The sequence below is a fragment of the Benincasa hispida genome, chromosome 2 (genome assembly GCF_027475165.1).
Source record: "Benincasa hispida cultivar pf3 chromosome 2, pf3_genome.v1.1, whole genome shotgun sequence".
In the NCBI taxonomy this organism is placed as follows: Eukaryota; Viridiplantae; Streptophyta; class Magnoliopsida; order Cucurbitales; family Cucurbitaceae; genus Benincasa; species Benincasa hispida.
The window spans coordinates 61729749-61801837 of NC_143479.1; the positions used below are offsets into that span (position 1 = coordinate 61729749).

At 32.0% G+C, this 72089-nt stretch overlaps 2 protein-coding genes, 3 long non-coding RNA genes and 1 other non-coding gene across 11 annotated transcripts; 1 reads left to right on the forward strand and 5 right to left on the reverse strand.

The window, feature by feature from the left end:
- Positions 1 to 7544: 7544 nt before the first annotated feature.
- LOC120070622 (uncharacterized) lies at positions 7545 to 10548 on the reverse strand. The gene is made up of 2 exons (XR_005479998.2): positions 10345 to 10548; positions 7545 to 9781 (listed from the first exon to the last, which is right to left on the reverse strand). It is a non-coding gene; the product is annotated as an uncharacterized LOC120070622 (long non-coding RNA).
- LOC120072388 (U1 spliceosomal RNA) lies at positions 10385 to 10548 on the reverse strand. The gene has a single exon (XR_005480450.2). It is a non-coding gene; the product is annotated as a U1 spliceosomal RNA (small nuclear RNA).
- A 5119-nt stretch (positions 10549 to 15667) lies between these two features.
- On the reverse strand, positions 15668 to 34139 carry LOC120070915 (cysteine synthase-like). 3 transcript variants are annotated; one of them, XM_039022820.2, is made up of 10 exons: positions 33981 to 34139; positions 33759 to 33868; positions 32874 to 32931; positions 31831 to 32094; positions 31602 to 31739; positions 29763 to 29814; positions 22670 to 22749; positions 17393 to 17452; positions 17208 to 17288; positions 15668 to 16034 (listed from the first exon to the last, which is right to left on the reverse strand). In XM_039022820.2, the coding sequence occupies exons 1-10, from the start codon at positions 34020 to 34022 to the stop codon at positions 15945 to 15947; spliced, it is 975 nt and encodes a 324-aa protein (XP_038878748.2). In that variant the 5' UTR covers positions 34023 to 34139; the 3' UTR covers positions 15668 to 15944. The 3 variants fall into 3 exon arrangements, with proteins under 3 accessions (XP_038878748.2, XP_038878749.1, XP_038878750.2); XM_039022821.2 differs by having other exon boundaries at positions 17359 to 17452; XM_039022822.2 differs by lacking the exon at positions 31602 to 31739.
- Positions 34140 to 46522: 12383 nt separating this feature from the next.
- On the forward strand, positions 46523 to 47034 carry LOC150038061 (uncharacterized). The gene is made up of 2 exons (XR_016528003.1): positions 46523 to 46671; positions 46761 to 47034. It is a non-coding gene; the product is annotated as an uncharacterized LOC150038061 (long non-coding RNA).
- A 4228-nt stretch (positions 47035 to 51262) lies between these two features.
- On the reverse strand, positions 51263 to 58398 carry LOC120070916 (cysteine synthase-like). Of its 4 annotated transcripts, XM_039022824.2 has the most exons (12): positions 58078 to 58398; positions 57397 to 57573; positions 57221 to 57295; positions 56999 to 57108; positions 56704 to 56761; positions 56255 to 56518; positions 56037 to 56174; positions 55486 to 55537; positions 53138 to 53217; positions 52213 to 52272; positions 52028 to 52108; positions 51263 to 51486 (listed from the first exon to the last, which is right to left on the reverse strand). In XM_039022824.2, the coding sequence occupies exons 3-12, from the start codon at positions 57257 to 57259 to the stop codon at positions 51397 to 51399; spliced, it is 972 nt and encodes a 323-aa protein (XP_038878752.1). In that variant the 5' UTR covers positions 57260 to 57295; positions 57397 to 57573; positions 58078 to 58398; the 3' UTR covers positions 51263 to 51396. The 4 variants fall into 4 exon arrangements, with proteins under 4 accessions (XP_038878752.1, XP_038878751.1, XP_038878753.1 ...); XM_039022823.2 differs by lacking the exon at positions 57397 to 57573; XM_039022825.2 differs by lacking the exon at positions 56037 to 56174 and having other exon boundaries at positions 58078 to 58329.
- A 3013-nt stretch (positions 58399 to 61411) lies between these two features.
- On the reverse strand, positions 61412 to 64178 carry LOC120070917 (uncharacterized). The gene is made up of 2 exons (XR_005480070.2): positions 63813 to 64178; positions 61412 to 61879 (listed from the first exon to the last, which is right to left on the reverse strand). It is a non-coding gene; the product is annotated as an uncharacterized LOC120070917 (long non-coding RNA).
- Positions 64179 to 72089: the final 7911 nt, after the last annotated feature.

The following is a 72089-nucleotide window of genomic DNA, read 5'->3' on the forward strand; positions in this document are numbered from 1 at the left end:
AAGAGTGTTTTTTTGAGAAGGAATTCACAATACTAAAATAAACTATTATATTATATGAAATTAAATGAAATTGAATTAAAATATATAAATCGTTGGAAAAGATTCTTTAGAAAATTTCTTATCTTATTCTCTTATTCAAATTTATGAATGGCTTTCTTTTAACATATATATACACATTTTTCTTACTTTAAGTTTTGATGAGATCCATGAAACCAGTAATATATTAAGGTATATTTGGATAGATTAGGAAGAAAAAGTTTTTCAGAAAGTAATTTTCATATGAACACTTTTTATAAAAATTGTCTAAAAGATTATCACATTTCCTCAAAAGTACTTTTATGCATAAGTTTTTTTTCTATATACTCAAAATATTTCTATTAATTTCAAATTATTATAAAAGAAGGTTATTAAACATTATAAACTGATCATCAGAGGTGATCGTTAAAGCTAGTCGCCAAAATTGGACGTTGAGATGGCTTCATCGGAGTTGGTTAAAAGAGGTGGTTGTTAACGTTAGTCGTCAACGAATGGAGTCATCGAAGGAAACGTTGGAAGAAAGGACAATTGGTTATTTTGAATATCAAGTTGTAGATAGTGTTAATGCAACAAAACGAGAATTAAAATTACCATTATATGCAATTTTTTAACAAACACTCCGAACACTAAGTGGGTTATTGATTCCAAATTGGATCCCCAAACACCCCTACATAGGTCAAATGAGTGTGTATCAATTTATTTTTAAAGACACCAAAGAACTAGGTTTGTTTTGATGTGTTTGTTCCTTACCGCTCCTTTTTGTTGGGTTTTATGTCCTAAAACTCGTGGTTTGTAAACATTAGAACTTATTCTGAGAATTCGATAAAGTTGTTGAATATATTGTTTTTCCTAAATCTCTTGACTATTATATGAGTACTGAACTTTATGTAGAGACATACAAGTGGATCAGGTTCAAATAGTCAAAATGATCTATAGTATATGAATAAGATTAGGTACCTTATTCTGGTAACACTATTGGATGCGGCCTACTCTGTAGTTGTTACAAAGTGTTGTAAAGTGTAACATACAAAGTGATCCTAATTCGTGCATGTTGAGATATGAGGAGTAAGGATGTCCTGTGCAAATGAATTTTGTGCAAGATTGGACCACAAAACATGTCACTCTTACTTTATAACGTTGTTTACTGTTTAAGATCGACTATTTCAAAGCGATGACCTAGGTAACTTAATCTTAATCCTGAGTTAACTATGAACTTCTATTTGTTCGAGATTATCCTTTGATCTGCAAACGGTGAGAGTAGACCAATTGCCTCTGCTCAATAAGCTTACCATTTTGGGGATAAGACCGGATGAATAGTTGGGAACATAGGGTGCAAGAGGGAATTCACTCCTAACCGGTTAGGGTTAGTAGAGAGGTTGTTCCCTTTAAGTACTGATTCTGGGTCTTGAACAAGAGGCCTCACCCTCTCATTAGCCTGAGAGGGATTCGATTTGTTGATTGGATCACAAATCAATTGTTCATTAGGGGATCAGTGGAACTTAAGGAACAAGAGGTAATTACGGGGGTAAAACAAAGATTCGACCCAGCCGTTATTACGAGCAACTTGTGAAGGGTTAACCTACTAATCATGGTTATATCGAGTGGACATAATATATCTACAGGGAGAGGAGTTCAGTTATGGGCTTTAACGGAATCACCCATTAGTTAACGAATGGGGGTTAAAGTTTAGCCGATTAATCTCGGATTGGAGCCCATGATCTGTAGGTCCGTGAGGTCCCCTACTAGCTCGTAAATGGGTAAGCTTTAAGGTAGCTTGAGAAATTAATTTGAAACGTTCAAATTAAACGGAACAAGAGAATAAATATTTAAATATGATTTAAATATATGAAGATGATTATTGTGCAAAAATTAATTTAATATTTGATATTAAAATAATTAATTTTTTTAAATTAATTTAAGAAAATATTTTTTTTTTGAATTAAAATGATTTACAAGTCATTTGTTGTTTTAAAAATAAAATGAAAATTCGTTTGCATGGATTGCACAAAGTGGAAAAAGAGTTTTCTCTATTATCATCATCTTTATACTCACACACAAAGCATTTTCTTCTCTACTTTGATTCTTCAAACATGAGCTGCAAGCCATGCACTCCATCTCTTTGCATGTTCATCTTAATATATAAAGAAGATTAGAATTGTTGGAGAGGTAAGAAGAATACAAAATTTTGAGAGAAATTTCGGTGAAATCTTCTTCAACTTGTTACTGTGAGCTTTCCTTGTTTCTTCACATCTTCAAGTTGTTCTTGAGTCTCATAACTCTACCTAAAGCTCCAAGAGTATAGTAGGGAAGGATTTGAGGTAGTTCACGTTGATATCAAGTGAAGACAGCAGCTGAACAGACATTTTTTTGAAGAGTTCATCAAATGTATGTTATGAAAACCCATTTTTATGAACAGCATGCTTTAGTTTTTGCCAAAAATTAGTAAATTAGAATGTTTATGGATCCTTGATATTTCCGCTGCATGTTGTTTAACTCTAACACTTTTAACTATAGTTTTCATCTTTTCCCTATAAAAAAAATAGAGCAAATATCAATTTATACCCTTAAACTTTGGATGTTATATCAAATTAAACCTTAAATGGATGATTTGTATCTATTTAAACTCTAAACTTTGAGACCTGTATCAATTTAAACCGTGAACTATTATAAATGTAGTAATAGATATGTTGAAGAATGTTATTTTCACGTTATAAGAGATCGTTTAGTTGAAACCTTTTTTGCATAGAAATTAATATATGTTTGTTCCACAATTTTCAATACTCTGTAAATCATAAACAAATCATAAACCAGGATTCTCTAGTTCCACTAAAATTGTAGGTTTTATCTTTTACTTTCTCCATCTATTTTTTATTTTATATATAATTTTATTTTGAATATAGTTAATCACTTAATTAATTAATGGTAATTTAACAAAATTAATAAAGATATTTATTTTAGTAAATCAATAACAATCTATTAAAATATTTACTTAACTTATTTTTACAATAAAAATTTATTAAATGAATACCATTACTTTTTATATAAACAATTGATAAATTAGCTAACATCTTAGATATATTTAATTAGTGAATTAGAATTAATTAAATTTAGTTAGTAAAAGATTTATATTCAATAATAATAATTGATTTCTTGTCTCTCTTTTATAATCAATTTGATCTTTCAATGTAACGATATAAAACTTTCTATATTATTAATTAATTTTCTTTATCAATATATCATATTTTATAAGAAAATTCTTATAAATAGAAAAATTTAAAAAATATTAAAGGTTTCAAAATAGCTAAAGTGTAAATATTTTTAAATATTTTTTATATTTAAAAAAGTCCCTATTTTATATCATTTTTCATCTTATATAATATACTGTCTATTAAAATATAATTTTCTTATATTATTTAATTAAAAATAAAATTAGTAATATTGCCAATTATAATTAATATAATGTTCATTTAATATATTAATAGATTTATTTTAGTTAAAAATTACTCAATTCTCAAATATTAATAATTAAAAATTATTGTCGATCCTTAATTAAATAACTTTTATAACTATAATTTTTTTATTTTTATAAATATATTAAATGATATTTATTTTAGCATCTTTTTGGACATCTGTTGAAAACGGCAGGGCCCTCAGAACGACAAACAGTAAACCATCAAGGCATGACGATCAAGCAAAGAGCAAAACCTGCAAAACAGAAACTCGTTATAGGCTGAGTTGCGGAGCTCACTCTCTTTAAAACATTTCACGGCTCTGCCCAAGTGTGCAAGCAGGTCTGAAAATTGCCACATCGTCCCCAAATTAAAGTAGCCAAATGAAAACCGATCGGAAATGCACCGTTACTGACCGGAACGTACACCCTTTCTAAACTCATTGCTCGAAAAGCTAAGATGGAGGAGGAGAGGAAATGAAGTGGGGAATGAAGAAATGAATTTTGTGTGACGAACTGCTGAAGGCCTCACCTTTTATAGGCATTTAGTGTCGAACTGTAGGGAGCGAAAAGAGCGCTCTGCCACAGAACGTGCGCAGACGGTACGGATGGGTGGACGAAACAGAACAGGATGAGCGAACGAAACGCGCGGACGAACGGACCGTTTTCCCCTTTTTCCAGATAAAAAATAATAATAAAAAAATAGTATTTTTTATTAAAAATAATCATCACACACGTGCCTCGCCACGCCCGCCCGACCGAACGGCGCGTGTGGGATGTCCACCGAACCCACATTGGTCTATCTCCTCACTCCCTCCAAAACATGGGTACCCCTTGGGGCCCAAACCCAAAACACAAGTTGGAGTACATAAATGAGACTTCCAACACCAAATTTTCCAATGTGAGGTTCTCCAACCATGGTTTCCTCTAGTTTTGAAAGTTAAATTTTCACCCAACAATCCGCCACTTGGAAATTTAAACAAAAAGAAAAGAGAGGAAAGATTTTCATCGAGCAGTTTCAATCTATACAACACTGTGCATAAGCAAAGGTGTCTTACGACTTGAACTTTTACATAGTGTAGATGATTCAGAATATACTAGAGTAACTCTTGGTTTTGAACTCTATCTCTAACAACATCTCATACAGAGTGTTATTAGGGTGTAGTACGAAAGCCCGTGCTTTTAAGGCCTAGCACGTGAATCCCAGTTTAGTGAATGCTTTAGAGAGTTTGCCTAAAAACACCATCGGAAGCGGCCCTCACTTCCACATTCAAACAGGTGAGTCTATCAATACTTCTATAGCTAGGTACCCCACTTGTCATCAAGTATAGATCTCATTAAGAACTGAGTTCAACCTTTCTTACGTTTCAGGATATCATGCTCAGACTTTAAGTCATAGGAATGGAACTCTGTGTTTAGTTTAGCATGATTCACTATATATCGCTCGTGATCAATTATTACCCGTTGAACCTGTTTCTTGGGATCTTCAGTCTACAGGTTGGGTTTTCCTCATTGTGATTCATTTTTTGATAGGCATGAGTCTCATCCTTTCTGAGGTTCTGAAAACCTTTTCTCTGGCTAGTCCTTTCGTCAAAGGATCTGCCAAATTTTCATCAGTCCATATGTGATCCACTCTAACTGCACCAGTAATGAGAAACTCTCTAGTGGTACTGTGCTTATGACATATTTGACGTCTCTTTCCGTTGTAGTAACGATTCTGAACTTTTGCGATTGCTGCAGTACTATCGCAATGATCAATATGGTTGGTATCGGCTTTTTCAAGGGAATCTCTGATAGCAGACTTCTAAGTCAGCCTGCTTCTTCATTAGTGCTATCATTTCTGACTCCATCGTAGATTGGGCTAAAATAGTCTATTTCTTGGACTTTCAAGAGACAGCTCCGCTAACTATATTAAAATATAGCCACTTGTAGCCTTTGAATCATCCGAAAGAGAATTCCAATCAGCATCATTGAACCCTTCCAGGACAGTAGGAATCTTTTGATAACGTAATTAGGTTTTGGGTTTTCTTTGAGTATCTCATGACCCTTTCTATAGCATTCCAATGCTCTTTACTAGGTCTGCTTGTAAACCTGTAAAGTAATCCTACAGCATAAACTATGTCAGGCCTAGTGCAGTCGGCAGCGTATCTAAGATTGCCTATGATGCTTGCATACTCAGATTGATTAACACTGTCACCAGTGTTCTTGAACAACTTAACACTAGGGTCATAAGGAGTACATGCTGGTTTACACTCAAAGTAATTATATTTCTTTAGAATTTTTCTATACGATGAGATTGATCCAAAGAAATTCCCTTTTCAGACCTATTTACTTTTATGCCTAAGATTACACTAGCTTCTCCTAAGTCTTTCATGTTGAAGTTCGAACTCAATATTGATTTTACATCATTTATGACATGTAAGTTCGACCCAAAGATCAATAAATCATCTACATATAGACACAAGATAGTGCAGAGGTTATTATCAAACTTATAGTAGATGCATTTGTCACTTTCATTGACCTTGAAACCTTTAGATAGGATAAGGTTATCAAATTTTTCATGTCATTGCTTAGGAGCTTGTTTTAGTCCATAAAGAGATTTGTCTAATTTATACACCTTATTTTCTTAACCATGGACAACAAAACCCTCAGGTTGTTCCATGTAAATCTCTTATTCAAGTTCACCGTTTAGGAAAGCAGTTTTTACATCCATCTGATGTACTACAAGGTTATAAAGGGCAGCGAGAGAGAACAGGACACAAATAGAGGTAATTCTAGTGACAGGGGAGAAGGTGTCAAAGAAATCTACATTTTCTCTCTGTCTAAAGCCCTTCGCTACTAACCTGGCTTTAAATATGTCGACAGTCCCATCAGGTCTAAATTTCCTCCTTGCACCCTATTGCCTTACATCTTGGGGGTAGATCTACTAAGTGCCAAGTCCTATTTGACTCAAGTGAGTCCATCTCATCATTTATGGCTTCTTGCCATAGGTTGGCATCTATTGAGGACAGGGCAGCTCTTAGATCTTTAGGGTCTTCTTCTACATTGTAGGTCAAAAAGTCATTTCCGAAATCTTTGACGGTTCTAGCTCTTTTGCTTCTTCTAGGTTCTGGGTCAATTTCCTCTCTAGGGTTGGATTTCTAACTAGGGTCACTTGATCTAGAGCCCCCACTATTCCTTGATTTAAAAGGAAACCTATCTTCAAAGAAGCCGACATTATTTGACTCAATGATCACTTTGTTCACTAGATCATAGAACCTGTAAACTTTACTATTTAAGGCATAACCTATAAAGACATACTCGTAAGCTCTACTAGCCAACTTTCTCCTTTTTGGGTCAGGAATCCTTACAAAGGCTAGACAACCCTATGTTCTAAAGTAGGACAAGTTTGGTTTCTTATTCTTGAGAATTTCATAAGGTGAAGTTTTATTTTTAGATTTCGGGATTCTATTTAGGACATCACACACGGTAAGGATGATTTCACCCCACCAATAAGACGCGGCTCCTGAACTAAATAAAATAGCAACTACTAGCTCAGATAAGTTCTGTTTTTCCTTTCGACTTTTCCGTTCATTTCAGGAGAATAAGGTGCGTTCTTTTCGTATATTATTCCATGTGAGTTAAAGAATCCATTAAAACTGTCCGAGTCGTATTCGATTCCCCTATCACTATAAAGTCTTTTAACTTTTCTATTAAACTGATTCTCTGTTTCAGAAACAAAAAGTTTGAAGGCATCAAAAGCATCACTTTTCTTTTTCAGCAAGTATACAAAAGTAAAATCAGAGCAGTCGTCAATAAAAGTAATGAAATATATTTTACTGTTCCTAGTCAATATGCCATCAAATTCACAAACATCAGAATGAATCAAATCTAGAGGCTCAGAATTCCTAAGTACAGATTTATGCAGAGTTTTAGTAATTTTAGCCTGACTACAATACTCGCATTTATCAAAATCATTCGTGGATAACTTAGGTATCATTTCCACCTGATCATGTTACTAATTAAGTTCTTATTCACATGACAGAGTTTAGCATGCCAAATATTCATAGAACACAACATATACACAGAAGATTTCATTTTATTAAAGTCTAAATTTAATTTGAACATTCCCTCAGTTGCATACCATTTCCCTACAAATACATTATTTTTGGTAAAGGTATATAGGCATGCCCCTATAGTTTGAGTAAACCCGACTTTATTGAGGAGATAACCCAAAACCAAATTCTTTCATATCTCCGGAGTGTGCAGAACGTTCTTCAACGTGAGCGTCTTCCCAGAGGTAAACTTCGGTTCCACCTCACCGGTTCCAGCAACTTTCGTGGAGCGGTGATCTCCCAACAAAATATTTTTATCCTTAGTTTCAATATAAGATTTAAATAGACTAAGGTCATGACAGACATGGGCCGTCGCACCAGTGTCTATCCACCACCCTTCACATCCACCGATCACATTTACTTCTGTGATCATGGCGACTAACGGTTCTTCTATCAGGTTCACCTGACCAGCAGGACGACGCCTATTCCTACAATTCCTAGTCATGTGCCCAGATTTATTACAATTAAAGCAGAGGAATTATACCGTTTCTCCTGAAGGGAGCTTCTATTTTTTCTGTTGGTTCTGGTTGCTGGAGCCACAGTTCTGATCTTTCCTCTTTGTCCTCTTAGATTTTTTGTCATGTTTTACCACGGCAGAGGTGGGTTTCCCAGGTACTACGTTCACCTCCTCCCTCTGGTCCTACTTCTAGGCTTCTTCCTCGATCCTTAGCCGAGTAATAAGACTCTCCAAGGAGAACTCCTTGGTCTTATGACTCAAAGTGTTCTTAGAATCCTTCCATAAAGGGGGCAGTTTATCAATAATAACAGCAACTTGGAATTGTTCGTATCTTCTAGAGTTCATGGGATTGGGCCTCCACGGATTTGTCATCCGTCATCTGAAACTTGAGATAACGGCTAACTGCATATTTCTTTGACCTGGCCTCCTCGGTGTCATACTTCTTTTGCAGGGCATCCCAGACCTCCTTCGCTATCTTCATTGTAATGTAGTAGTCATACAGATCATCAATCAAACCATTTAAAATTAAATTCTTACATAGAAAGTCTTTCTCCTCCCAGTCAGCAGCTTCTTTTATCTGTTGTTCAGTTGGTTCTTCTAAAGGAACGATCGGCTTAGCGCTGGTACAAGCTTCGCCAACTTTCTTGACTGTGAGGAAAAACGGCATCATCTTTTGCCTCCACCGCTTGAAGTCCGCTCCTTCGAATCGGAATGGACGGTTGAGGTCAGATATCATAATGTCATTGTTGCTACTGAGGGCCATTGATGATGTGGCAACGTCTTAAAATTGTTAGAAATGGCAGGGCCCTCAAAACGATGAACAGTAAACCATCAAGGCACAGCGGTCAAGTGAAGAGCAAAACCTGCAAAACAGAACGGATGGGCGGACGAAACGGAACGGGATGGTGACGGCGGCATGTGGGACGTCCACCGAACTACATTGGTCTATCTCCCCACTCCATCCAAAACATGAGTACCCGTTGAAGCCCAAACCCAAAACACAAAGTTGAAGTACATAAAGGAGACTTCCAATACCAAATTTTCCAATGTGAGATTCTCCGATAAAAAAAGTTGGTTCCCTCTAATTTTGAAAGTTAAATTTTCACCCATCTTATTCTCAACCAAACAACTAAGCTATTTCCATTTCCAGTTTTCCAATAAATATGCAAGAACTACTCAATTCTCAAGGATTTTTACTGCAAATCTTTCTCTGAATTCTTTATCCTAAAGCTAGCCCCTCCCCAAATGCAAATTCCTTCGGGACTGAATCCGACCTTAAGAAGGTTATACTAACTAATAACTACTAATACATACACCAATGGATCATTTGAAGTTTGTTGCAGAAATCTTGTGGTAGGCAATTTAACAATCATAATATACCAAGAGGCACATGTTGATATCCTCCCGCATATCTCATGAAAAGTAAAATATGAGTTTGGAAATGCTTTTGATTTTTGCTTTTAAAAGATTTCAACAGAGTAGTACATAATTTCTTTCACAAACACCACTCTCAAAACATCCAATAAAGGCACTCTAGTCCAACGAACAAGAAAATACATCAGACAAAATGAAAGGCTAGAGAAAAACCATCTTTAAACGGAAGGCTGGAAGTAAACATGGGTAAGCACCTCATAAGGTCAGACAGGAAATAAACATGAACTTGAGACATAACATTATTGAAGATATAAGAACTTGCTTTCCATAGAGGGTTCATTATGGAGAATTTCTTCTGTCATCCATCACAATCTGAAAATACAATACAATATACAGATATCCTTCAAATTACGAGAAATCTGAAAAGCACATTCAAAAAACATGACATCAATGCAGAATGACGATCCCAGAAAACAAATGAAAACTGAATTTACGTCACCACCGCCTGAATGCATTATCGTGTTAGGTCTCACCCATCACAAAATAACAAAAATCTCTTCACTCTTCATCTAAATTTCCAATTCCAATTTTTTGTTATTTTGTTGGATAAGTTCAAAAGTGACGTTCCTCTCCAGTCAAAACTAACAAAACCCCCCCACATTGGAAAGCATTGAGTCTTAATCTAAACCAGATGAACAAAAGGTAAGCTTAAATCTCAAACAGAAGAACAAAAAGTAAGCTTCAATCTTCAAACAGATCGTGAACAAAAAGTACGGCAGCATTTAGATTTTTCGAAGGGTCGAGTCAACTAACTATCACACATCGCTAAATTGGAAGTTAACCCATCTCCACAATTTCAAAGCTACAGAAGCGCAATAGTTTTAAAATGTAAAGATGAAATTCCTAGACTAACAGTAAAGGAAGAGAGTAAATACCTGGAAACAAGAGGAAGACATTTACAAACTAAGGAATTGGGAAGGGGCCGCGCGAACGCAGGCCCCCACTACCACAAATTATGACGTAGGCTCTGCCACTTTGGGCAGACCTTAGGCGGGCACCCCTCCGGTATGTGCAATGGAGGTCACCAGCCTAGGCCATAGGCCTCGCTGATCGCCCATTGACCCCGTCCAGGTAAGTATGTTGGAAAGTGCCGCTGGCATTGTTTTTATAGCCCTTCCTTCCACCTGCCTTCTTAAAACTATCCGATGTGGGACAAATATCAATTGTGCCAAAGTGGCTAATGCTAATGGCTATTCACAAAATGTTTGTGCTTTCTCAAAAAAATAAAAATAAAAAATAAAAAAGGCTGATTTTTGTGAGATTTTATAATTTTTAGCATGGCTGAGTTATTTGCCCTTATTATTTTTGTTAATGATTTTATCTCATTTAATATTTTCTCTTCTTATTATTTCTCCATCTTCGTTGGAAAAAAAAATCTCCATCTTGAATTGGAGTTTTTTTTTTTTTTTTCAAAGTAGTCTAAGTTTTAAAACTATTTAAAATATCAATTCACACCTTCAATTTTAGGTTGTATCAATTTAAACCTTAAACTTGTTGTATCAATTTAAATCCAAAATTAATAATTATATCAATTTAAACACCAAACTTTTATAAGCATATCAATTTAAACCCTAAATTTTCATAAGTTTATCAATTTATACATTCCATCAAATTTAGTTTAAAAAATATTACGGAAAATATTTAACTTTTTTCCAATTAAATTTATAAATAATTTAAGTGAATCGATTTAAAACCTTTATTAAGACTCTATTTGAAAATTAGCAATGCATAAATTCCTTTACATGTGTAGAATTCTAAAAATGTCGATTTCACAAATTTGACGTTTATAATTTAAATGAACCACAAATAAATCTTGATTGAGAGTCTAAATTGATTGCATGTAAGTTTAGAGATTTAATTGATAAAATTATAAGTTTCACATGATGTTTATCCATATAAAATATAATGGAGGATTCAAATTAATACACTTACGAAAACTTAAGGTTGATACAATTATTAATTTGTGATTTAAATTGATACAATCCTAGAATTCAAGGATATAAATTGATATTTGCTCTAATTATATAGAGGTTTCAAAATTTGTTAGGATAATATTATAGTTTAAAAGAGGTTTCTTTGTTGAATTGATGAACTTCTTCAAATTTTATTTTCAAATAATTAAGATTTTAAACTTACAAGTTACAACTACAAAATAATTAAGTTTAAGAGAAAGACAATCTATTAAGATTTTAAATTTACAAGTTACAACTACAAAATACTAATTAAAATTTAAAGTTAAATAATTGAATAAATACTTTCTTCAAATAATGAAGCCTCTTCCAATTCATGTTGAACTCCAAGATCTATTGGATCATAATTAGCCAATTTTGAGTACAGATACTATGTTCGGAGCCAATGAACAACGTGATGAATCAATAATATGTCCTCCTATACTAAAAGCCGACTCAGACACTACAGTAGATATTGGAATTGCCAAAATATCTCTAATCATACAATTAAGAACCTCAAACCGATGATTGTTTATCTTCCACCACTGGAGTATGTCAAAATCACCTTCAATCTTAACATTGACTTCCAACAAATAAATATCAATCTCTGACCCTGTTTGAAAGATGTAGTCTAATCACCTTCGAAATCAATATCAATTGTATCATAGACAAAGTCTTCACCCATCTTTTTATTTTGGATCACAATCAATAATGGCATTTGAAGCTGACTGAGACAATTATTTTGGATCACAATCAATAATGGCATTTGAAGCTGACTGAGACAATTAGTGTATTATTAGTAGTACTATTACCACTAGGCCCACTACCACTTCGAGTACTAATATACTCATGAAAGAGACGTCTACAACATTTCTCCACTATATTTCCCATAGATTTGGTGACCTCTGGTCCAAAAATAATTTAAGACAAAAAGATATAAACCTTAGCTTTTTTCAAGGATCCAACATAATGGCTACATACAACAATATATTATTTTTTTCATTGTTCCCCCAATAATTCTCAAATTTGGCCTTCATGCTATTGGTCATTCCAACTAGCATTGCATTTGCACTACCAGCATTCAAATGTATACAATTCTGAACAACTGTAATCTAATGAAAAATCATATTCGAAATGGTGTACAAAAAGCCGTCACATTATAAAAGACCTTTAAAAACCTAATCAACATCTTAGCATTTGTCCAATCTTCCTTATTTGGTGACAAATTGTGTCTACAAGAAGCATGTTCATCTTCTAATCTATCAAAAGTCTTTTTTATACTTAACAGTTGCCTCAAGTATCATATATGTGGAGTTCCATCTAGTGGGGACATTAAGACACACATAACTCTTACAATAAATTTTTTCGATTTCAATACACTTTTTAAATTTTGAAAAACGTGCAGGAGAAGATCTTAGAAATCGTACAACATATCGAATCCTATTAATGCAATCATTATGTTCCTTAAAAGCATCAAGGTACAACAATGAACATGCAGAAATTCCCCATCAAACAATAATCCTTTACTAAATCTCTTCATAAGATAAGCAATCGCAGTGCCATTTGAACTTGCATTATCAACCGTCAAAGTCATAACCATTTCAATGGCCCAATCATTCAAGTTATTTTCAATTGTTTTACCAATAGTATCACTTTTATGATTCTCAACCAGAAAAAAAAACTAAATATCTTTTTATGTAATCTCCAACCAAAATCTATGAAATGGGCAGTTAGTACCATGTAATTTATATTCTGTCCCAAGGTCCAATAATCAGTACTGAGAGAGACTTTATACTTTTTCTTCACAAACATGTCTTTCAAATGCTTTTTCTCATTAACATACAACTTAAGTACATTTCTAGCCACAGTAAATCGAGATGGAACAGCAAATCTAGGTTGACTTGCACATGGCGCAATTCGTCTACAATTACCATTTCAGTCAAAACTTCCCGACAACTCTCTAAACTCTATGACTCACATATAAGTTGTGAAGTATTATCCCCAACACTGTCTTTGTTTTTAGGTTTGAAAGTTAATGTCTTTTGGGTTGAATATCTCTTTTCGGTAAGAGTATTTTTTACATTTCTTCATAGTCTCAGTACCATTACGTTTAGAATGACATGCATTGATAATTTCACAATATTTACATTGAGCATGAGAGTCTTTAGGATCACCTTTTAGCCTCTCAAAATGATCCAAAACCATGGATTGTTTCACATTCTTCCTTCTTTTTAGTGGATTTGAGACATTGATGTCTCATCTAAATCAACATCGACGATTTGCATCTTGTATATTTTTGGAAGAATCAGTTCCATCAAACTCCATATCTATTGAATTCATTTTAAGTCTATACAATCAAAACGCTAATAATCAAAATTAAAGCATCGGAATCTATATGCATCAAGCGCTAAAAGATGAAGACCCAACGATGTGGATTTGCCTCAACAGAGCACCAACAAGGCAGTAACAGAGATCATTTATAGAAATGATTGAGCACGTGAAAATGATTTTGTAGGGGAAAATTGCAAAGATGCCCTCATATTTTATGTAATATGATATGAGATTTTGTTAATAAGGACAAGCTGTAGGGACTAGGGAGGTTCAAATAAGAACATAAATATATAGAATAAGAAAATTCAAATAAAATTCCACAAGCCAAAACATCAAAATTCAAACCAACCCTTTTAAAAGAAAATAAGCACGCCAAAAAAAAAAAAATCTAAAGACTGGAATGGCAGCAGTAGGAACCCTAGATTGTAAAATAAGCAGTAAGGACCGGAGTAAAAGTAGGAGGTAGCACGAGCCACGAGTAGATGATTAACGGAATGAGAAAGCAAAGAGGGGAGGCTGAGTGCTAGAGTGGGAGCTGAAGGTGTCGGAGTAGGAGTTGGAGGTAGCACGAGCCACGAGTAGACGATTGACAGACTGATGAAGTAAGGAAGGGAGGGTAGTCAGAGCATCGGAATGGGAGCTAGAGGTAGAACGAGCCACGAATATACGATTGATGAACTAAGGAAGCAAAGAAAAGAAGAAAATTATGCACGTTTCATAATATATATTTCGGTCGATTGATCGGTTCTTGACCAACCCACTCCAGCCGACCAACTATAATCGGTTTTGCGATTTTATTAAATCGACACTGGTCGTCTATCCATTATATTTCGACCAACCGACTTAGTTTCACTCGGCTCGATTTTTTGGTCTGCCATGCTTACCCCTATTAGGAGGGATGAGGAAAATCATTGTATACTTAACGAAAGTGATGAAAACATTGCAGTTGATTATTGAAATTAAATCGGTCACATACAAGGTCATAAAAAATCTCCACACATCATGCTTCTCACGGAAGTGAGTCTACAAGCACCTCTCATGGTCACAACCGGTGGATGACATGTCGTTCTACATTGAAAAATGTTGTTACAGGCTACAGGTCGCATCGAAGGTGGGAAAAGTCCTCATATAACATATCTAACACTGGAGAGCTTCATTTGTTTGAGTTCATTGTAGGCAGAGCCGAAGAAGATGCAAGAACTCACCGTTGCTTTACCTGTCATTGTGGATCTCGTAGTGTGCTAGAGGTTTGCGCAAGAGGAGAGTTTTCGCCATTGTCATTGCACGTTTTACCGAAGCATAGGTCATCAGAGTAGAAAAAATGGGAAGACTAAAATACGGTAATAGGGAGAGAGAGATGGAGATTTAGGACTTACGGTTGTTGTTATTAGAAAAAAAAATTGTTTTTAAATATAGAAAATTGAACTAAAATATTTACAAAATATAACAAAATTTTAGAACTATCAATCATAAACGTAATAGATATTGATAGACTTCAACAGTTTTAAATATTTTGTTATATCTTATAAATATTTTCAACAGTTTACCCTTCGAAATAATTTTTCAAAAAAATATAAATTTATTATTTTAAATAAAAAAAAGTTAACATTTAAATTTAATGACAATTAATAATAGTCATGGATATGACTTAAAAACTATCATAAATATTCATAAATACGAAAAATTAGCGTGTTTTTGCCTTTTTAGTATTTATGACAAATTTTTTTCTCTCCCCTCTTAATTAATAATTTCACCATAGAAAGTCATTTTGTTGTAGGGTGCTTTCATTGGAAAGCTAATAGTCAAACATTGTTTGATTTGAAAACAAGTTAATTAACACTCAAATAAAAATTTATATTATATAGAAAGAAATTATTCCAACCATTCTAAGTATCAATATTTCAATAGTTCATGCTAATTAAAGTGAATACAGCTCAATATCATATATATAATTCATATCCGTTCTTGTTCTTTTAAATCTCAAAATTACTATATCAACCAAACTTGCTAGTATGTGAAATCCAAAACCACATAAACCCACATTATATTGCTCCATTCTTGTAACCAAATTTGCTAATAATTGTAGGATATCTTTCATATCATCACTTTTGATCAACGAAATACTATTGAAAGAGTGACTTCCAATTCTAAGATTGATTTGAGAAGAGAACTTGTGAAAATATTGAACCATCAATTCATAGATAAGTCATGTTTTCTGCTTCATGCCTGATGGAATCAAAAAGTTTCGTAGATAGGTATCGGTCACCACAACTTGGAAAGATGGCCTACAAATGAACCATCAAATCAAACATATTTCATCCTCAAGTATATGTTTTACATCTTGTACTGTACATTTTAGGTAACAAAACATTTTCAGTTTTTAAGTTTTCATAAAAATAACAATTTAGTTTTATTTTAGTTAGCAACGATTTCAATTTTGTACTAATTTAATTATTTTTTGTAATATAATATTTATAACAATTTGGCCCTTATAGTAAAAGATCTCATGGAGATGAAATAGAACTTTTTGCATATTTGTAGATCAATAAAATGATTAAGGGTCAAACATGCTTATAAACTACAATAAAACTAAGTCATGACATAATAAAAAGTAGCAACTTAATATTGACAAGATTTTTATGGTAAAATTAAAATGTTACAGATTAAAATTGTTATATTATTATGGAAATTTTGGAATTAATTAAAGGGTGTTTGGCCAACCAATTCAACTTAGTTGAGTTGGTTGAAATTACCAGTTCAGTTCATTGATCGACCCACACATTATTAATTAACTCCACTCCATCAACTTCAATAGTGTCAATTTTAAGTTGTTTGTTCATTATTAGTCTGTATATTTATGAGGAACTTCATCTTCTTATTTCTCACCCTTCCCCTCCCTCCTTCGTTTCTAATAACTCCACTGGAAAAAAGATTAATACTAAAAATAGAGTTATAAACAAACTTATAAATTTGAGAATCTTATCAAATTAAATTTTTTTATTCAAGTTATAATCTATAAGTTGGTCAAGTTTAAATCAAAAGATCTAACATTCACTTGAATTAATTTTGGATCTTTTTATTTTTTTGAAAAAAAGAACTCAAATTTAATTCAAGCCATCTAGCTAGAATTGATCTCATATTAAGAAAATTTTCTAAATGTACAACAAATAATGTAGGAAAGTTCGAAATCAAATTTGTTATTATTATTGAAAAATTGATTAAAATATAGCTCTAATGGTATAGTATACACAAAAAGGAAAAAAAAAAAAAAAAAAAAGTTAGAAAGATAAACGACACAAATTTTAGAATTCCAGATTAACAACTCTGCCTCTCATATGCAAATTAATTGTTTAACTGCTCATATTAAACAATTTCAAACTAAATAACTGGGCGTTGTCCAAAAACTGTTTCTAAACCTAGATTTATTTATTTGGCAATGAAAGTAAAATATGGCTTACCACTATGAGTTTGCCTTCACTCTCTGGCCTCTTTGCAACCTTAATTGCAGCAGCTGCTATTGCACCTGATGAAATTCCCACCTATAAAAGGAAAAAAGAGCCAATAAACTTCAAGCCACAAAGAAAAGAACCTATATTTTCACAAAAATACCTAAAATAATGTCCTCATAGATTGAGTAACATACAAGGAGGCCTTCTTTCAGTGCAACAAGCCTTGCAGTTTCAATTGCTTCCTCACTTGTGACCTGAAACACACCCAAACGCATTTCTATCAGATCATATAAAAGAAAGATCCATTATTATAAAAACTGTAAGTTGGGGGAGCCGCCCTCAAACCATGGAAACCACACCAAAAACCTTCCTTCGACGGCTCTTCTCAATGTCTCCACGTTGCTCTCGTCTAACTTCCTTGTCGGCATCTACAGATCAACGACTTTGAGAATCTACTATTTGTTTCTTCCAGCGGCTTTGAGAATCTTTTTGATCATATATCTCAGTTTTAGAATCATTTTGCTTTGAAGTTGTACCCCATTTTCTTCTACTGCTTGTCTTCTTCTTTTTTTTCAGAATAAACGCACACTGTTCTTCTTCTTCATCTTCTTAACTCCTCTTTTTGGGGTACAACAAAACCAAATCCAAAATGACCCATTTTTTGTTTTAAGTTTTTTAGGGGTACTGTTGAGGTTTTCTTTGTTTTGGGCAATGGAAATCTGTTGCAATCTTGAAGTGGATGTCAATGGTGAAGAGATTTTTTATGGAGGATAAGGTAAATTCGTTGCTCCTTTTTCATCCCTTTTGGTTTTTTTTTTCTCTGCATTTGTGAAATTTTGCATCATTTCTTACTTTACCCCATTGATTTTGTTCTTCACGATTATTTATTTATTATTATTATTTTTTTTTTTACTTTCTGTTACTATGTGTTTTACCTTTTTTCTAGAGTATGTAGTCGATAATGGAGATTTTTTTGGGTCAATTTTGTCATCCTTGTACTTCATTTTGCTTTAATTTTGTGTTGATTTCTTCTGTTTTTGTTTCTTTGGGCTACTTCTATAGAAAATTTTAGCTTCATATGGAGATGTTAATTTTGCCCAAATATGAAGCAGCTGGAGTAAGTTCTTCATGACTCCATGAAATCTATGTAATTCATTCATTGTTGATTGCAGGTTCAGCCGGTAATTGGAATTTTGACGAGGCAAGATTTGAGGCCATATAATATTCTAAGTGCATTTCCTCGTCTTGAAAAAATCAAAGGCAATGAAAAATAGAATTGAACTATGAATTTAAATTTTTCTCATCTCATTCATGATTCAACACAAAAATATACACTCTTCACATATTTCAAAAGCCTTTTTCTTCACTTGCTTTCTGTTGTATTTCGTATCATATCATCGTTTCTATTATTTCTTCACCAATTTTGGGTCTTCTATTGATTCAATTTTACAATAAACAAATGGATTCTCCATACAATTTTTATCCTTTTTTTTTTTGTGGAAATATAGTTGTGCTTAATAAAATTACCTACATTTACTTCTAGTTTGATTCTCTTAGCTTTTTTGAGCTTTTAGCAAATTTTGCATTGGGAAGTGATGAAATATGATTTATTTTAATGTCAATTCAAATATGCATACAACTTCATGAATTGTAATTTTTCCCCTTATGTTCTTCTTTAGGGATGATCATCGATTTTTAAGATGATATTGATGATGTTTTATTTACTGTTATATACTTGAAAACTTGCACGTTTTCTCTTATTTGATTCTATTGATGTGTTTCTAATCTGGTGATCTGGATTTTGTTGAAGAGTATGTGGTGAAGACACACTTAGTTGTAGATTTTAAACAAATATTTTGGAAGTGTAGTTTCCTTTTCTAGGTGTGGTTTATCAAATTTTTAGGGGAAACTTTGTCGAAATTTTTATATAATTTGATTTAAAAAATTCTATTTCTAATGATTTTTACTATGAAAAGTTGCTCGCCACTTAGTTTTGAAAAATGCTTTTAGAGTACTACATGAGAATTTATAGTTTAGTTGATTTGATTTTAAGTGTTTGAATTATATTCTCAACTCTTGGAAACTCATTTGTTATTATGATTTGGTAAAATTTCTATGTATTGAATTAAGTTTTAGCAAGATTAACATATTTCATATTATGTTGAATTTAGACTTGTTGTGCTACTACTTAATTGTGGGAATGAATGTTACATGCATAGAAATTTTTTATTACTTGTAGATAAGATTGGGCTTCCAATATTCTCTTACTCATTGATTCCTATTCTTTTTCTATTAAAGGTGCACTTTGATTACCTTTATAGAGGCATTACAACTGTGTCAAGTAAAGATGTCCACGGGGCGGGGTCATTCCCTATCCCGTCCCCGTTCCCTATTTCATTTTCCATCCCGTGAAATTCTCCACGGGAATTGTGGGGATCAGGTTCCGCGGGGAATTTTTCTTGTTACTTTTTTTTTTGTAAAAGCCAATTAATTTAAATCATTAATGTGAGCAAAATTTTAATTAAATAATTAACTTTATCACTAAATTGTTTATTATGGTTAGTTTTAGATCACAATTTAAATTTAAAGATAAATTACTCAAATTTTAGCCTAAAAAAGTTAATTAATTTTTTAGTAGAAAGAAATAAATATAAATCAAATTATTCACATATTTAATCTAAATTTAAACATTCAATTTAAACATATTCATTAATAATAACAACATAACATTAAATAACTATACTAAATAAATGTGTAAAAGCTAATCGGGGCAGAGACGAGGAACGGGGTCGGGGCTGGGGGATTCCCCGTCCCCGTCTCTGTTTAGCTCACAGAGAATTTTTTTACCCCATTCCCCGTCTAATCGGGGAATCCTTGCCCTCATGGGAAAATTGGACATCTCTAGTATCAAGTCGCTTTCGCTTGAAAGTTGTAAAAGTTAGAGGAAAGTTTTCTGCATTCTTCTATTTTAAATTTTAGCATATGCTTGATTTATTGATAATCTTCTTCCTCTTTATTATATTTTCTCAAATCTCTCCCATCTTCCTTCCTTTTATAGCGATAGGTAATTGTTCCTTCTTAGGTTGGACATAGTCAAAAGAGAATGAATGAAATCCCAGTAAGTCCCTAGCTTTAAGTTGCAAATATATTTTAAGTTTCGAGTATGATATTTTTTTATTGCATAAAATAAGTCAATCATGTACATTTTTCTTTCTGCGTGACTTTTTGTCATTGTTGTATCTTAACACTTCTTTCTATATTTTAAAATTTGATGTTATCGCCATTTATTCTATTTTGCAGGTTGACTTGACATGACTTGTCTAGCCCTTAGTTCTCTATCTTTAGATTTCAAAACTCAATGTATAGATTAAATAATGTACTTTGTTGAGAGGTTACTTATTAAACAATTTGTCACTTTTGTGTTTGTTGAAAGTTGAATTTTGTATACAAAAACAATAGTTGAAATTTTATTTTGTGCACGTACATGTGAAAGAGAAATATTGTTGTAATTTGAACATAAAGAATTTTTAGTGAATATATTGAGTTGATAGATCTTAAATGTATAATGTTTATTTAGTTGATGTAATTGTATTGTTGGAATACAAGACAGGAAATGAGAATACCAATTAGGTCATTTAATTTGAAAAAAAAAAAAGATATACAGTACAAATAAAAAAAAGGTCGAGTTATCATATATGATACGTAATCAATGTCAATAATCAATAAACTTGACATGCCACCAATATCAAGTGTATTATCTTTCTTGACATGAAATTTATATCAAGAAACATTTGTCTCGACTTTTTTTTCAGAATCAAGTTATCACATTATACTTGACAATCGAATACTCGACGCTTTTATAAGTGTCGGGTACACCCTTTACTTGACATTAGAAAAACATCACGTAATTCAATTTCTTTAGTAGTGATCTTGTTGCCTACTTGTGATGCTATATTAGATGTTGGTCATTATATTATACATCTCTTATCCTTGACTATGTCAAACATGTTGTCCCTTCTTTTGCAGAATTTGCCGTAAATCTTTTTCTTGTTTATGATTGTTCTGCCTTATGGTCTAGATTGTTTTCTTCCCGTGGGAGAAAATATTTTGGTCCATATTCGTTCTCTTGCCAAAAGAAGAAGGTTTTTTTAGTTGTTTGTTCCTTCTTAGTTAGGATTGTCGCTTTTGTTTATTCATTGAGATAGTATTGTGTTTGAGGCAGTTTTATTAGCGGAGTTGTATTTGCCAGATGTTATCATAGAAGCTTTGTGTGTTCCTCTCTGTATGAGGTTTCTTTGCAATAGTCAATTATTAGACTAAGTTGTTTCCAAATCTATAGTTTTGTATTAGTTTTGAGAACCTTACTGTACTCTTGTATTGGAGAGTTCTCTAGTTTATCTCAATGAGAAGCTTAAGTTGAAGAGAGGGATTCTAAGGGAGCTTGAGTTACATGTTTTAAATATTTTTCTTACAAAACAAGGAAAGATCGTGAGTATAAATGAGAGGGAGTTTCACACTTAGGAGGAGCTTAAGTCTTCGTTACACTAAAAGTTTGTGTACGAGAGTCTCTGTAGGAGTTATTCAACATATAAGTACTATGTTGTAATTGCTTAATTTGATATTAGTGAAGTCTTTTTCCTTCAGGCATACTTCGTTAATTTGATATTAGTGAAGTATTTTTCCTTCATCTTATTACAACATTGTGTTCTGGCTTATATGTTCTATGTTAGATACACCTATACTACCTATATATCTTAAATAATTAAGGCATAATGTGGAAGGCTAAGCCACACACACTTGACAATGATATTAAAAAGTAAACACTTTGACCACTAATCCTCTTAAATTTTTTATTTATTGTCCTCCATGCATATGTAAAGCGAATGAAAAGCAAAAGACAAAGACTTATCTGATGTTATTGCATTCCCTGGATATTAGTTATGGAAGGGGTTTCCAATCCTATTATAGGTTAGTGGATAAGATATTTATTACATTTCCAAAAGTTGATCGTTCGATCTCCTATCAAGCTATTAGTATATAAGTGTGAAGCTACGTACACTTTTACCTCTTAGAATTCACTTTTTCAAGCGATAATGAAAATAACCATTGGACATCAACAAATAAAATAATTTGTTGCAAGTTACTTTCCAACGATTCCAATAAATAATCGATGTGTGAGATTGAGTTGACGTTAAGAGTCAAAGGGAAGACGAAGAAGATCATTATTAGTTTATTCCACTTTAGATGTTGGCTTAGAATTTTTTTTTTCTTAAAAAAAGAAGCATCTATCTCAATGTCAAGTTTTCAACTGATTAAGGCATTATAACTTCGACGGTAAAGAAAAAATAAAAAAAAATAATCATATGACCCCACACTAACTTTTGGATGGAAAGGCATATGACAACATAACAAGTAATCTTAAAATACTACATTATTATATAATGATTGAGGGATCTCGATCATAGACTGACCTGAATAACTTCATCATAGACATTCACATCAAGAACTCCAGGGATGGAGCCACCCCCAATTCCTTGAATGAGATGTTTGCCTGTAAATCACAAAAAATGGGTAACAACATGAATAACCAAATTTAAATGCACATTTTGAAAAATGAACAAACATCTTTTTATCAAATATTCCTTTTAAAAAATCTTTTTATCAAAATGGTCAGATAATATTTATAAATATTATTTAGCATTTAATAAATGACTAAAGTCGCGTTTGAGATAGCTTTTAAGAGGGTTAAATGTGATTGCATAAAAACTCTAACCCCTTTGAGTGTTCAGTGCTAATGAATCAGTTAAAGTTAATATCTTTTTTGAACTCCCGTTCGTTCTTACTATTTTTAAAATTTGTTTCTGTGTACATCATAAATGTGAATTACAAGGCTATATATATATACAAGAACACCTAAAAATAAATAGGTAAACCTAAACAAAATAACCAACCCAACATATTACAAGATCATATTGTAACCATATAACCATACAATTAAATATTCTCCCTCAAACTTAAGGTGGTAGAGTAGAGACCAACTTGAGTTTGCAAAGTATCTAACTGAAGCAGATTGGAGAGAGGGATTTGGTGAAGATGCTACTGGTTGCTCGATCCTAGATATGGCTTGAAGATGCAGGGTGGAACTCTAGAGATGGTGCCGAAAAAAATGACAGTCAGTCTCAATGTGCTTTGTCCGTTCATGAAAAATATCATTATATGCGATATGAATAGCACTGTGATTGTCACAATGAAGAATAGTGGCAGGGTTCTAGGGAGCCTCCATGTTAGCCAAAAGCCAACGAAGCCATAAGACCTCTGAAGTTGCATCAGCAAGCGCACAACATTCTGATTCGGTTTTGGAATGAGAAATAACAGTTTATTTCTTCTCCGCTAGGAGATGAGAGAATCACCCAAACAAAAACAGTAACTTGTGGTGGATCGTCTATCCATAGGTTTGCCTGCCTAGTCAGTGTTAGAATACCTAGAGAGAACCAATGGGGTTTGAGAGGAGAACTGAAGACCATGCCCCAGTGTACCTTTAATATAACGCAGAATACAAAACATAACAGTGAAATGGATAGTGCGAGGAGTAGACATGAACTGACTGACAACATGAACCACATAGGCAATGTTTGGACGTGTCACTCTTAAATAGATAAGGATGTCCAAGTTGTCTATACAGGGTTGCGTTCTCGAGAGAACAACCATCAAAAGAGGCTAGACAAACATTTGAATCCAATGGTGTTGGTGCTGTTGCAGAATCAGTGATATTAGAACGGGCCAAAAGATCATATGCATGTTTCACTTGAGACAAGTAGTATCTGTCAGGGCATGATGAGACCTGAAGGCCAAGAAAATAAGTGTCTGGTCTCAAATCTTTCATCTCAAAGAGTTCTCCTAAATAGCATCGTAGATTCGAAATAACCTAAGGATCATCACCAGTAATAATCATGTTATCCACATATAAAATAAGGAGAGCGACACTATGATAAGTCTTACGAGTAAAGAGAGCAGAGTCATGAGAGCTAGCAGTAAACACAAGCTAGGTGATGGAAGAACTGAAGGTTGTAAACCAGACATGAAAAGCTTGTTTTAGCCCGTACAATGCACAAAGAAGAAGACAAACCTTCCTAGGCAAGGGAGAGACACTAGGTGGTGGCTGCATATAGACTTTTCAGACAGTGTGCCATTGAGGAAAGCACTCTTAACATCCATTTGAAGAAGAGGCCACTATTTAGCAGCTACTACTGTTAACAGACTTCGAACGATGTCATTCGAGCAACTAGAGCGAAGGTTTCCTCATAATCAATGCCATACTCCTGAGAATATCCCTTGGCCATCAGACGAGCTTTATAACGTTCAATGGACCCATCAGAGCAAGTATTGATTTTATAAATCCACTTACATCCGATAAGTTTCTTTCTAGGAGGTAACTCAACATACTCCCAAATATGAATTTTCTCTAAAGCCTGAAGTTCCCCATCCATTGCTTGCTTCTAAAGAGGGTTAGTACAAGTCTCATGATAGGATGCAAGTTCAATTAAAGACATGATAGTGAAAAACAATGATAGTTATTGAGATGGTGAGGAGGTTATCTTACCCAGGTAGATCGGCGAACAGGTGCAAGTGAGAATCATAAAGGCGATATTATTGGTAAAACCATCGAAAAGAATTTGAAGAATTGGGGCATTGAAAGGGTAATGACTTTGACTGTTGATAATGCAAGCTTGAATGATACTACCATTGCTTATCTTTTGAAAAGATTCAATAAGGGATTATTGTTTGGTGGAGAATTTTTGCATGTTTGTTGTTGTACTCATATATTAAATCTCATAGTATGTGATGCTTTTAAGGAACATAATGATTGCATTGAAAGCATTCGATAGTTGTACGGTTTATAAGATCTTCTCCTGCACGTTTTTTTGAAATTTAAAAAGTGCATTGAAATTGAAAAAATTTCTTGTAAGAGTTATGTGTGTCTTGATGTTCCCACTAGATGGAACTCTACATATTTGATGCTTGACGCAGCTGTGAAGTTTGAAAAGGCTTTTGATAGATTAGGAGATGAAGATGCTTCTTATAGACACGATTTGTCACCAAATAAGGAAGATTGGACAAATACTAAAATGTTGATTAGGTTTTTAAAGGTCTTTTATGATGTGACATTGAAAATTTCAAGGTCTTTGTACACCACTTCGAATATGGTTTTTCATCAGATTATAGTAGTTCAGAATTGTATACATTTGAATGCTGGTAGTGCAAATGCAATGCTAGTTGGAATGGCCAATAGCATGAAGGCCAAATTTGAGAAGTATTGGGGGAACAATGAAAAAAATAATCTGTTGTTGTATGTTTCTATTGTGCTAGATCCTCGAAAAAAGTTAAGGTTTGTATCTTTTTGTCTTAAAAATTTTTTTGGGCCAGAGGTTGCCAAATCTATGGGAAATGTAGTGGAACAATGTTGTAGACGTCTCTTTCATGAGTACAGTATTACTCATACTCAGAGTGGGAGTGGGAGTGGTAGTACTTCTACTAATACACCAATTATTCCAACCTCGGAGACGGACACCATGAGTGATTGTGATCCAACAGAAAAGGTGGGTGAAGACTTTGTCTATGATACAATTAATCTTGATTTTGAAGGCGATGAGACTACACCTTTCGAACAGGGGTCAGCGATTGATATTTATTTGTTAGAAGCGAATGTTAAGAATGGAGGTGATTTTGACATACTTTGATGGTGGAAGAGGAACAATCATCGGTTTGAGGTTCTTAGTCGTATGGCTAGAGATATTTTGGCAATTCCAGTATCTACTGTACCGTATGAGTCGGCTTTTAGTATAGGAGGACGTGTTGTTGATTCATCACATTGTTCATTGGCTCCAAAAACAATGGAGGCTCACATTTGTACTCAAAATTGTAACTTGTTAGATTAAAATCTTAATGAGGTTGTCTTTCTCTTCTTGATCTTAATTATATAGGATTTAGAGCAATTATGGTCAATGAAAAAGACATTCAAGACCTTCCAGATTTTGCAAAGTTGTCCGTTAACGATTAAGCATTTATTATTTGATTTTATTGTAATTGGGTTGTATTGGACAATTGACTTTTATGTTTTATTGGACTTTATGTTGTAATTTCTATTTTCTAGTTTGATTGTATTGTATGTATCATGTGAGTGTGACTATGTGTCATGTGATATTTCTATTTGTGACGTATGTATTAAAAGTTTGTTTTCAATTATATTTGTTTTGTTTTGTTTTGTTTTCAATTATATTAGTTTTGTTTTGTTTTGTTTTCAATTATATTGTATGTGAGTGTGACTACATGTCATGTGACTCTCGACTCTCATATTAGATTTGTTTTCAAATATATATGAAATATGTATTAAAGATTCTATAAGCAATTAAGCGAAGCGAGCAGTAATACAATCTCAAACAATGTACATGTTAATGGTTAAATATTAAAAGTTGTCAAATCAAATCATTCGCTCATTTCTTATTTTTAATACCTCTAGACTAGCTCTATTCCATAAGTATTTAAAAAAAATAAAATGTGAAATAGTATATTGAATTTTGACTCACAACCACCATTTAAAAGAGAAAACTAAACATGATTGATAAGGAAGAAAACTAAACATGATTGATAAGGAAGAAAACTAAACATTATGAACGATTTATAATTTATAATTGTAATTTTCATGTCTATTTTAATAAATAAATATAATTTCTTTTAAAGGAAGAAAAAAGGCAAAACCAAAAAAAGAGAAGAAAAGAAAAAAAACTGACCCGACAAAAATCGATCGACCATTCGGCCAGTCATTTTTTAGCTCATTCGACGGTCGGGACCGGTTTGGATATATTCTAAACCGATCCTGGTCGGTTCGGGGTTTGTCTAGTCGGAAAACCGACTCCGACCGGCCGATGATCATCCCTAACTATAAGGCTATATATATATACTAGAACACTTAAAAATAAATAGGTAAACCTAAACAAAATAATCAACCCAACAAATTACAAGAGCGTATCGTAATCATATAACCATACAATTTAACACTTCGTAAATTAAAAGTGATGTGGTATTTATTGTATTTCTCACATCCTAAATTCTCAAATTTATTTGTTCCATGCCATTCAATTTTTCTTTAATTAATATTATATATATTTTTTAAAAAATGCACCTATTTCTTTTATAACAAATAATCTATAGCAGACAAAATATAAATTTAACTCGAAGACATATATAATATAATAATTTAATAATTATTTCTCTCAACGTGAGAATCACTTTCATTTTCTTATATAATTGTATAATATTGTATATAGAGCTCTTGCAATCTTTATTTTCTTGTCCATACTCCAATAGAAATTCATGAATCGTACAAAATCACAAAAATAATTAAAAGAATGAAAAAAATTTGTAGATCGAAAAAAATGTTAAACTATTTATAGAAATAGTAAAAAAAATACTGATAGATCTTGATAGACCTCTATCAATCTCTGTAAATGATAGACTTGTATCAGTTTCTATCACTGATAGTATGATAGATTTTTATCAGTTTCTATCACCGAAAGACATTGATAGACTTGTATTAGTTTTTATCACTGATAGACGTTGATAGAAGATAGACATTGAAAACAATATCTATCACAACTATAATTAAATTTTGTTATTTGTATAAATATTTTTCCTTATTTTTCTATTTTTAAAAATTTCCCTAAAAGAATTGTACTTATTGAAGAAAATTCTAATATTTCTTTCCTTCCAAAGAAACTATAAAATAGCATTCGCGTACTTGACTACGACATTCTTACTTTATATTTCAAGCTCCAAACGCTCAAAGACTTATTGAGTATATTATAATAATATGATAATTAAAAGAATAATTGTAATGGATTGCAAAAATGATTTTTTAAAAATTGGATCTATCACTGGTATATCATTTTTATAGTCTATCCAAGATAAACTTTTGTCACCCTATTGACCGTTTCTATGTTTATTACAAAAACTAATTACTTTTATGTTTATTGTTGATATATCATTAATATGTTCATCAATGATTACTTTTTAATAATGATATATTATTTTTATTATGTTAGCAACCATTGTTATGTGTGTTAAACTATTTTTAGGTTTATTATAGATAGAATATTTTCATGTTTATTATTGATATATATAGGCCATTTCTATGTCTATCAATAATAAATATCTATTATTGATACACATTTATTGCTAATAAACAAATAAAGGGTGATACGTTATCAACTTCTTGTTGTTAATATTAAATTATCGTTTATATACTATTTTTTATGATAGACAAAATGAATCACACTAAAAGAAAAAGAGTCAAATATCACTAATATACAATTTTAAATCACATATACATATACATACATATATATATCAGAAATAAGATTAATAGTAAATAAGCATGTCAATTATTATTTAAAATGAAAGTTCAATGTCATTTATATACCTTTACCCTCCCTTTGATAAGATATATAAGCAATATTCTTAATAGCAAATAGGCATACAAACAACAATATGGTAAGAAAATTAAGTTAAGTATTATTTTTACAATATTTTTTCTATTGATATAGTAATTAACAATATACCTAATAGTAAAAGAACATGCAAATAATGATTGATACATAACAAATCCAAAGATTACTAATATACTTTTTCTTTTATGTAATCAATAATAGACAACAAATGAGTATGCCAACAATCTAGATAAAAATAAAAGTTAAATACCATTTGATGTAGTATTTTAATTGTATTGATAATGTATATCTATAATAAACCTAAAAGAAAATGTACATGCAAGCAATCGTCTAATAGTAAATAAAGGAAAATATCAATATTATAAACTATATTATTTTATTGATATGATATACGAGTAATTATTGATAGACCTCAAGTAGTGATATCACTAATTGAAACAACTCAATATTATGGTATATTTATAAATATTTTAGATGATGCTAGATTTACTGTTATTTTGTGTTAGATTGTCATACATACAATTTTTTCATAGTTAAATCTTAACAAATACTACACTTGCATACGTCAAATGACATCCAAACAATTTTTTTATCCAATAATTAATTAGTATTATATTTTAGTTTGTCTTCATTAATTCAACGAACAAATGTGGACGAGGATCAAATTATCAACCTTAGAGATGATACATACAAGGTTTAAGCATAAGCTATGTTGAACAAAAATCTCATGTTTAATATTTAGAATCAACCATTATAATGCCAACTCCCAACTTATTATTTGGGTTGAATTCTATCATTTTTTGTCACAAAGTCACGGGATATTTGGGCATTAAGTTGAGTTATTAAAGTCTAGTGTTAATATGGTTGACTTAGGAAATTTGAGTCTAGAGTACGAAGAGTTGTAAGATAGAGTTCTCGATAAATATATAAAAAAAATATAGAATTCTCGATGAATATGTAAATTTCAATAATATTAACGTGATATTTAAGTTCAATCAAAAGGTGAAATGTGAATGTTTTGGAGCACCCAAAAGAAAAGAAGTTTAAAATGGGAACTCACCAGGTTGTCCTCCACTTAGCACTGCACTCTCTGCTGGTTCCACTGCATAAACCTACGAATTTACAAATGTTACTTGATCTCGAGCTAGGATTATCAATCAGATGTTCTTCATATTATTCTTGTTTTTTAATATAGGAATAAGGAAGGAGAACATTATCAAATGACCTCCTCTAAGCCTAGTCTCATATAATTTGGTTTTGAAAATCGTACTTATTTTTCACCCTTATTTACAATGATTTTCGAAACATTAGAATTTATAACCAAATTTTCAAAAACAATTTTTTGAAAACACTCTTAAAAAGTGGGAACAAAAAAAAGAAATTTTTAAGCAGAAATAGTATTTATAAACTTGATTTTTAGAAATCATAAAAAAAGACCACTTTGGCAACTAGGGTTGGCAACGGAGTGGGACAAGATCGGGGATGCACTCCTCATCTCCGTCCCCGTGAAGATTTTTAATCCCTTCCCCACCCATTCCTCGTTTTGGAGAGTCGGGATCAAGGTTGGAGAATCCCCATCCGGGGATCAAGTCCCATGGGGAGAATTCTGTTTTTTAATTTAAAATTAATTAATTATCTTTTTATTTATTTTGAAATTGTAAATATTTAAGATAACAAGCTAGATTATTGTTTGATTTATTTAGATTAATAATAAAGAAACATTTTAGCATTTCTTAATTTAAAATTTAATAAGAAATTAAAGTTAATTAAATTACAAAGTTAAAAAAAATAAAAGAAATAAGTAGCGTCTATTTGAAAAAAAAAACATATATATAAAAATTATGAAATAAAATTAAAAGAAAGTAAAAAAAAAAAAAGAAAAAAAAAAAAAAGAAACAACAGCTTTAGCTACTGTTTGGAAAAAAAACATATATATAAAAATTATGAAATAAAATTACAAAAAGTAAAAAAATAAAATAAAATAAAAGATACTACTGTTTGGAATATATATATGTACATAAATATACACAATATATATGTGTATACATACATACATATATATATATATATTAAAAATAATAAAAAAAAAAATTGGGGTGGATCGGGGATACCCTCCCCGTTTCAGCCCTATCCCCAATTCGGGAACCCGTTTTGTGTCCCCAATTTGATCTATCTCTAGTTAATTTTTTATTTTTGTTTTTATTTTTTATTTTTTTTTATTATTTATTTATTTATTTTGTTAATTATGCTTGCATTCTCCCCACTTATTTACTAAGGTTTTCATCTTTTAACTAAATACTTAACTCTCAGTCAAAGTAGAAAAATGGAAACAAGTATTTAAAATCTATTTTCAGGCCCTATTTGGGACCATTTAGTACTTTGTTTAATTTTTTATAATGGTTTGCATATTTTTTAACTACAAGAGTTGAATTCTTAACCAAATTCCAAAAACAAAAACAAGTTTCTAAAAATTACTTCTTTTTTTTTTTTTTAAACTAAACTTAATTTTTTAAAATATTAATAAAAAGTAGATAACAATGCAAGAAATTTAGAGGTGGACGAAGTATTTATAGATTTAATTCTAAAAAACTAAAAGGGAGATTTTCAAAAATAGAAAAATAAGGAAAACTATTCACACAAAATAGCAAAATTCTAATATTCTTTGATAAAAGTTGATAGAAGTCTATCAATGTCTACTAGTGATAGAAACTAATAGAAGTCTATCACTGATAGATGTTGATAGAAGTCTATCGGTGTTTGCTATTTCGGTAAATAATTTGACATTTTTCCTATATATAAAAATTTCTCAAACTAAAAACTAAAAAACAAATAGTTATCAAATAGGTTAATATGATTATCAAACGAGGTCAAATAGTTATCCGTGCTCTGTTTCGGAGACCTTAATGTTAGGGTTCTGTTCCTTGAGAAAACTCCCCACACCAGTAATGGTTCCTCCAGTTCCAATCCCCATAACCAAAGCATCAATTTTTCCTCCTGAATCTTTCCATATCTCTGGCCCAGTAGTTTCATAATGAATCTAAAAAACACAAAATAATGAAAAAATAACTAAAAAACAGAGTTACATATCATCTTTCTAAGATCAAAACCCAAAACAAAAATAAACAAACCTTTGAGTTTGCTGGATTTTCAGATTGCTTAAGAAAATAGCTATTGGGTGTTACTTTCATTATGTCCTCAACTTTCTTTTGAAGTCTTCCAAGGTCTGTTGTAGGGCCTGTAATGTGCAGCTCAGCTCCTAAAGCTAGAAGCAGAATTCTTCTTTCAAGACTATATGAAGCTGGCATTACTACAATCAATTTATAGCCCTTCACTGCTGCTATGCTTGCCAACGCGATGCCCAAGTTACCGCTCGTAATATCGATTAACACACTCTTTTTCCACCACAAAAAGTATATATGTGTCAAATATATGAAATCGACTCTATCCATTTAAGTTGCTAAATTAAAACGAGCATAGATCAACTAGCATATAATATATGTTAGTTATTAAAGATCCAAGAATTTAGTTTACACCGGTCAAATTGTAAAAATTTCCATAATGATACATTCAAACTCTAAAAAGTTTCATTTTTAGGGTAATTGCAGTGAGTAGCACTTTCGGGATAATAAATGAGTGTATAGCAACACTTTTATAGAATTGTAAATATAGCAAAATCTATTGGTAATAGAATAGACTCCTAGAAACAATATGTTCGATCAGTTATCACTGATAGATTCCAAGGGCTAGATCTAAATTTTGCTAAATCTATAATTATTTTTGCAGTGTATTGTATTTGCTAATACTTTGAGTCTAATTGCTCTGTTTGCAATTGTTGATTCATTTATCCTTTGGAGTTTGAAATTTTTTTTCCCCAAAACAACCCATGTGGTTTGTGTTTGTTTGTGTAATGGAATCTAAAAACATACCGAAATATAGAGTTAACAGATAAATCATAAGTAAAAAAACAAAAAGTTGGAGGCGGGGGTTGAAAAAAGGAAAATAACAATAAAAATGGTTTACAAATGTGTTGTACGTCTAATTTTTCTGTGTATATTCAGATTTGTTTATATATGTTTATGTATGAATTTAAGGACAAAGCTTACAAAGTTGTCTAAACAAACTTGGAGCTTTTCAAATGATAAAGAAAGAAATGAAGCATTTTTTTTACTACCTTTCCTGGTGTAATCAGGCCCTTATCCTCTGCATCTTGAATCAAACCATGCGCTGTCCTACACCGAAAACTCATACAATTCATATCTCAAAAACCCCTCGCATACACTAATGGAAAATCACATAAGTTTAATATTAGGTTCTATTCCATAACGAATTTGTTCTTTATTCTCTGTTTTCTCAAAAAAAATAATCTTAAAACTTTTAATAATACTTATATTTTGGGGATTTGTGTACAAAGGATCCAAATTTGGTCGTGCTAACGTCGAATGATCTGAATTCTAAAAACAATGAAAACTAATATTTTGATTACGTCACAAAATAACTTAGATCGCGCTAGCTACTTTCTCCATCCTCTCACTTGTGCTACCCCGACCTTCCTTCAAACACTGGAAGCATAAAGCAAATTCTCGCATTCCTCCTCTAGATCCTCACACTCGCAATAAATAGTTGGAATTAAAGGTGGCCAAAAGCACGAGCATGAAGGTTTCATCGGAGGTTGGTGGCTTGAAGTGCAAGCATGAGCGATCAATATCAAAGCAGATGATGAACGGTCAAGGGCCGGTGACTACAAGCGCGAGCTAGAGAGGCAGGGAAAGAAAGCAAGCGCAAGTGCAAGGGGAGAAAGGAGCACGAGCGAGAGAGACGAAGAAAAACTAGCGAGCGAGATCTAAGTGATATGTAACGTGAGTAGAAAGTTAATATTAATTCATTGTATTCAAATTCCAGGTCATTCAATATTAACGGAACGTACAATGAATGATCCATACAAAAAAAAAACTCTCTGATTTGTTTGTTGAAGTTTTTTCTTTTTGAAAACGAAAACCACAAACGTGTTACCATACGAGGACTTAATTTTTTATAACAAAAGGACTCTAATATAAACCTGTCTTTAACGCTAGAACATGGCTCCATTGTCTCTAATTTAGCAGCAATACGAGCAAAACAACCATCAGCCACTTTATTTAGATACACCATTGGAGTATTACCTATTAACTGCAAAAGAATCCCAATCATACTCAGAAGAACAAAAGAGGGGGAAAAAAACATTATTGTCCAAGTCAGCAAAAGAAAATTCAAGAACAAGAATAATATTGAAAATAATTACTTCAGTGATATCTTTCTTGATGTCATCACCCTTCTCTTCCATGCTGATTTAGTCTGAACATCCAACTTTTTCTGCAAATCAATAAGTAAAAAAGGGTATAAAAATAAAGAAGAAAGATATGGGGGACCATTATTTCAGGCATCAGCCATTAATACATGGATACTTTTTTCTTCATTTTGAAATAATTATATCTCTAATTAGAGCAAGTTCAGTAGCAATTAATAATCCAAATGTATAAATTAGCAGAAATAATGGTCATTTAGTTACAACTTACAACTAATTAAGAAAGCTATTAAATAAGGTTAACAAACAAACTTCGTTCAAAATTTCAATTATGTCCCTAAATATTGAACCGTGGCATTGTCAAGAACAAGACGACTCAATAGATTAATAAACGCACACGTATCAATATAATATTCTGTAATGACATTAACAAGAAAAACTATGATATATAATTGAATATTTTTTTTTTTCTAAAGTCAATCCAACCAAGTAAAACATTGGAAATTAGTAGAGAAACAACAAAATTTTGATTAAAGTTAGGGGGAGTGTTAATATTTGTGTAAATTAATGTATTTGGTGGGTTGTATTTAGATTGGAGTGTTGCATTATATGCTGCTCATGGATCATCAAATTCTCTTCACCAACCATTACACACCCCATCATTGTTGGGATTTATGTTTTAAATTTTGTAGTATGTAAATTTATAAACAAGTATTGAATAAATAAAATATTTTTATTTTCAAATAAATAAAGTGTTATCTATTATTTGCATAACTCAAATCCAATAAACTAAAATCCAATATTATTTAATGTAAGTTGAACAGTATGTGGTTGACATACAAGTGGATTATGTTCAAATAGTAACTTAAAAAGTCTATGATACTGGAGTTAATGTCCTAAATCGAGTGTATCTTGTAGTTTGTAAAGACAAATTATATATCTAATAAAATAAGAGGTTTTTTTATTAATGTTTAGGTTGCATTGAATCAATCCAATGAACTAAGATCCAATGTTATTTTATGAAACTTAAACATGTATGTAGTGACATACATGTGGATCATGTTTAAGTGATAACCTAAATGGTCTGTAGTAGATGGATGGAGACACTTTGAATACAACCTGCTTTGTAGATGTTACAATTATTGTAAAGTGCTACAAATGATCTGATCTTGATCGCTCATGTGGAGACATGCGAGCGGGGTATTCTTCACAAAGAATTTGTATAAGATCGGACCGCGAAATGAATAGTTGCTCTATATAACACCGTTGCTAAAAGAGACTTACATTTCACTAGGATGACCATAGGTGATTTGACCTTAATCCTGAGTGAGTTGTGAACTCCTGTCTGTGAGGGAAATCCTTTGATTTGTATGGGTAAGGGTGGCCTTGTTAGCCGACTCAACAAACCTACCATTTGGGGGGCTTATCTGAGTAGAGAGTAGGGAACACAACTACACAAGATCGAATTCACTCCTTTACTGACCCTAGGAAAATTAGATTAATTGCTCCCTTAATAACTGGTTCCGGATCTTGAACATTGAGGCATCAACCTCTCACTGGCCCGAGAGGTGTTATTTTATAGTTGGACTATAAAATTTTTGTTTATTAAAGGGATCAATGGTATTTAAGGAGTTAGATGTAACTACAAGGGTAAAACGGTATTTTGACCCAGCTATAGTTATGAGCAATTTGTGAAGGGTTGACTCACTGTCGTTTGGTTATATCCATGGACGCATAAATAAATCTATAGTGCGAAGTGTGCAGCTATCGATCTTTAGTGGAATGACCGATAGTTAATGAAAATTGATTAATTTAATTAAAATTTTTAATTAATTAATCTTATATCATTGGAGCTTCTAATCTTATCGTCCTAGATATGGACATTTTGAGTTCCTAGTAATGCCGTTTGGATTAACAAATGCTCCTACAGTATTTATGGACTTGATGAATAGGATATTCCATTCTTATCTGGATCAATTTATGATAGTATTCATAGATGACATACTAGTGTATTCCAGTAGTACGGAAAAACACAAAGAATATCTAAGGATGGTATTACAAACTTTAAGAGAAAAGAAGTTATATGCCAAATTTAGTAAGTGTGATTTTTGGTTAAATCAAGTCATATTTCTTGGGCATATAGTTTCAGCTGATGGAGTTAGTGTTGATTCCCAAAAGATAGAAGGAATAGTTAATTGGGAACGACCCTTGAATGTAACCGAAGTACGCAGTTTTCTAGGTTTAACAGGTTATTATAGGAGATTCATGGAGGGTTTCTCTAAGATAGCCCTTCCATTGACAAACCTGACCAGAAAAGATGTGAAGTTTGAATGGTCGCCAGAATGCGAGCATAGTTTCCAAGTGCTGAAACAAAGATTAATATCAGCACCAATATTAACTCTACCTACACCAAGTAAGGGGTTTGAAGTTTATTGTGATGCATCCCGATAAGGATTAGGATGTGTGCTGATGTAGGAGGGAAAAGTAGTAGCCTATGCTTCGCGACAGTTAAAGAAGTATGAATGTAATTACCCTACACACGACTTAAAATTAGCAGCAATTGTGTTAGCTCTAAAGTTGTGGAGACATTACCTGTTTGGTGAGCGATGTCATATATTTACAGACCATAAGAGTCTAAAACATATCTTTGATCAAAAGGAACTAAACTTAAGACAGAGAAGATGGCTTGAATTGATTAAAGATTATGATTGTACAATTGACTATCACCTAGGTAAAGTAAATGTGGTAGCTGATGCTTTAAGTCGAAAAACTAGATCAGTTGGAGCTAGTATTAATTCAGTGAAGGGTAGATTGATCCATGAGTTGTATAATGCTAGGGCAGCATTATCAATAGGTCGAAAAGGAGAATTACTAGCCTTATTTCAAGTACGTCCTACTCTTGTAGAAAATATTCTACGTGAGCAATTAAAGGATTCTGATCTTCAGAAGTTAGCTGAAGAAGTGGATAAAGGATTGAGGACGGACTATCAACTAAGAACAGACAAAGTGCTACTAAAGGAGGGTAGGATTTGCGTACCTAAGGACTTAGCTCTTAGACAAGCTATCCTAGAAGAAGCACATAGTTTGGCATATGCTATGCACCCAGGCAGTACGAAGATGTACAGAACATTAAAGAAATCATACTGGTGGCCGGGTATGAAAAAAGAAATAGCGGAGTATGTTGACAAGTGTCTAATAAGTCAACAAGTTAAACCAGAGAGACAGAAACCAGCAGGATTACTTAATCCACTCCCAGTACCAGAATGGAAGTGGGAACATATTACGATGGATTTCTTGTATGGATTACCTAAGACACCAGCAAGCTATGATGGTATATGGGTAATTGTGGATAGATTGACAAAAACAGCTAGTTTTTACCTATTAAAGCCACTTATACACGGGACCAACTAGCTAAGCTATATGTTGATCGAGTCGTAAGTCAGTTGGAGCTCTAGTTTCAATTGTATCAGATAGAGACCCCAAATTTACATCAAAGTTTTGGCCTAGTTTGCAAAAAGCTATGGGGACCAAGTTATATTTCAGTACCGCTTTTCATCCACAGACGAATGGTCAGTCTGAGCTAAAGGATATATAAGAGGAATGGTTTGAATTGTTCAAATCAATTACATATTAATGAGATTAATATAATATGGTTAATTATAGATGTGATGTATAATTAAGAGAGAAAAATATTTGAATAAAATTCAAATATTAAAGAGATGTATACATATAAATATTTGATAATTAGATGTTGATTAATTATATATTAAATATGATTAATATAGTCGTTTAATTGATTAATTAATTAATTATATTAAATTAGATTTAATGTATATGATTATTTAATTATTTGACTAATTAATTAAATAAAAGTTATTTAATTAAATTAGAACTAGAGTAGGAATATAAAAGACTAGGAGAAGGGGGTCACCCCTCCTCTCTATAAATAAGTCTTCATGGCCTATGTTGGTAACATAGTTGAATTGGGAATTTTGAATCCTAATCTTCTACTACTTCTCTCAAAATCTCTTTTCTTTTCTCTACTACTTCTTCTTCCTCTTCCAAGTCTTGGAGACCACACATCCAATTCTTAGGATCTTAGAGAATAACAAGGTTTCACTTGCAAGGCGATCACACGCTTCCTCTTGGGATTTGATCTTGATTGTTTTAGAGAAGTTCCTTAATCATTGTAGAGAAGTTCCAGAGAAGACACAGAGGAATTGCGGAGAATTTGGGAATCTACAAAGGTAAGGTTTAGCTCTTCCCTCTTTTCTTCTCTTAAATGCATGCTAATCTTGATTATTTATCCATTATGTTATTACTTTTATACTGTATTTTTTTTAATGTAAAATCGAAAACAAAATTGCAAGGCGATCATACGCTTCCTCTTGGGATTTGATCCCTTCGTATAATATATGGATAAGGTTGGGTGTTTTATCCTGGTAACATTATAGATAGGATCCACTTTGTAAGTGTTACAAACGATTTGATCCAAATCGCTCATGTGTAGACATATGAGTGGGGTATCCTACAATGAGATTATATAAGATTAGACCATAAAATATATAATCTCTCTTTGCAACACTGTTAATTGAAGAGATTAATATTTCAAATAATGACCATATAACTCAATTTGAATCCTGGATAAGTTATGGACTCATAATCATGAAGGTTGTTCTTTGATTTTTATGGGTGAAAATGGTCATAGTTGCCGACTCAATATGTCTACCCTTTTAGGGACAATATAGAATGAGGAGCTAAGAACATAGCTGCATAAGATAGAAATCTCTCCTTCCCGACTTTTAGGGTAAGCAGATAGGTTGTTCCCTTAAGTGCTGACCCCTGGACTTGACAATGAGGCCTCATCCTCTTGCTGACTTAAGAAGGACTTTATTTATTATTTATTAGAGGATCGGTAGTACTTAAGGAATAAGAGGTAACTATGAGAGTAAAATGGTAATTTGACCCAATTAGCGTTACAAACAACTTGTGAAAGATTAACTTATGTGAAATGGTTAAATCAATGGACATAAAACTATTCCAATCTGTAGGTCTTTAGTAGAGTGACTCACAGTTAATGAAAGTTAATTTATGTAACTAAAGAATTTAATTAATTAATCTTTGACCATTGGAGCTTCTAATCGGTAGGTACATTAGGTCTCCCTACTAGCTCACTAAGGGTAATACAAGGATCACATTATTTTTTTTGAAGAACTTGAATTGTTCAAATGAAATTAAGAAATATAAATTAATTGTGTAAGAAACAATTAATATAATACATTATATTATAAAGTTAATTTTGAATAGAATTATAATTAAACTACATAATATGAGAGATTTAATTTATTTGAATAATATTCAAATAATAAATAATATTAATTAGATTCATATTAAAACTATAGGTTAAAATTATTGATGAACCTTGTATCTATAAGAAAATCATCAACAGTTCAGTAGCTTTTTTAGGGTGTGTTTGTGATGGAACACGAGACATACGCAGCGGAAAAGTGACCTAATTACACTTTAATTGCTTTTAATTTAAAAGAAAAAATGCATACAATTGAAGGAAAAACAGTAATTAAAATTACCTTTGAAGCTCCCGAAACTCGCTTTTCCTCGTTGAATCTCGACCCGAACACGAACGAACCACCACTAGAGTTGACCTACTATCCTCTGGACTTAGAACTGGGTTATAGGACCCGGTGGATGAAGAACCCGAGAGAGAGAAAGAGATTGAAAAGAAGATGGAATTTGGATATGGTTTGGGTTTGTTTTTCCAGTCCAAATTTGAAAACAAAAATTGGCAAATTGTCAAAACTTTTTCATCCAAATTCAAAAGCCTATATTTATAGAAAAGGGTCATGCAACAATTACATGAAATCAAATCCATAAAAATCCAGCACCTATAATCCACTATCTTAGTGAGCGTAATGTCTCCACTATAAGCCAACACCTAGCCCACTATTTTATTAGTGGAATTATCCAACAAAAGTTTAGATTTTCCCACTAACTTTAGTCAAGGGGCAAAATAGTCATTTGGTCAAAGTCAAACTTTGACCAAAAAATTAACATTTTGACTTTTTATGATTTTTTTCGTGTTGACTAATTTTGACCTCTCGAGCATGAATCCGCATTCATTTTCTTGAAATTCAAATCATATTTGAATATAAGGTCGGTCAAAGTTTGACTTTTCAAAGCCAAAAGTCAACTCTTTGACTTTTTACATCTTTGACCATTTCCATTATTTTCGAGCTTCCGAATATGAACGTATTCATATTCTAGATATTTAAATCACATTTAAATATAAAGCTGTATCTCTAAACTGAAAACCCGACCACTATATCACATATACTTACGGTTTTTCTCTCTTCACCTAATTCGAACAATTCGAATTATTCTATCATATTGTTCTAATTTTATTCCATATGAGCTAGTAGGGGAACCTAATGGACCTATAGATCATGGGCTCCAACGATCCGAGATTAGTTGGCTAAACTCTTTAGACGGAGCTAATCAACATTCGTTAACTAATGGGTCATTCCATTATAGTCCCGTAGTTGCACTCCCCTCATTATAGATATATTTGTGTCCATTTGATATAACCATGATTAGTAAGCTAATCCTTCACAAGTTGTTCGTAATATCGGTTGGGTCATAAAAACCGTTTTACCCCCAATATTACATCTTGTTCCTTAAGTTCCATTAATCCTCTAATGAACAATTGGTTTAAGGTCCAACCTATAACCAAATCCCTCTCGGGCCAAGGAGAGTGTGGGGCCCCTTGTTCAAGACCTAGATTCAATACTAAAAGGAACAACCTATCTACTAACCCTATAATAGGTAGGAGTGAATTCCGTCTTGCACCCTATGTTCCCAGCTATCCACTTGATCTTACCCCTAAAATGGGAGGCTTATTGGGCCAACAATGATGAGCTGCCCTCACCTATGCAGATCTAAGGATAATTCTAAGTAAATAGGAGTTCATGTTAGCTCAGGATTAAGATTAAGTTATCTAGGTCATCAATTAACGAAATAGTCAGTTTTATATATAAAACGACATTTAGAACGTAAAAAGTGACTATTTCATGGTTCAGTCTTATGCAAACTCATTGCATAGGATGCCCCCACTCACATATCTCTATATGAACGATTCAGGATCACATCATTTATACTAACCACAAAGTGGGTCGCATCCATAGTGTCCCCAGAATAAGGTGCCCAATCTTATTCATATACTATAGACCATTTTGGCTATATATTTTTACTTGATCCACATTTATGTCACTACATAAAGTTCAAACTACATTAAATAGCCTCAGGACCTTAGTTTATTGGATTCAAGATTACAATTTCAATAACAACTTTATTGAAAAACAAAACAGAATATGTTTATTAATTTACAAACTACGAGTTTTCGGACATAAAATCCAACAGTTTGAGGGCCCAATATGATTTTTAAACTCAGTGAGATCCTATATCATATAAATGTTTGGGGGCTCATTTTTGTATATCACCAATTTGAAAAATCCAGCCTAATGGTTTGCAAATAGTAATGGGAATTTTGAGGGGTTTTCATATGTACCCCTTTCCCTCACTCACACGCCTCTCCCTCTCCCCTTTCCCTCACGCGTCTCTCGCTCTCCTCTTTCTCAGATGTCTCCCTCTCCATCTCCCTTTTCCCTCTCACATTTCCCTCAGATGAATCCCTCCTCCGTTTTCCTTGGATCTTCTTCTCCCCTTTCCCTTTCACGTCTCTCTCAAGCATCATCTGAAACCCTAGCCGCTTCAATCTTCTTCTCAATCTCGTCCTCAATCCCATCCTCAACCCGCTTTCGTATGTCATTGTTTTATCTTCCCGCTTTCGTATGTCATTGTTTTATCTTCCCGCTTTCGTATGTCATCGTTTTATCTTCTCGCTTTCATATGTCACAAATTTGTTCGTCTCCCTTTTTCACGCATGCGAATCCATCTCAGAACTCATCCTTCTGATCTTGAATCTGCCTTTTCCCTCCTCTGTTTCCCTCAGATCTCCTTCTCTTCTTTCCCTCTCACGTCTCTCTTAACCATCGTCTGAATCCCTAGCCGCTTCAATCTTCTCCTCAATCTGCTTTCGTATGTCACCGTTTCATCTTCCCGCTTTTGTATGTCACAAATCTGTTGTTTTCTTCAAAAATCTGTTGTTTTCTCATAGATATAGTGTTTTCCCTTTTTTTCCCTCGTCGTTTCAATCTCAACCTCAACCATGTCCTTGCCGCTTTGACGGTCCTCCATATGTCACCGTTGTACAACTCGTTTTTGGTCCTCAGTGTTGCTTCCATCGTCGATTGTTGAATGCATGGGAGGGACCGGTTGAAGGAATTACAGCTTGGTGGAGGAGAACATTGTCCACTTCATGTTCGTTTTCTAAACCATAGATCGGCCAATGATGAGTCTTTGTTTTGTTTCTCCTAAAATTTTCAGTTTCATGCCTCAATCCTCTATTCTGTGTATTTGATTTTCATGTCATGATTAATTTTTCTAAACACTTTCGGTATATTTCATGTTCTGTGTATTTCATTTTCTAAACATGTTCTGTGTATTTCATGTTCTAAACATGTTATGTGTATTTGATTTTCATGCCATGATTAATTTTTCTAAACATGTTCTGTGTATTTCATGTTTTGTGTATTTTATTTTCTAAATAATTTATGTATTTCATGTTCTAAACATGTTCTGTATATTTCATTTTCTAAACATGTTTTGTGTATTTCATGTATTTCATATTCTAAACATGTTCTGTGTATTTCATGTTCTATGTATATGATCCTCGATCCTCTATTCTGTGTATTCTCTATTATGTGTTTTTTTTTTTTGTTTTTAATATTGTGTCTTATTCTCTGTCTTTCCCTTCAAATTTTTATGTTCATGCCTTCATTCTTTGTTGTTCTGTGTATTTGATTTTCCAGCCATGTTTAATTTACCTACTAATTCTCTGCCATGTATCTTGTTGTTCCAATCCTAATGCCCTGAATTGTGTTAGTTCTAGTTATTAATTTTTTTTGCATGTTGTCAATATTATGCATTATTAATTACTTCATTTATTAAACTGCCCACCAACTTCATTTTTTAAACTGCCACCATTATTTATTAATTTTTTTTTGCATATTTCCACTACCCATTCAACCACTTCATTAATGACTCAACCAAGTTATTAATTGGATTTGAGTTCATTTACATGATGTGAATTTAATTCTGAGGCCAGTCACAGTATTTTTTATTATTATTTGTTGGGCTGTTATTAATTTTCAACAACCACCCCTCTTCAACCACCCTCTTCTATATAACAACATTGGTCATTCTCTATTTGCTGAGAGCCTCCATTGTCCGAGATTTAGTTTGTCAATCTGGTGAGTTGTTTAATTTGGTTTCTCCTTCTCTACTTTCTATTCTTTGGTTATGTTATTTTCATATTATTAACTTTCTAACTTTTGGTTCTTTGATGGGTGGTAAGGTGCCTCATTGTATTTTGATCCGGCAACCCGTGGACTCTCCATCCAAATACTACTTCATAAAAGTTCCATAGGTACTTCTTCATTCCAAGTAGTTCTCTTCCTACATTTTAAGTATTTGTAGATGTTTTCTAACTTCTGCTTTTTGTTTTGTTATGTGGGCTAAACTAATATGGAACATTCAATTAGTTTGCAATTAGTGTGTTACTTTTTCTTTTTTTTTTTTTTTTTTTGTATTCCTCTATATTCCATTTTAGTTGTATGCCTCATTGAGGTTGGTGTGCCTCATTGTGTATATAAACTATTTGATATTTTTTGGTGTTATTGACTGTTTATTAATTTTTCACTGTTTGACATTTTTTTGTGTCATCAATTTTGGTGTAATAGACTGTTTATTAATTTTTAAATTTTAGATGCTTTCAATTCTGCCCGTAATTGTAATACCCAAATTGACCTTCGATGATTTGATTTTATAAATTCAAATTAACCATATGGTTTTTTTTTTTATGGAAGTTATCCAATCGTTAAAATCACATTAATTATTATTATTATTAATCTAAATTGAATTATATCTTTGATATAGTAATTGTTTATACTCTTTAATATGATTTTTATATTATTTAACCATTTTTACTTATTTTAGTATAAATTATCAATATAAAAATTAATTAGTCATTTTTAATTATTTTAGTATAAACTATCAATATACAAATTATCGTTAATTATCATTATTCTAATCAATTTATTCAATTTTAGTAATTAACATAATCATGTTTAATTAAAAAAATTGAAATATTTTTTAAACTATCCTTTATAATATAATCATGTCTTCAATTAATTAACTATTCATATAATGATGTCTTTAATTAATTTATTCATTTGTAGTAATCAATATAACTTTGAAATATTTAATTAATATAAGTCATGTCTTTAATTAAGTAACTATTCATTTTAGTTGCACCATGTAATTATTGAATTAAAAACAGTCTTTAAAACATTTCCTTCCCAGTAAAGATTTGAAACTAATACGGACTTTTGACCAACTACGGCTAATGCAACAACTTTCACATACCTTTGACCAACGTATGAAAAGAATAATAAAAATGTAAATTATAGATTTTTTTAATATAATTCATATGTAAATTCTTATCTTTTTTATGTGGATTTAAAGATGAGATTATTAATTTACCAATCTACTAGTTAAACTATCGAATAACTCATGAAGTTGTAGTAATGTATTTCAATTCAGACCCATCCCTGATAAAACTATTTTTCCTTTTGTATCATAGGGATTTAGGTTTCTATCCCAAAACATGGAAAATGAAAAAGTCTTTACTCTCCTTTCAATCATCACCATGTCCCAATGACAACTATTCCTAACGTTGGCCCTATTACTAAATAACCATCGTAGAATAGAGAACCAACCTTCCTACATTAGACATCGAATTAGACAGCTAAACTTCTTTCAGCTTATTTATGAGAATGACGTCTACAGTCGTGAGAGCACGCGAATGGATGACGAACTTTCATCATCCTCTGCAACATGCTTAGGATGACCGATAGTCTAGCACCTACTTAATGCATTGACATCCAAGAGATGGTGGCAATTTTTCTCCACATTTTTGCACACGACGTTAAGAACTGAGTAGTTGGATGACAATTCGCACAGTCTAGTGAAATTATTTTGAGGCATTTTAGGTCCGTTTTGACCGCAGTACTACAACTTTATGAGTTACTGCTGAAAAAACCAGAGCCTATCACGAGCGAGTGCACTGATAGTAGATGGAAATGGTTTGAGGTATTACAACAATTTTAATTCCACTCCCAGTTAAATATTAGGTTTAGATTTTTAGGAAACTAGAAAATGTTTATCCCTTTGTCAATGTATGAGTTACTGCTAGAAAAACCAGCGCCTATCACGAGCGAGTGCACTAATAGTAGGTGGAAATGGTTTGAAGTATTACAACAATTTTAATTCCACTCCCAGTTAAATATTAGGTTTAGATTTTTAGGAAACTAGGAAATGTTTATCCCTTTGTCAATGTATGTAGGGGTGTTAAAAAAAACTCGATAAAACCCGACCAACCCAGACTAAGGTTGGGTTGGGTTAGATTTTATTTTGGGTTAGGTTGGGTTGTGTGAAACAAGAAAAAATTCAGTGTAAAGCTCTTGTTTGTTTAGATGTGGCAATTAGGTGAAATTTTACTTATTTAATGCTTGAACATGCAATTAAATTTGAGAAAGCTTTTAGAACTTTAGAGGAGGAGAAAGATGACTCATATTTTGTTGATTACTTCGAGGAAGATGATCGTGGTAATAAAAGATTGGGGCCCCCAAGTACATCTAATTGGTTGATTGTATGTGTGTTTATTAAGTTTTTAAAAAGGTTTTATGATACCACCACAACGATAAGTGGATCTTCTTATGTGACTTTTAATGTTGGTTATAAGGAAATTAATAAAATTTAATTTGCTTTAAACAAATGGAGTAACAATACCAACTCTGTTCTAAGTATGATGGCTATGAATATGAAGACAAAGTTTGATAAGTACTAGGGTTCGCTTGAAAAATGAATAAATTGATGTTTGTGGTTATGGTGATTGATCCTCGGTACAAGTGAAAGTATTTGAATTATTCTCTTTCCAATGTTTATAACAATAATATGGTTAAGGATATGGTGAGGGTATGAAATTATATTTGTATTGTCTATATGACTTTTACATATCACATAACACTTCGTTTGGAAGTAGTCATAGTACCAATGATTCTCAACAATAAAAAACTGTCACTATAAATGAAGATGATCATGGGGTGGATGAAGATATAGATGATCCGTGGATAACTTTTAAGAGGTTGAGAGAAGAAGAAAGTTCATTGGAAGTGTAGAATGATTTGACTTCTTATTTGTCTGACAAGGTTATAGAAGATAAAGATTTTGAGATATTGTACTGGTGGAGAATGAATGGCTTCAAATATCCCATTTTATTAAAAATTGTTCAAGATATTTTGATAGTTCCGATATCTACAATCGCTTCGAAATCTGTGTTTAGTATGAGGATTTTTATTCCTTTCGAAGTTCTTTGATTCAAAAAACAATGAAGGCCTTCATATGTACACAAAATTGGATTCGTGGCGGCTCAATATTATTAAATCTCCATCCACAACTTAAGAATTAGAGACTTATGAAAATATTGAGTCAGGTAATTAAATGAATTTTTTATTGTACATATCTAACATGTTTAATGTTCAAATAATTAATATATTTACTTTTGCATGATTTGTTTTGTAGAGGGTCCATCATCCTCGGTTTGAAATAAGGAATTGGATTTGGAGCATAATGATGATTTTTGTGGTAAGTACTACCATAAGATCAAATATTATTATTACTTATAAGTGATCATTTTGGTTTAATGTATTTGTAATTTTTTCATGCATTGAGAAGTGAAGAGACCAAAGATGAAGAAGAAAACTCACTAGTCATTCGTCATGCTCATAGTGCTTTTGAGTGATTATTATTGAACTTGGAATTATATATAATAGGCCAATAGTTATTATTAAACTTGACTTTTTATTGAATTTAGAATGATTATTATTGAACTTTGAACTTGAACATTTGAATTGAATTATTTGAGGAAGTTTCTTTTGAAGTTTATATTGAATTTATGGTGGTTGTATTTTAATGCAAATACTAAAATTTCACATAGATTACATGTTTTTTTATTATTAAATTTTTATTAATTGATATTATATTTAAAATTAGTTTACTTTTGTAAATATGAAGGTTTATTGACCCACAAAAATCAAATGTCAAAATTTAAATTAAAAAAAAATTGGTGACCCAACCCGAAAATTTTGAGTTAGGTTGGGGTTGACCCTTCAAAAATAAAGGGATAGGGTTAATTATTAGTTAACCCAAATTTTTTGGTTGGTTCACAAAATTCTTCTAATCCGAACTATGTACACACCTAAATGTATGATAAGAATAGAAGAACACTCCAATTCATTTTACATTTTGCCTAACTTGATATTAGTAATAAAAAAAAAAAAAAAAAAAAAAAAAAAAAAAAAATAAGGGTTCAGCCTTTACCTTCGTTTCAAGCTTCAAACTTCTCATTATCCCCCTTTAAAATTACTAGCAAAGAATGTGTGTTTAACACGTAGAATGTTGAAGTTTGAATTCAAAGTTTAAAAATAGTATTTTAATTTTTATATAAAATTTTATACATGTAATAAATAAATAATATCTAAACTTAGTTTTTATCATCATAAACCTCTTTTAAGTTAAAGTCACTTGGAAAAAATCTAAATGTTCTTTTGTATTTGTAAAAAGATTTAAATTAAATCTATTAAGATCACTTTTAAAATCACCTTTATTTTACATCTAGTTTTAAAACATTATCCTACTAGCTTTTAGATTCTTCTAAAATTAGGTAGAATTTTTAATTAATATTTATCTTTCAATTTTATACTTTAAAAAATAAAATTTATTTTATATATTTATCTATTTCTCACATAATCAAATCTATTTTCTATTTTTCATGAATTAAATACATCAATTTTTTTTTAAAAAAAAAGTGCACCATATTATTATTTTTTAAAATAAAACTATTGCTCTCAATATTTAAAAATTAATCTATAACAAATAAAATTTATCATACTAAACAATTATTTAAAACTTTAAATTATTAAAAAAAATAAAAATTGATTATAAATCTATTTTAGTTATTATATCTAAAATAAGATGTTTTTAGATTCATTTATCAAACACTCTAACCTATTTTTTTTCAAGTTTAACTCGAAATTTACTAAACACTATTTTTACTTCTTTTCACAATTAATTTTTTTAAAAAGGTACATCTACCAGCAATTATTTTAAAAGTTGCAGCAATCCCAAACGAAACTTTAAATTAGTAAAATAAATTATTTTTAACTATAAAGAAGATAGACACCAATGCAATTTTATTATAAAAGATCACTTTAAAATGAAAATTGATCCTATATGTCTATATATACTTTTTGTCTATAAAAAAAATTTGGGTCTCATGTCATTAACTTTTCTCTATAAAATTTTCTCGTAAATTTTTTTATCATTTAAAATTTTTCCATAGGCTATATAACAATATTAAGTTAAAGACATTGATGAACATAAAATTTTGGAAAGAAGTGAAAAGAACATACATGTGAAGTACTTTTTGAATTTTCTTGGATTCCAATAAACTTCAAGAGAACCTAAAAATTATTTTAAAGAATGTAACAATAATTAATGCTTATATAAGATCACTACATAAATTTGATACTCCATAAAAAAGCAAACGTGCTATAACTCTTAGGTTACAAACAATTAAACAAAAATGAAGTCGAACATAAAAAAGAATGGGTCTTTGAAAACAAAATGCAAAATGCATCAAAGAATCAGTCCCTCTAAGTAATTTAGTTTGTATTTTTTATATACATTTTTGGTAGTTTTTAAATTTTATGGTTTTTCAAATTTTCATAAAATTTGTATATGAATCGTATTCATATAGAATGGATGCACCGATTGATGCATAATCATCTCCACCCGAACAAGCACATTCTATCAACCGCAACATTCACTCGCTAGCTTGAGTTCTATAGACTATATACATTCAAACACAAGTTGTAAGAGAATGTAAATTAAGTGCTCATATTAGACTTAAAAGATACTTACATTCGAACAATTGTGTCCTATCAGTGATATATATGCAAACTATCTTAAAAGATTCGTAGATTCAAACAATCAAGTCTCATAAACAAATATCTAAATAATGTAAGGACAAAAAAGGGAAAGAAATTTTTTTAAAACTCCTTATATAATATAGATACAGATTTACATAGAATTTATGGGGTCAAAGAAAAAAAATGTTTGGAATTATAGATTTTCCAAATCTATTGGGGTCACAATCATGTAAGAAAAAAAGTTTGGAATCATCAATTTTCCAAAGCCGCTCTAGATTTCATAGCCAAAGAAAGATTAAAAAGAATTGAGAAGAAATTAAAATAAAAAAGCAAGTTCTAGAAAAACATGATTTTCAAATTTTTATTTTTCTTGATCTTTCTTTTTTCATACATTTATCAATATGATTTTTTAATTTTTTTTATCGAACCAAAGAAATATTATCTCTGACATAATCTTCTCTTTTTCTTTTTCTTTTTCTTTTTTTTTTTTTGGTTAAAAAAATCCTGTCAATTTTTTTCTTTCTAATTCGTATCAATTTCTAAGAAAATCTAATAAAAAATGGTATCAACCAAAAACGTGGACAAAAGTTTTTTTAGATCTTATTCAATTTTGATATAACTAGATTAAAAAAAATCATTTTTTTTTTTTTTTTGTTAAAAAGGTTGGTGAAAACATTGAAGAGAGTTGGTAAGAAAGTAAACAAGCCCAAAAACAAGTTTTTTTTTTTTTATTTCTACCTAAAAAGCCTAAATAATAGATATGTATTACGTTAATGTTTAAACATTTCATTTTTTCCCAAAAAAAAAAATTATTGACCTCCCTATTTTCACTAATACCCATGATATTTACAATTTATTCCTCACCTACGATATATATTTTTTTATTTATTTCTCTCTCCCCATGCATATATTCCAACGAGGTGGGTCTAGATGACACGAACTGATGGTGTGGACGGTGACAGGTTGAGCAAATTCGGTCGACGACACGACAGGGCGAGCAGATCCGATCGATGATGATAGAGAGATATCCATGGTGACCATGGCTAAAGAAGAAGAGATGAAGATGGAGGGTTATGTATTATAAACCCTCATATGAAGACGGACTTTATTTTTTTATTTATTTATTATATATATACTGTGATATATATGTACTTTTTTTAGCTTTTATAGGAAATTTGATATATACGGTGGTATATGTATTCGTTTATTTGATATAAACAAGTTTTTTTTTTATTTAGACTTATTGTATTATGATATATACATTGTGGTGTAAATGAAATTTATGAAGATTTATATACTGTGGTATATTTCATATATTAGTTTATACTGTGATTTATGTCAAGTATTGAGTCAATCTCTAATTTATAAATTGTTAGTATATTTCATATATTGGTTAGAATATTTTCAAATACCTAACAAAATGTTCTAAGGTATATTTAAAATAATCATGAATACATCAAAATGTTCTAAGCTATATTTAAAATAACCATTAATTCGTAAAAAAAAAAAAAAAAAAAAAAAAAAAAAAAAAAAAAAAATTGATATGTAAAAACTAACGTAAATAGAAAATAAAATTTCATTAAATGCATTTTTTTCGAATTGAAAAATATAAAAAAATTTAAAATAAATACATTTTCTCTCTCCAATTGACAAATGAGAAAAACTATATTAAATTTATTTAGGGTAAAATTGTCAAAAAAATAACACTAAAAGATCTTTTCGAGAAAATTAAATTTAAAGATATTTATAAAATATATGGTCAAAGATAGGCTTACGTAAAAATCTTTTTTCTTTTTAAATGACCCATTGTAATCAAATTTTATGTGTGCCTTGCGTTGCACAAAATTTAAGTGTTATGAAGACTTGTAAGATAATCAAAGAGTAATTGCAATGAGGAGCACTTTTAGAGTTAATAATTAAGTATATAACAATATTTTAATTGTAGCAAAATCTAGACTATTGTTGATAAATTTTATGATTGATACACTCCTATTAACTAGCAATAAGACTCTAAGAGCTAGATTTAGGATTTTCTATTAATGCAATTTTTTTTACATTGTGTTATATCTGCAAATACTTTAGGTTTAATTGATATATTTGCAATGGTCCCTAATGGTGGGTATTATTAAAATTACCACTTTTCTTCAACCAAACGTTATTGAAACTGCAAATTCAAAATCCCAAGAATGATTCGATATAAGAACGTGTGAAAATTTCAAATGGATCAACTATACATAAGTCATGTTTTCTACTTCATGCCTGATTGAATCAAAAAGCATCGTCGACAGATATCGCTCGCCAGAGCTTGGGAAGATGACCTAAAAATGGAGGATGAAAAAGAAAATCACCTCAAATATATGCTAGGATAGGTTTTCGATTTAAAAAACGCTTATTGTTTCTTAACTTACACAAAAGTAACAACTTAGTTTTGAACTTTAGTTGGTAACTATTTAGTTCTATAGTTAGAATTTTATAACAATTCAATTCCTTAGCTTTAAAATTTAATAATTTAGTTCATGTACTTTCACATTTATAATGATAAAAATTTTGTTAATATTTAATAGAATTTCTTACATATATTTCTATATGTAATAAACTAACTATGGACCAACTGTATTTATAAACTACAAAGACTAAAGTCGTTAGATGATAAAAATTACCGATTAATGTTAATAGAAATTTTTAAAGTAGGGATTAAATTGTTACAAATTTAAAAGTATAGAGACTAAGATGTTAAATCCTAAAGTTTAAGAACTATATTGCTACTTTTACGAAAGTTTAGGGACTATAAGTATTTTTTTTTTTTTTTTTAACCTATTCTCAAATCTTATTTGCAAATGAAGGTAAAATATGACTTACAACGATAAGTTTTCCTTCACTCTCTGGTCTCTTTGCAACCTTTAATGCAGCAGCTGCTGCTGCACCTGATGAAATTCCCACCTACAAAAGGAAAAAAAGAGTAAAAGCCAAAATTTAAAACGAAAAAAATGTCTGTATTTTCACAAAAATACATAAAATAAAGTCCTCATAGATTGAGTACATACAAGGAGGCCTTCCTTTAGTGCAAGAAGCTTTGCAGTTTCAATTGCTTCCTCACTTGAGACCTGAAAACAGCCAAATGCATTTCTATCTCAAAGAAATAAGGATCTTGTTGCCTACTTGTGATGCTATATTAGAAGAGCAAGTAGAAAAACAAAACCGTTTAAGACGTTTGAACTATTTTCTTACGAGAATACTTAAAATTGTAAATATACTTGGTACGACTATACTATCTATACATTTAAATCATTATATAATCTGCCCCACACGCGATATTAAATAAACACTTTGACAATAATTTTTTCCCCATATTGTCCTCCATGCCAATCTAAAGCGAATGGAAGGATATTCTACCAATCACAATTTCAGGGCAGACAAAACATGTCAAGTGTTACATTATTTGATATCAGTTGTGAAAGGGGTTGGAATCCGAGAATAGGTTAGTGGATAAGACATTTATTATCCCTCTAAAAGTCGATGGTTTAATTTCATATCTGACAATATGTTGAACTAACAAAAAAAAAGTTATTGTCGAGTGTTAACTTTATAAGTATTAAGAGTTAGTGAGAACGGCCATTGGGCACCAATGAATAGTATTAAAGTGGAAGTTACTTGCAACAACTTCACTCAGCGTGATCGGATTGACGTTGTGAGCAACTGAGGGCCAAACATATGGGGGGAGATGGAGAGACTGTTGATATATTCTGCTTCGAACAGTTGGTTTATAAATTTGAGAGAGTAACATCTCTTGAAAATTTTTCAATTGGTTAAGACATTATAGTCTTGATTGCGAATTAAAAAGAAAGCCCCATGTCATGAGCGAACTTTTGAATAGAAAGGAATATGGCAACACACAAAGAGTAATCTTAAAAGTACTGCATCATATCATTATTGAAAGAACTTCTTTGGACAAGCATGTTCAAGGCTGACCTGAATAACTTCATCATAGACTTTGACATCAAGAACAGGAGGGATGAAGCCAGCTCCAATTCCTTGAATGAGATGCTTACCTATAATCATAAAAATGATGGACTATAAACTTTTGTCACAAATCATGTGGTACCATAAATTAAAGTAGCAATTGCATATATGGCAATATAAAAAAAATTATAGCAAATCTAGCCCTACGTAAAACAATTTAGCAAGTGTGTCACAATTCAAACTTTTATCGATGTCTATCACTAATTAAAGCCTATCACTCATAAACATAGCGATGGTTGAGGTCTATTACTGATGAACTCTATCTCATAAACTTATCACTTACTAATGTTCATCAGTGATCTATATACATTTATTGAAGTATTCAATGATAAGTTTCTATCATAAATTGTTTGCATGCTTTTTTATTTTTTTTGTTATGGATATACATTATTAATAAAATAGAAAAACTCTATCAACTTCTGTTCTCTTCTATCTTTGATTATTTGTATGTTCATCTACTATTAAATCTATCATTCATATACCATACATTATAATTAAAAATGGCATTTCAATGACATATAAATTACTTTCTATTCATGTTTGTTTGCATGCCTACGTATTATAAGGTTTATCATTGATTTATCATATCAATAAATTAGAAAATATATAAATTTTGTTTTCAATAATTTTACTATTAATTATATAGTCAATAACTATCAATATTAACATTATTTAGAATTTATATTTTAATAACTATTTGCACGTTACGTTACTATTAAAATATATTGCTAATAACTATCAATAGAATAAAAAAATGTGTATATTCAACCTAATTTTCTACTAATGGTTGTTTGTATGCTTATTTGCTATTAATTCTACTGCCCACATACCATATCAATAGGATTAAAAATAGTACATCTATGATATTTGATCTTTTTTCTTTCTTTTAGTGGTTGTTTGCATGCTCAAATAACAATAAATTACTTATAGTAATGTGTCATTAATATACCATATATATATGTGTGTGGGGGTAGATATAGAAGTATCATTGTATCAATCATAGATGTCTATCAATAATAACATGAAATCGTTCTATCAGAAATAGACATAAAATAATATACCAAATATGAAAAAATGGTTGCCAAAAGACATAAAAAATAGTCTTATCATTATTAAAAAAACGATCATTTTAGCGGTCTATTGAAAATATACATAAAAATTATTCAACAAAATAGACATAAAAATGGTCAATAAGTGGTGGACATACGCTCTATCTGATTGACATAAATTTGTGTGACATGTGCAAATATGGCTACTAATTTTGTCATTGCCACCCATTACAATCATCCTAAAGAAAACTTACTAAGTAGATTATAAATAAAAGAAATAAGGGGAAAATACTAAGTCCATAGATTTTGAGAATTGTTTCTATTTGATCCCTCAGTTTCAAAATGTTACACTTTACCCACAAGTTTTGAGTTTAGCTTTTATTTGATCCATAGGTTTTAAGAAATTGTACTTTTATCCCTATGTTTTGCGTTTGGTTTCCATCTCGTCCCGAAGTTTTAAATTTTACACTTTTACCTTTGAGTTTTCACTAATACTCACTTTGGGTCCTTGTCGTGTCTTGCCATATCAGACACAGAAAAATTTTATAATAAAATAGTGGACATGACGGCTGGATTGGAGGGGCATTCAAGGTAAAAGCAATATTTTAAACTCTAATTTCTCAATCATCCAACATTGCCGGCAACTTTGGCTTCTTTTTCTTCCCCATTTCTGTTTTTTTTCCCCTGTTTAGCACACCTTCCGTTTTATCCTTCTTTTTTTTTCATTTATGTTATGTTCTTCTTCCCTTTTTATCTTCTTTTTTCCATTTCTGTTTTTCTTCCTTTTATTAAATCTTTTTTTTTTATACTTTTGTTTTTGTCTAACAATAGTTACATTTTTTTTATTTAAAATTAGGATGACGAAGTCTCTTCTAGACATACTGAAATTAATTAAAAAATTACTGCAGAAGATGAAATGAAAGTCTTGTGGCAATAAAACTGGGAGTGTAAGTTCTTGGGGAAGTTTCTTCTCTTGTGTTAATTTTCTATCACAAGTCCACAGTACTGTGATATTTTTTTTGAAAGGTATTGTAATTAAAGTGTGGGATGGGGGAATCGAACCTCAAACCTTGAGGTCAATAATATGAACACTATGCCAATTGAGCTATGCTCTAGAGCGTTGACCCACAGTACCGTGATATTTTAGTTCAATCAAACAATAAAATGTGAATCTGCAGAACATTTTCACAATCATTTCCAAAAAAAAATGGAACACCCAAAGAAAAGTAGTTTGGAATAAGAACTGACCAGGTTGTCCTCCACTTAGCACAGCACTCTCTGCTGGTTCCACTGCATAAACCTACAAATTTACAAAGGTTAATTGATGTCCAGGATTATCCATCAATGGCCCATTTGTTAATGTTCTTAGTTCTTGTTTCCAAATCAAGAAATAAGGAGAACAATATCAATGACCACCCTTAAGCCTTGTTTGATATCATTTACTTTCCAAAAAATGTGTTTGTTTTCTCACAATTCTTTACAATGATTTTCTTCTTTCAAGCATCAAATGACCTCCTCTAGGCTTAATTTGATAATTATTTGATTTTTGAAATTTGTGTTGGCTTTCCTACCAGTGTTTGTCAAGAAATATTAGCCAAATTTGAAACACTTACAACTTTTTAAAAATCAATTTTTTTTTTCAAAACTTGACTTGGATTTTAAAAGATAAAGTAGATAACAATATAAAGGAATTCTTAGGTAGTAGTATTTATAAGCTTAATTTTCAAAAATCAAAGGGCTATCAAACAAGGTCTTAGTGTCTCGTTTCTGTTTCTGAGGAGAAAAACTAACAAGGGGACCTTAATGTCTGGGTTCTGTTCCTTGAGAAAATTCCCCGCACCAGTTATCGTCCCCCCAGTTCCAATCCCCACAACCAAAGCATCGACTTTTCCTCCTGAGTCTTTCCATATCTCTGGCCCAGTGGTTTCATAATGAATCTAAAGAACAAAAATGGATGCAAAATGACTCAAAACAGAATTATATATCTTTTTGAGATCACAAACTAAACAAAACAAACCTTTGGATTAGATGGATTTTCAAATTGCTTCAGAAAATAGCTATTGGGTGTGACTTTCATTATCTCCTCAACCTTCTTTAGAAGCCCTTCAAGCCCTGCTGCAGGGTCTGTGATGTACAGCTCAGCTCCGAAAGCTCGAAGAAGAATTCGTCTTTCAAGACTATATGAAGCTGGCATAACTACAATAAGTTTGTAGCCCTTTAGTGCTGCAATGCTCGCTAGTGCAATGCCCGTGTTACCACTCGTAATCTCGATTAAGACAGTCTTTTTCCACAAAAGAAATATATGTACAAGACAGATCAGGTAGTAGATCAAATATATGACTTCAAGTTCAGCAATTTGGTTTACAAGGCATTCTAATTGCATCAAGCACAAAAATCAATTGCCAATTCAAGTGGTGGCCTAATTTCTTCAAAGAATAAAGAAAGAAATGAAGCATTTCTTACTACCTTTCCTGGTGTAATCAGGCCCTTATCCTCTGCATCTTGAATCATACTCTGCCCGATCCTACATTGAAAACTTGCACACTTCATATCTCAAAAACCCCTCATACTCTAATGCAAAATCACATTGATATTATTAGATTTCATTTGATAATGTTTTTGTTTTTGGTTCGCTGTGTTCTCAAAAATTAACCTTATGTTTTCTTTGTTTAAGCTTCTTGCCTATTCAAAAGCAGCAACGAAAATGGAAACTACAAACATTACGATATGTGAAAATTTTTATAACAAAAGGACTCTAAACCTGTCTTTAACGCTAGAACACGGCTCCATCATCTCTAGTTTAGCAGCGATATGAGCAAAACAACCATCAGCCACTTTACTTAGATATACCATTGGAGTATTACCTATTAACTGCAAGAATCCCAACCATACTCAAGATAAAGAGCATTGTCCAAGTGAGAAAAATTCAAGAACAAGAATGAAATTCGAAAATGAGTTAACCAACTCGTAGAAAGAGAATTACTTCAGTGATATCTTTCTTGATTCCTCCTTTCTCTTCCATGCTTTTAGTTTGCACTCCAAACGTTCAGCAAATCAACTAGTAAAAAGGGTTCAAAAAACAAAGAAGAAAGATATGTGGGACCATTCAAGCATCAACATTAATACATGGATACTTCTTTCTTCATATATAAATAGTACCTCAAATAACAAGGTCCAGCATTTAATAATCCAGATGTCAAGAACTAAATATTCCCTATGATCTGTAAAATAGCAGAACAAATAGCCACTGGGATGGGAGGATTTGAACTTCTGACCTCTTGGTTGACATATCAGGCCATAACTAGTAGAGTCATGCTCAGGTTGACATATTCATTTCTATTATCATGACATAGCCCATTAGTTTAGCTACATTCTCATGCATAATCTAACGAACAAGACAAGACAACTAAATACACTAATGAACAGACCAGGTCAACATACCATAATATCATTAACAAGAAAAACTAAACAGAAGCATAATCTGAAGTCCAGAAATGGGATTAAATTTTCTTTTTAAGTTGAAAGTGCAGAATAGATGAAACCCTCAAAATGCAGGGAGTAAAGTAATAAGCCAACCGAAAAAACATTGGCAGAATTAGTACAAAACAAAAAAAAATTTGACTAGAATCAGAGGAAGGAATGGATGAGATGATTTAAAAAAGAGATCCAATATCAAAGAGGTAAGAATTACCAGTGATTTTAAGCAGAAATTAACATAGAAAATGGAAAAAAAACAAAAAAAAACAAAACAATCCAACTTCAACTAAAAAACAACCACACAGTCATGAACATACAAAAAAGGGAAAGAATAACTTTCAAGAACTTCTGAAAGAAACAAACCTTTGTAAGCAACAAAACCCCACAAAAGTTTAGCTCAAAAAACCCTTCAGAAAGCTGATTTAAGGAGCTTTAGGGTTCCAAACCTTTGGGATCCATGGAGAAATGGAAGAGACTTTCAAAAGGGAAATGAAATGATAAATGTCTTTTTGCCTTTTTTTTGTTCCTTGCAATGTCCGAGAAATTGACAGGAAGCCGAGTGGGGCTTAATGATCTCATTGGTTTTGGCATTATCCATTTTTCTTTTGGTCCATCATCTATGTTATGCTAAAATTTTGCTTTTTATTTGAAGGAAGATTTCTTGAGAGTTGCTGAGAGTCACACACATTACAATAGCAATGTGAACTGAATATGAAGGGATTTCGCTACCAAAACTGTTTAATTATTTTGGCATTCATTTCATGTGATAGGAGCTTGTGTGGGCCATGTGGTAATCTTTAGTGTGATATTTTTGGGATTTTTACATAAAAACGGTTTAGGTCCGATATTAAAAAATGTCTAAATTTAAATTTTTTCAAGAAAGGCGTTTAATATTAATTTTAGATAAATTTATCATTTTTTATTATTTTTATTCTTGATTTTTATATATATTTCCCTATTTTCAAAATTTTCTTAATGATGGAGAGAATATTTATTTCATATGATTTTTTTTCATATTTTCAAATGGAGAGAGAAAATGCATTTATTTGTTGAAATTTTTTCCTTTATTTAATTTAATTGGAGAGAGAAAATACATTTAATGATTTTTTTTCATATTTTCATTGGTTTCACATTTTTTCTACAGATTTATGGTTATTTATGAAGAAAATCTCAACAGAGATCTCTATGAGCAGATGAAGTGGATCGTTCCAAATCCTATTCAGAATGAACACAAACATTTTATAAACTTAAACAGAAACAAACAAGTTATGCATAAACAGAAATTACAACATGCTACAAGAGGATACAAGGGATAGAGTATGCGTACATTTGAAGAACTATTCTTCAAGTATCTCTCGATCAGTTTCCAATGTGTCCAAAACAGCACTCAAACGCAACGATTAGAACACGACCTCCACGAACGTCTTGATGCACCTCGAACCCAATCGAGTCCAACTCGATCCACGAATAAATTTAGAACACCACCACAATAGTTATCTTGGTATTCTCGATGTGAGAATCCAAGAGTTGTGGGCTATGTATGATCTTGGATTGAGGAAGATAAGAGGTATACGATCGAGTAAGTGGGAGATGAAGACTGTCTATCGTATAGACGATGTACTCAATCGTTTAAAAGGCGGCAACCTATTGTATAGATTTTGCTTCTCGATCGTGTAGAGACGGTCAACGAGTAACTATCGTATAGTCAACTCTTAGTTCGATCGTGTATGCTCTCAACGCTATTGCTTAGTAAAAACACTTTTTACTTGATAGCCTTTTTTTTTAGATTAATCCAAAATGAATCAACTTCTAATTTTGGAAAACAATTTTTCTTTTATCTCATAGTTACCATAAAACTTCCAATAACCTCCTACTCAAAACGGTTATTAGAGAAAAAGAATTAATTATCATATAATTAATATATTATAAATAAATATGATAATCAATTTATCATATTATATTTATAACCTATACTTTAAACATTTCAGCATATAAAACATATAAATCATAGTTCTTTTTCTATTTTATGGTACTTAATATAAATTATATTTATATTAATTCTTCCAATTAATATATCTAATATATCACATCAATTATATCTCATATAATTGAATTTCCTCTTTTTAATTTGAACACTTCAAATCAACCCAAAATCTTATTCTTAACTTGAACTCATTAAGCTACCAAAGGACCCATGGACCTATAGCTTGAAACTCCAACGATACGTGAATAATTAACTAAACTCTTTAGTCACGAGATCTACCATCCGTTAACTGTTGGTCACTTTATTAAAGACTGACAACTGCACTTTTCGCACTACAGATATATTTATGTGTCCATATGACCAATCAACAGTGCGATAACTCTTCACAAATCACTCGTAAGTACAACCGGGCCAATTTACCATTTTGCCCCTATAGTTACGTCTAACTCCCTAAGTACCACTGATTTCTCTAATGAAAAATAAGTCATAGTCCTACTATGACTCTTATCTTCCAAAGAGAGAATGTGACCACTATGTTCAAGACCCAGAATCAGCCCTTAAGGGAGCAATTTATCTACTTACCCCTGCTTCGAGGAAGGAGTGAATTATGTCTTGTGTAGCTGAGTTCCCAACTTCCCAATCAGACGAATCCCCCAAAATGGCAGGCTTGTTAAGTTGGTAATCTGGCCACTCTCACTCTTACAAATCAAAAGACCGCCCTCGTAGGTAGGAGTTCCCAACTCACTCAGGATTAAGGTCATGTCACATATTGTCATTTTAGTGAAATGTAAGTCTCGATTATCAACGACATTATATAAAGAGACTAATTATCTTGTGGTTCGGTCTTATACAAACTTTTTGTATAGGACACCCCCGCTCGCATGTCTCCACATGAATGGTCAGGATCAAACCATTTGTAACACTTTACAACACTTGTAACATCTACAAAGCGGGTCGTATTCGTAATGTCACCAGGATAAGGTATCCCTCCTTTATCTTTATACTACAAACCATTTAGGTTATTACTTAAGGTATGATCCACTTGTATGTCTCACATACATGCTTAATTTACATGAAATAACCATGGATCTTAGTTTATTGGATATGAGTAAATGCTTATAAAATAACACTTATTTTATTAATAACAACGTGTGTACAAATGTTTACAAACTACGAGACCACCGGGAGAATTAGGATACTAATCCCAACAATTTAAAATAAACCTCGGAACATTTTGTTAGAAATTTGAAAATATTATAACCAATATATGAAATATACCACAATATATAAATTCAATACTCATAAACACCATATAATGTATTTATTATGGAGAGAGAAAATACATTTATTATGATTTTCCCCCATTTTTCAATTGTAGAGATAAAATGCATTTGATATATTTTTTCCACTTTAATTTGGAGAGAGAAAATGACATTTAATATGATTTTACTTTCCATTTGGTTTTTCATGTTGATTTTTGTTATTATGTAAAACATTTCATTATTTGTTCACTTGTACATGTAATATATTCCGTTGTTTATTTGTACATATCAATTTATTAGGGTTTTTTTTTTTTTTTTTTTTTTTTACAGATTAATGGTTATTTTAAATACCTTAGAAAGTTTTGTTAGGTATTTGAAAATATTCTAACTAATATATGAAATATACTACAGTTTATAAATTAGTGATTGACTTAATACTTGACACAAATCATAGTATAAACTAATATATGAAATATACTACAGTATATAAATCTTTATAAATTTCATCTACACCATAGTACATATATATATCATAATACAATAAGTCTAAATAAAAAAAAATGCACGTGTATATCAAATAAACGAATACATAGTATATATCAAATTTCCTACAAAAGCTAAAAAAAAGTATATATAGATATCACAATATATATTAAAAATAGGAAAAGATAAAGTCCATCTATATATAACCCTCCACCTTCATCTCTTCTTTAGACATAGCTGCCACGGATCTCTCTCCCCATCGTCATTGATCGAATTTTCTCGCCCCGTCGTGCCGTCGATCAAATTTGCTCAACTTATCATCGTCGACTCGCCCCACGCCGTTCGTGCCATCGATTTGTCCTAAGTTGTTCGTGTCACCTCGTACCGAGCCATCAATTCACCCCACGCCGTCGTCTACCACCTACAACTCACATCGCTAGAAGGAGAAAAAAAAAGGAGGGGGAAGGAGAAAAGAGAGGGAAGAGGAAGAAATGAGTGTGAATTATGGGGGAGAAAATATATGAAACATATCATTGGGGGAGAGAAAACATATGCATGGGGGAGAGAGAATATGCATGGGAGAGAGAGTATGCATGGAGGAGAGAGAAATACATAAATATATATATAACTAGGTGAGGACTAAATTGTAAATGCCACTGATATTAATGAAAATATGAAGGCCAATAGGTATTATTTTGTAAAAAATGAAATGTTCAAGACATTAACCTAATATGTGCCTATTCTTAAGGCCTTTTACGTAGAAATCCCTATATTATTTGCCTCCATTTTGGATGGTCTACTTACGCACGCCTCGATTAATCTCACGGGACAACCCGCCTTATTCTACAACATTTGAATGTCAAAGAAACTCGTGGAAAATCATGTAACAACCCGGCTCCCTAAGACTTAAACTAGGTCATTACTATAGACATGCATGCATACATTTCAAATCGACACTTTTCCATGGTTTGGTATTATCAAATAAATACTATAAAATTAATAGTTTTATTAAAAGTAAATAGATAAAATTTATTTAATAGGGTACCCTTAAACCATAAAACAAAACTAGAAGATTCTCTTAAAAAGTTTAAAAGCATAAATACCAAGACTTCAAGTTCAAACATCAAGATTATAAATTTTTAAAATATAAAATCTTGAAAACATGAGTGGAAGCATATGACTGGTCTCAGTGGCTCGATCACGGATTTCATTTGTCATTCGTCAGTGTGTTCTTACCTTTACTTGAAAAAGAAACATGAGAAAAAGCATCTATGTCCTCTAGATGTCATTCTCTAGTGAGACATGCATAAACCTCTACTTTCCATGTGATGGTCATCTAATGGATAAATGTACCCACTCTACCATAAGTTAGATGTACTTACAAACCTCTAGTGAAATCCTGAAGGAAACCACAAACCTTGGTGAAGTCCTGAAGGAAATCACAATATCCGGTGAAATCCCGAAGGAGATCATAACTTCTGGTTCGAAGGAAATACAAACTTATGATGAAATCCTGAAGGAGATCACCACCTCTGATGAATCCCAAAGGAAACAAAAATATCTGGTAGGTACATAACTACGAGTAGGGGGTAATTATCACTATCAAACATAACATGCATCATAAAACATAGTCCCACAAACATGCAATTAAATCATACACATACAACCTCTTTGCAAAACATATAAGAATGTAATTCATGCTCGTACTCACAACATGGTTTAGACATATTTAAAAATAAGCTTATTTATCCCCATGCATGTCGATGCTAACAATCTTAAAATCTTCAAATTATTCTTAAATTTTATCGCTTGGCACAAAGATGGTTCTACTAGTAAGATTACTTACCTCAAATTTCGTCACAAATTTTAATTCACATAATTAATCTTCTTAATACCTTTAGAAGACTTGAATCGATCCTATAACATAAATTACATATTTTAATTTAGCACCCATGACCTAAAATAATAAATCCAAAATCTAAACTTATTCTTTGGGATCTAAATTCAATTAAACAAATTAATCCAAATGTCCCCAATTTAACTTATCAAAGTTGTGGCTTTGTCCAAAATAAATTCCACAACTCAATTCAATTGACCAACCTGAATATAAATTAAACCCAAAATCAATAACTTATTTTTCCACCATTACTCTTAATCCAAAATATAACCAACCAACTACTCACCCAAAACTTACCAAACCTTAACAATTTTTTATCAAAAATTGGTCTCTTCCTTGATAAGCAATGTCCAAAATCTTCCAAATCTTGATTCTGAATGTCTAAATGGGTTTTAACCAAATTGGAACCAAACATTTTTCTTTATGGCATTCAAGAATCTCCAAGAAACCCAATTATTTAATTAAGTCTTACCCCAAAACCAAGATTCCGACGAAACCAGTGGCGGCGGCGACGAGAGTGTAGATCCGATCTTGACGGCGGTTGGAATCGAGCTACAATGTAGATATGACCAATTGGGTGTCGAGCAGAGGGTAGGGCTGGTCGCTGGTGATCGGTGTGGCTTCGTTTGCTGGAGTTAGAGGGGAAGTGGTGAACGATGAAAAACCGACACGACTGGGGCTGGGCCAACTTCGATCGGCAGTGCTTGGAGTCGGTGGCGAGGGAGAGAGATCAGGCGGAGACTTGGGCAACTAAAGCAGTGCAAAAACATAAAACAAAAAAGGCGAAGGGGTTCTGCACGAAGGAGAAGACAGAGAGATAGGGGAAATTTTTACAGATGACCCAATTTTTGGGTCCAAAATGCCAAATGACCCATTTTTAAAAAATAATGTTAGTTGACCCTTTACTTTCGTCATCACGGTATAAGATTACAAAAATGCCCCTCTAGTCTATATGATACCAAGTTCAAGAAAAGTCTATTTTGTTCTGAAAACTCCGTTTGGTTCTGAAAAACTCCGTTCTGGAAAACCTCATTCAATAAATCTCCGTTTAAAATGACAGTTCAAATGAAATTTAGATTTTAAAGAATTCACCCTTACATATTTTGCTGTATGTTAACGATTTTAAGTTGTAGACTGATTTCGTGAAAATTGCCAAATCAATCGTACAATGACAAACAATCACATCACAATGGAAGATAAATAGACAGTGAGAGCGAGATCCAAGTAGCGAGAGCGAGACGGTTATCAGGGAAAATTCTTATAATTTCATACCGTGATAACGTCAGTAGAAGGTCAATTGACAGTTTTTTTTTAAAAAAAATGGGTCATTTAACATTATAAGCCTACATATTAGATCATTGGCCTAAATTTCTCGAGATAGGGTTTCGCATGGGTTATGAGTGGGAAAGAGATAAATTGAATTTTATTTATTTTTCTTTTCTTAATTCCAACTAATATATATAAACACAAACCCTTTTCCTTCTACAAATCCAAAATCTTTTTGGGAAAATAATTCTAAATCAATTATCTCAATTCAATCTACTTAATATTAATTTCCCCAAATTACAAAATATTACATAAAAGTTTGGAATGTCACAAATTAATTCGGTAAGTAGCCACCATGGATTGAACCTTTGACCTCTTTGTCATTTATTAAAACTATGTTTCATTTTTACTATTAAGTCAACTTATGATGGTTTTTTTGTGTTTAGAAGTACAAAAATACTTTAATGCATCTCAAACCACCTAAATATCTAATTACAAGTTGACATGTAGTAATTGGGATGCATAGAAATAGATATCTTATAGACTGCATATTAGTATTGCCCTTAAAAATAGTTTTTAACTATCATTAATTGTGATTTGTTGCTTATAAAGTTACACGTGATTGAGGTTTATTTCCGATAGGCAGATGTCTATCAATGATAGTGTTTACATACTCTTTTACCATCTTTTTTTTGTTAAAATAAGATTTTGGTCCCAATTCTTTAAAATTTGTTCAATTTTAGTTTTATATTTTCAAATTTACAGTTTTATTCCCTATAATTTTAATAAATCTTGAATTTTGTCCATGTTGCTTGTGTTTGTTTCATGTTTATTTTTTTTCAATTTTTTTAATTAGCATTTTCACTATAAATTTTGAAAACGTATTCACGAGATATATTTTATTACATGAAAATTATTGTTATTATTATTTAGCCAATTTTGATAAAAATAAACTTTGAGAAACTAAATTTAAGATTGATTAAAAGCGCATAGACAATAATTGAATGATTGAAAGTATATTAACTAAAATTTAACAAAACTCAAATTATACTAACCAAAATTAGTTTGGAAAAATATCTCTTGATGTCAAATTTTGGCCAAGAGAAAATACACCCGACTTCCACATGACATCAACAGTAAATTTGTAATTTAGGGAAGAGAGGACTTGCAAAACAAAGAAAAAGGGCTTTGATACCTAAGTTAATACCTAAGTTAGTAAGAATTGTAGAATGAGAGAAGAAACTAAAAGTTTAAGTTACTGCATAGGGAGTTAAATGATGTATTTATAGGCTTCTATCCTTCTCCTATTCCTTATTTGATTAGGGTTTTTCTTCGGACTATGGATTATGTAAGGACAGAGGCTGACCGGTCGATCTTCTTTCTTGGGCTGGTCCGTTGACATGTAGTAAAATTGTCTTTTCTTAAAAAAAAAAATTAAAACAATTTCTCCTTTGTGATTGAAAGGGATGCATAGAAACAGATACATTATAGATTGCACATTAGTATTGCCCTTAAAAATAGTCTTTATCTATCGTTAATTGTGATTTGTTACTTATAGAGTTACCCATGATTGAGGTTTATTTCCGATAGACATTGAAGTATATCAATGATACTGGTTTTTTTTTTTAAAAAAAAAAAAACTATCAATGATACTGTTTGCATACTCTTTTAGTATCATATATAATTTTTTTTTTTTTTTGTTAAAATAAGATTTTAGTCCCTATTCTTTAGAATCCACTTGTAATATTAACCCCCACTCCTAAGTTAGGGTTCGTGATTTTCTTGACTATTTTGTATGGGTTTTAATACTAAGAACCTATCTTGAAAGTATATTTTCCCTCTTCGGTTTCCTCAGAAAGGTTCCGAATACCCACAGCGGAAGATGTGAATGAAATGGAGTCACAGTTTACATTTTACGGAACCAAATAAATCAAAGGATGAAAAAAATGATGAACAAAATTCATCAAACGTGTTTTTACAACTGTGATTTACAGAGAAAAAAAGGAATCGAGAACATACCCTTGAAGATCACTATTTCCACACTTTCTCTCTACTGCAAAATCACGAATCGGTGGGATCATGATCAAAATTCTCCACTTCTCCCAAAAAGCAACATGACAACCTTTGCTTCTTGGACACGACTGGAGAAGTCATTTTTGGGGGAGAGACTATGCGTTTTTGGGATATGCGTGCTCCTTGGTTAGAACCACTAAGGGGTCCTAATGGTTTGGACTTGAGTAGACAAAAAATCTTCCTTGTTTTTCTCAACGAGAGAATCATAGGATAGAAGTAGGCTTCCTTGTGAGTTTAGTGAAGGAATTTTATGTTCTTAGTATGAGATTTTTTTTTCAAGAGCCAATGATGGAAGAGGATGATGAAGGTCTTTGTAAAATACAAATTTTCATGCTAACTCACAGCCAACATTCATTCTCATTCTTTCTTGCGCTTTTGAGAAATTTTTAGGGAATAACTCCCTTGACCAAAAATAACTCCCAGAAGTTATAATCATAATTTAAAATTCAAAAAATGAATTTAGTATATATATATATGTTGGAATTAGTGTCCTAATTCTTCCGAAGTCTTGTTGTTTGTAATGATACACATTGTTTTATGAACAAAATAACTGTTATTTCATTCTGGCATTTACTCATATCCAATAAACAAAGCTCCATGGTTATCTAATGTAAACTTAAACATGTATATGTGATAACAAATGGATCATGCCTTAAGTGATAACCTAAATAGGTCTGTAGTATAAGGATTAAGGTGGGATACCTGATCCTAGTGACACTACGGATACGACCCACTTTATAGAGGTTTGCAAGTATTGTAAACTACTACAAATGGTAGATTCTGACCATTCATGTGGAGACATGCGAGCGAAGGTGTCCTATACAAAGAGTTTGTATAAGATCAGACCACGAGATGACTAGACTCTGTATATAACGACATTGATACTAAAGACTTATGTTTCACCTAAACAACCATAGGTGACACGATCTCAATCTTGAGTGTTTTGAGAACTCCCGCCTTTGAGGGCGATCCTTTGATTAGTATGGGTGAGAGTGACTAGATTGCCAACTCAATATGCCTACCTTTTTGGGGACTTGTCTGATTTAGGAGCTGGAAACTCGATACACAAGATGGAATTCACTTCTTTCCCAAAGCAGGGATAAGCAGAGAGATTTCTCCCCTAAGGGTTGATTCGGGGCTTAAACATAATGACCACAACTTCTCTTTAGAAGAGAGGACTCAGTCATAGTAGGACTATGACTTATGTTCATTAGAGGATTCAGTGGTACTTAAGGAGTTAGATGTAACTACAGGGGCATAGCGTTATTGGCCGAGCTATACTTATGAGCGATCTGTGAAGGGTTGTCGCACTGTTGATTGGTTAAGATGGACACATAATATATCTGTGGTAAGGAGAGTCCAGCTGTCGGTCTTTAATGAAGTGCCTGACAGTTAATGGATGGTGAATCCCGTGACTAAAGAGTTTAGTCAGTTATTCACGTACCGTTGGAGCTTCGATCTACAAGTTCATAAGGTCCCCTTGGTAGCTCAATGGATTCAAGTTGAGGATCAATTCTTGGTGTTGATTTGAAATGTTCAAATTGACAAGAGGTAATTCGATTATATATGATATGATCGGTATAGTGTATGAGATACATCAAGTGGAGGATTAATATAAATAAGATTTACATTAAGTACTATGAAATAGAAAAAGAGCTATGGTTTGTATGTTTCATGAGATAAAATATTAAAACTATAGGTTATAAATATAGTATGATAAGTTAGTTATCATTTATATTTATAATAATATTAATGATTGGATAATTATCTCTTTTTCTTTAATAACCAATTAAGTGGGAGGTTATTGGTAGTTTCATGGTAACCGTGAGATAAAATGAAAAATGTTTTCCTAATTTTAGTAAGAAAAGAAAAGGCAAAGATTTAAGATTTCCAATCTCGAAAAAAATCTCACGGGAAATTGTCAAGTAAATTAGATTTATTAAGCGACAGCTTGAGTGAGCTAAATGATCGTGGAGTGTTAGTAGGCGACAGATACTCAGTTAAGCAATGAGCTAACCGATCACATAGTTTTTTTTAGATGATCACTTAGTTTTTCCTAAACAATAGGGCATCGACTTATACGATAGGTTCTTCCATCTCCCACTTGCTCAATCGTTTACATGATTGTGTTTCCTCTTGTTTTCTGACTCAAACCAAGTCCACACAGAGCACACCCTCTGGATTCTCACACCGAGAATACCAAGGTATCCTTCTTGGTGGTGTCATGCTCAACTCAACACTGTCAAGGTTCTGTGGAGGCTATTCATGTTGTTCGGGGTGTTCGAGACCTTGGCGATCACTTAGTTTGAGTGCGCGGTGTCCGTGCAGTGCAGCGGTCGTGTTGGATGAGTGTTCGTGTGTAGCTGTGTTGCTGGTTTCGAGCGTTCGTGATCAAGGAGCTTTGTAATGAGTCGACTAAAGTGTGTTGCTCTTGTCCTTGATCTATTGTATATCATGCTGTAATTTTTGTATTTAATGCATAACCATATGTTTCCATTTTTTATTGTAATTTTAAAGTTCATATACGATTCTAATTTGGAATGATCTTTCCTCTGCTCATGGAAATCCTCGTGTTCGATTTCCTTCAATATACATATGTTATATCACATATAACATATATAACCTATAGTTTATATTATATCATACATAATATAACTTATAGTTTATAATATCTCATATAACATATAGTATCAATATGAATCATATCCATATTGATTTTAACCTATAGTTTCTATACGAATCATATTCATATAGTTTAATATTTGGATCATCTCCAAATAACAACTTCTCTCATCCAACTATATAGTTTTAATATGAATATATTCATATTAATTTGAACCCAAAGTTCTTATATGAATTATGTTCATTTAATCAATATTTGAATCATATTCAAATATCTAATTCTCTCAATAAAACTCTATATTATAATTTATCATATACATTATACATTATAATAATGTATCAACATACATTATATTAATTGTATCTCATATAATTAATTCTCTTTAATCAATTTAAACAATTCAAATTAAATCAAAATTAATTTGATTCTCATTAATCTTTATTGAGCTAACAAGGAGACCTTATAGATTTATAAATTGAAGCTCCAATGATACTTGATTGATTAATTAAACTTTTTAAGTAAATTAAACAACCTTCATTAACTGTCGATCATTCTACTAAAGACTGAGAACTGCACTTTTCGCACTGGATATGTTTTTGAGTCCATTGGATATAACCAATCAACAATACGTCGATCCTTCACAAATTGCTCGTAAGTATAGTTGGGCCAAAATTACTGTTTTACCCCTTTTGTTGCATCCAACTCCATAAGTACCACTGATTCCTTTAATAAAAAATTAGTTATAGTCCTACTACAACTAAACCTTTCTATGGTTAGTAAAAGGCCAGGGCCCCCATTGTTCAAGACTCAGAATGAGTTCTTAAGGGAATAATTCATCTATTTAGCCTAAAAAAAAAAATGAGTGGATTTCATCTTGTGTAGTTGAGTTTCCAGCTCCCCACTCAGACGAATTTCCAAAATGGTAGACTTATTGAATCGACGAATCTGTCCGCTCTCACCTATACAAATAAAATGACCGCCTTCATAGGCAAGAGTTTGCAACTCACTCAGGATTAAGGTCAAGTCACCTATGGTCATCCTAGTGCAATGTAAGTCTCTTGTAGCAACGATGTTATAAAGAGAGACTAATCATTTCGTGGTTCGGTTTTATACGAACTCTTTGTATAGAATACCCCCCCTCCCCCACATGTCTCTACACGAATGATCAAGATCATATCATTTGTAACACTTTACAATAATTGTAACAATTACAAAGCTGGTTGTATCCGTAATGTCACCAGGATAAGGTACCCAGCCTTATCCATCTACTACAAACCATTCAAATTATTACTTAAACATGATCCACTTATATGTCTCCACATACATATTTAAGTTACATAAAATAACCTAGGATCTTAGTTTATTGGATTGAGTTAGTACACATAAATAATAATTATTTTATTAATGACAATTTGTTTACAAATGTTTACAAAATACGAGAATACAAGAGATTTAGAATACCAATCCAAACATCCTTGCCACCCTGTCGCAAAACTCAATTCGAACTTGTTAGGGGTTGTTTGGCCTATCGAGCCAAACCCTTTTGAGGTCCAACAGATTTTCCAATGCGCTTCTCCATCTCATGACGAAGTTATGCACCCAACTGTATCAGGCCCACCTTAAGGATAGTTTCACCACAAATTTTTGCCCTTTATACCAAAGACGTACCCTAGGTCGTGAGCTGACCTGGAATATTGCCTGGCCAATCTTATTAGGATTCAACCAGTTTCCTAGCCTAATCCTCTATCCCTTAGGCGGAGTTGTAGTAGTTTTATCTTTATGTTCTTTGGATAATTCGTTGCTTCTCTTTGTCGATCTTCCTTGTCGCATTACCTTTCCAGCTTCAGCTATTTTGTTACTAATGGTCGTGTTGCTTCCATGCCATTTGTCATTGGTCTTCAGTTCATTTAGTGCCACATGTTGCCCCTTTTTTGGTCGGTTACGGATCGAGGCCCACCAGCTTAGTTGCCTTTCAACCGACATATTTAGATTTGAACTCTCCCCTTTTTGGCCTATACACTGCCTTTCACAATGCTCATGAGAATCTCATTGATTCTTGCATGCCCTTTTGTTTTTTTTAGCAAAAACAAGCCTTGATTCTTTTTTCTTTGAATTTTCATGTCATGTCTTCTCTTGCTTCTCATGTTTTTTTATTGTTGCATCACATCACTTTGAGAAATAAACCCTTAGGTTGTCTTGCGTGTTTTTAGGGAGAATCTCTTAGGTCTTTTGCTTTATCACAAAGTCACTTCCTTTCTCATCCTTGGCCTTAAACCTAAGGCCGACCCCCTCTTTTTTCATCCTCTGTACTATCACTTTTAACCCCCATTCATTTGTTTATAAATTCTTCTCGAGTCCGATCTTCTTGGGGTGGGTTTTCTTTTCCTTACATCTTTTTTTCTTCTTTCATGTATTGCTAGTTGAAATTTACTTTCTCATGGCTAGTGATAATGACTGTAGCTTGAGTACACTTGATGATGACTACTCTAATGAAGATCATTCAAACTTTTCTTATCATAAGGCTACTCCTGAGGGCGAGGTCGAAGGGTTTGAAATAGGGGGCAAAGTTTGTTCTTTTAACTTGCCATCTTATGTCACCGAATCTCATTTGGATGGATTAGGGCTTGACTATTGCATTCTAGAAGACATTCATATGAGAGTTCCCAACCCAGATGAGTGTATAGTTGATCCTTTTCCTGGTGAAGTTACTTTTTACCTGACCATGTTTTCGCTTGGTTTTCGTCTCCCCTTATGCTTCTTTCTTCAAAGTTTTTCTTGGCATTGGTT

Coding starts and splice junctions, on each gene's coding strand:
- LOC120070915 (XM_039022820.2), bottom strand. CDS start 34,022: ATGGAAGAGAAGGGTGATGACATCAAGAAAGATATCACTGAA. Junction 32,095..32,873: donor GCCTGATTACACCAGGAAAG/GTAGTAAAAAAA, acceptor TGGTGGAAAAAG/AGTGTGTTAATCGATATTAC. Junction 16,035..17,207: donor GTGAAGGCAAACTCATAGTG/GTAAGCCATATT, acceptor GTTCATTTGTAG/GCCATCTTTCCAAGTTGTGG.
- LOC120070916 (XM_039022823.2), bottom strand. CDS start 57,259: ATGGAAGAGAAAGGAGGAATCAAGAAAGATATCACTGAA. Junction 56,762..56,998: donor TGTTCTAGCGTTAAAGACAG/GTTTAGAGTCCT, acceptor TTTTCAATGTAG/GATCGGGCAGAGTATGATTC. Junction 52,109..52,212: donor CACTAAAGGAAGGCCTCCTT/GTATGTACTCAA, acceptor TTCCTTTTGTAG/GTGGGAATTTCATCAGGTGC.